The following is a 72,089-nucleotide window of genomic DNA, read 5'->3' as shown; positions in this document are numbered from 1 at the left end:
TACTTCTTCCATTGGATTTAGACATGATTACTTTTCCAAAATAAACAACTATAGCTTTAAATCTAATAAATTAATCAATTAAGCTTGGTTCAAGGCATAAAGGCATAATAATGAATAAATTGCTTATACCAACAAAGAATAACAACTTAAACTTAAATAAATAACCGAACCACTATGGCATGCAAATCGAGGAAAAGCAAAAAGACTCGAAATTCAAACCAAAAGGATGGACGACCGACTGATGACACTCACAAGAGTAGACTGAGGGTAAGGACTAGGGTCAACAGCTATCTCCTCCACTCCCATCGGACATATAAGGCACGCTCAAACCTGTGAAGCCAGGTGGAGACGATACCCCGTACCTACCCGGTACTTGTACCTGCAATATCCTGCATCATTGAATCACACATGCATACATATAAATATAGAATACATGGCATGCACACTGATGAAGGAGAATCGCGACGTTCCCTGTCTCATCGAAATGAGTGAAGGAAAATCGTCCCCTTGCATCCAATACAATTGCAGACACGCAACATAAATATGACACATCGCCTAGATAAAGTAAGATGTCAGTACAAAGCAATAATCCATGAAATACTAGAAATCACCAGTACTAAAATACTGAAAATAACTCATGCATCTAATATCCAGATAAATAGGAAATAATATCCAATACGTCTGCAAAATATCGAGCAATAAAGTGTCAACTGAATAGTAAACTGCAACATAAAATCAGTCTAATAAGTCCGATCGAGAAGGGGTACTACATTATCAGAAGGCAAAATTCAAGTGTTTTTGTAAAAACTGCAATAGATATGGACATAGTACCAAGAAGTGTTGGTATAAGCAAAAGAACTATATGTGGTATGCACACCGAGCAAACACTGGAAGCTACCGAACCCACAGAGATCTTAACCGACAATATGTTGCAGTACCATGGGATTACAATACAAGGATATGGTGTGAATGTTGTGGAAGATATGGACACATAAGTGCCAACTGCTTTATAAGGTTTGGAATGAACAACCAAAGATCATGGAGAAATCTTGGTATGGCATGTTTTCATTGTCACGAAGTTGAACACTTAGCTGGAGATTGCAGAGATCAACCTAGAGGAGACACTGAGGAAATAAAAGAAAAATTAAAGATGATTTGGAAAAAGAAGGAAATTGTGTCAAATGATGAAAGCACCTTACCTACCGAGTTAGGTGCTCCTATTCCAAATTAATCAGTAAAGGTATGAAGGGACTGCATTCTCTCAAAGTTAAATCTTAACAGTTCCTACTTTATTATGTACTTAATTCAAAATCTACATAGTTAAGATGTAGTAGTAAGTTTGAAATTCTATCAAAGTCTTTTGGAGCACTATACGGGAAACCTGTCAAGTCAGTGAATACAGGAAGCCTGTCAAGTCGGTAAATGAAGGAAGTTTGGTCACTCAGTTAAAGTGCAAAATAAAGGAAAGAAATTTTAGTGGAACCGAGTGCACTTAATGTTTTTGACCTAACCTACACGGAGCTCGATAAGGTATATTGTGTACTTAAAGCATTTACGTGGTCATTTTTCACTCACCAAGTTTTCAAGAGAGCAGAGCAAGCGATTCAAAGGCAATCAAACCTCCTACAAAGCAAAATTCAAGGTATTTACATTAATCTCAACACACTGTTAAGCTAGTTTACCGATCTTATCAAGTTGTTATTATCTGCTAAGTGTGAAGCGTCTACCATTTGAAAATCCTCAAACCCTAAGGATCTTTGTTAGTTTTTATCTAAAATCTACAAATGGCACCCAAGATCCAAGATCCCATTGTTGTTAAGAATAATGAAAAGCCCTCACTAAAATACTCTTTAACTCCCAAAGTTGCATCTGAACCGGATGACAAAACCGCATTCTCACTCATCCCAGATAGAGTGTTATTAGTCGAGGATGTGAGATTCTTCACCAAATGTCGTGTTGAAGAACTCGGTCACGTTGAAATCAAGGATACCTATGATGAATTGTGCACCGATGGTAAAATGGATAGCAAGTATGAGCACATTAAGATCAAGGGATTAACTGAAGCCCTAACCTATCCCCGTGTGTTCAAATCCCAGTGGGTTAAGTTTGTTCTAAGTAGAGTTCATGATGATTTCATGTGGTTAGAAGAGCAACCGTTTAAGATTACCAAGGAAATCATTCTTTTGATCACCAGTTACCCTATTTATGATCATGCCCGAGCTCAGAAGATGATATCACAAAAGGAATTGATCACCTTAACCGGAGTAGAATCAGATTGCAAAGGACTGAAATTGAACAATGCAACTGATGCATAACTAAAATTTTCCATTAGAGTAATAGGTTATTGTTTCTTCCAATCGGCAAGGGAAAACAGTGTGCCATGTGTAGCAGTCGACTTAGCATACAAAATTGTGAAAAAGGGAATGAAAATTGATCTATGTGAGGTGTTGCTGAAAAACCTGTTTGAGAATTTGAACACCATCAGGAAGCCAAAGAAGAAAAACTCGGCTAATACACTAAAGTTTGGATCACTACTTGTATGCATGTTTTTCTATTTTGAAAAATTCTTTCCATCAGTCGGTAAAGTTGTTTGGGAGCTACACCGACCAATCACCCATCAGATCAATGACTTCATCAAGAAGCTAGGTGATAATTTTAATGATATTATGGATGATTACTTCAGTAAGTTTCAAGAGAAAATGCATAACAGATACCGGATTCCACCCAAGCTAGTGGAGAAATACAAAGATGACATATGTTTTAAAGTAGACACTGATTACTATTATGTGAATGTTGTGGAACCAAGAACTCAATCTTTGCCACCTATGGGTTACGAGATTGATTTTGACATCACACAACAGCGAATAGATGCATTTCTTACATTACCAAGGCATGCTACCAAGCTGAGGTATGGAGCCTATGAAGAAGTGAAAGAAAAAGTAAAAATGAGCATTGTAGTACCCAAAGCTACAAGAAAGGCAACAAAGATGATAAAGGCATTATCGGAGAAATTCAGAGAAGATTCTTCCTCCACACCTGTCAAAGGCACTATAGCCATTACCGAAGAGGAATCTGAAGCCCAAGAGGCAGCTATAACACTGAGCACCGAATTGCCTAAGGGAAAAGTGTTGAAAAGAAAGAAACAGGACACATCAAAGGCATCACCGACTCCCTCAGTAAAGTGCCCCAACATAAGAGCATCTGTAGCTTCACCGAGTAAGAAAACAAAGAGTGTTATAGTTCCCAAGGTAACAAAAACTTACAAGAAATCTACTCGGAGACTCATTTTGGCAAAAGAGTCTAGTGATACTGAATCTGAAGACAAGAACAAATTTCAGATTGTCAAGAGTACAAATTTTTTGTGCTAATCTAAAACAATATGGTGGATTTGGATCCTTCAAATATATTAAGTATGAAACCAGAAATGATGATGAAAAGAGACAAATTGAAGAAGTTGTCATCTGCACACTTCTAAAATTTTGATTGGTCCCATTAGAAGTCTCTAATTCTCTTCCAAAAGAATTATATTTGCATATTGATAATAGGTGGAAATATGCAATGGACTCGGAGAAATAGATTAGAGAAAGAAGTCTGGTACATCTCTTTCCTGACATGTCGGTAGTTGAAATAAAAGAACATCTGACAACCTACCACACAAAGTTCCTCGTCAAACAAAAAATCCTTGAAATTGATGAATGGTCTGTATATTTAAGTGGAAAATGAGACACAAGAAAAGTGGTAGGAAATCTTTAGAATCAAGGATGCCAGTGAGCAAGCTGAAGTTGAAATAGTTGATGTCATCGAGCAAGATCCTGATATCACCGAGCAAGACCCTGCTGACACCATTCAAATAGATGAAGATATCATGGATACAGAGGCAACGAAATAGGAAATGATAGAAGGTAATGCATATGCAAAACTTGTATCCAGTGAATCAGTTTTGGAACAAGTTCAGCCTTATCCACCGGTCAATCAACCTGTCTCAACCGAAGCCCCTCAGGATACGAATCAAGGCACCGAAGGTCACAAGTCTACAGTAGGAGAAGGTACTACTCAAGAACAGACCTCTCAAGAACCTTCTAGCACTGAAAATATTGCAACTGAGACACCAAGTACAGAGACACCATAGGACACTAAAGAGGCTAAAGAAATTGACCAAAGTGTTGCCTCTACCGAGCAACCTACCGAGGGTCATCAAGTGTCACAAGCCATTGTCTTAGTTCAATCGGTGAAAGGAAAAGAAAAGAAGATGAAAAAGCATAGTTTCAAAGTAGATTTGTCAAAACCAATAGTGTTGCCCAATGTAGACATATCAAAATTAAAAGGGCAAGCAATCATTGAATTCGGTGAACTATGCAAAGCAAAGGTCGAACAAGAAAAACAAATGGCCATACAAAAGAAAAATAAAGTACTTCAGAAGGTGAAAGCTCTCTTAACAGATGTGCTACCTGAAGCTACAATAACCAAAGATGCAGCCATCCACATTCAACTGTATGAACTCCTAACCAAGATAGAGACATCTAGAGTAGATGCATCTGAATATTTGAGCAAGCTAAAAGACAAGGAGCTCACTGCAAAAATGATAGAAGAGGTACAGAAAGCTATAGCTATTGGAAAAGTTAAACTTGTCAAATTTATTGCTGAGTTGTCCCCTCAACTCAAGCACATTCTTTATTTATTTCAGAAACTCTGTACATTTTCTTTATTCATTAAAGACATCAAAAATAAAACTGAAGCAATTGAGAAAGAGATCACTGATCTCTCAAATAAGTTGACCACTGAGCCCAATTCAGTTTAGAATTTCTATACAAAGTTACAACAGCTCATGCCTCAACAATTGGGCCTAACAAATGAAGAACACAAGATCAGGATGGACATAATGACACTTCAAACATTATTCCTTCCTCATCTTTCATCCGTTCAAGAACAGATCAACCGAGCCACTTACCTATCTACTACACAAGAGGGAAGCACATTAGATGGCTTAATTTCTCTATTGGCTAACATTCAAGCACATAATTATTTAATGGACAGTGTCAAGGATGCACTCTCTATCGCTCTCACCGAAGCACGAACAAAGTACAAATCCATTTTTGACCAGTTGCCACCACCAAATGGTAACTAAATTTTGATGTTTGTCAAAAAGGAGGAGTGATATAGTATTCAAAGCATCAAAGTATAGTATCAAACAAAAGGAGTGTAGTATACAGGGGGAGTATACCGAGCAAAGTGAGCAGAGTATCCAAGAGCAGTGAACCAAGTAGTGAACAGAATAGTAAGCAAAGAACAAGAGCAGCACACAGAACATTGATCACCGAGCATGCAAAATCAGAGTGTTGTACAGTATATTGATAAGGGGAGTATATCTGAATATACTATTTCATTCACAAATGTATATATTGTCAGTTTAGTCAAATTTTGCAAGTATATAGATTTTTGAGTTATAACTTTGAAAGTAGTTTTTGTCAAACATCTCAACTAATGTCAAAAGGGGAGATTGTTACTACTTACTAAGGTTGCCATTAGTCTTATGTTCAAAGTTATTCTATATACTCTATTCGGTTACCTCTATCGAAATATTCAGTTGGTATGCACAATCTAGTCGGTTATAGAAGAAAGTAGTCACAGAGCCTAGTATGCACCGAGCTGTCTACCGAGTATCATTCCATGTCTACCGAGCAGCAAAGATGACACACCGAGTTGATATACACCAAGTGAAACGTGTTATCAGATTCATTGAACCTGGACACACATATGAAAACGTGTTACAAGATCGAGGAACATAGAATCGTTATCACATTGGAAATTGCACTTAAAGATTGTGTATGATTTTGAGGTCATCTAACCAATGAAATATTTTGTATAGTTATTCATTCGAGAAATCATGTTTGTAAGATCGAAGCAATGAATTAGATCACCGACATAAGAGATCTATTTATACAACATGGATTGAGATCAGATATACACATGTAGTATGACAGAAAGGAAGATATAGAAATATATGAAGCAAGACATGTGAAAGCACTAAGAATTATGACTGTTACAGAGACACAGAGGTCACCGAGAAGGATTTCAAAGAACAGTCAAAGAACAAAGTAAACAAAAGGGTTTACCGAGTTACTATATGGGTTACCGAGGTATGCTATAAGCAAGGTAATCTTATATGAGCACATAGAATCTACTATAACATTTCAGATGTAAAGTTGCAGATATTTGTAATGATTTTACTGTAATATTTTGAAACTGTAAGAGAAACCTTTAATAGGGTAAAAGACTCTAACCAAGTCTATAAATTGTAAAGCCTCTAACCAGGTGCAGCATTTAGATTAAGTGTTGTAAAATCCTTTAGCAAGGTAGATCTAACAGATCTTGATACTCCTAACAGGGTAAGCTATCAGAAATAGCTAAACATGTAGCTCTAACCGAGCAACATTTATTATTGCAGTAGTGAAGTTGTGGGTGCCATCCCCACCGCAGTTTTTCTCTCTAACCAAGAGTTTCTGCGTAAAAAAATTATAAGTGTTATGGAGTGAATCATGTATGATTGTTATTTAATTGGTTTAGCATTATATTATGTTACGACACTATTCAGTTTATGCTTAATAGTAAAGTTATTGTTGAAGAAAAGTTTTGAAGTACTGATTCACCCCTCCCCTCTTAGTACATTAGCTTTCCATATTGGGCCTAACAATTGGTATCAGAGCTTCAATCTTGGAAAAGGGTTTAACTGCCTAAAGAGAAAGATCTTATCAATGGAAGGCTATAAACAATCTCAAAGGATTGTGTATCTGCAAGAAGAATTGGATCATGCTAATCAAGTGATTGCAAACATGCAAAGACAAATGCAAAAATCATTGAAAGTGAGAAGAAGATTATCTGATGATTTGCAAGACTCTCAAGAGTTAGTGGAACAAATTGAGACATCGTCTGAGAACAGTATGTCTGAAGAGACTGAAGAAATGATTGAAGTGTTGAGAGAAAAGAACAAAGCACTGACTGATCAACTAAAAGCAATGAAAAGGGAACATGAGCATTTCAGCACACAAATGACTGAAAATCTTGATGCATTGAGGACAGCCGAGGATAAAGTAAGAGATCTAGAAAGAGAGAAACAACAACTTGAAGCCTTAGTATCAAACAATAGATAACTTTTGCAAAAACATTTTCAACAATTACAAGTATTTCTTATAGACGAAGCGTCTTTAATAGGAAGTCGTTTCTTATACTCCATTGACAAGAGAATGAGAGAAATAAAACATAGCCCAACAATTTTTTTTGGTGGTGTTGACATAATTTTCAGCTGAGACTTCTACCAAGCACACCCAATACAAGATAGTTACATTTTCAAATCACCTATACTGAACAAGGAAAAACTCCCATATACTTTTTAGAAAGAAATGATCAAATGTTATGAATTGGAAACAACTATGCAACAAAAAAATGAGCACTTCATTTCAATTCTAAACAAAATACAAACTAATTCTCAAACTAATACTGACGTAGATTACATCAATACCACTTGCTTTAGGACACCCCCAAATGATGCCAGATTCCCATATCTTTTCCACACTAACAAGAAAGTAGAACAACACAACATGAAAATGTTATCAATGCAACTTAGCAAACCAATCATAATAAATGCAATAGATGAAATAGATGAAAATTATGGAAATGCAACAAATTTTCAAAAAAAGAGTCTACCACAACAATTAGTATTGAAAATAGACATGTTGGTCGAATTATATGTAGGAAATTATGACATAAAAGATGAACTAGTGAATGGTGTTGATGGAATACTAAAAGCATATACAAATACTAACAAAATGGATACAATATGGATTCAATTCAATGACACAAATATTGGTCAAAATCAATCAACAAAATTAGCACATTTATATAATAAAAATATTTCAAAACATTGGGTACCAATACAACAAATTGCAAAGCCTATATCAGTACAAAAAAATCCATCAACTTGCATGTTGATATTTACGAACGATTCATAGGTCCCAAGGACTTACACTAGACAAACTTGTGTTTGATCCATCACAAGTGAACCATCATGGACTAGTATATACAACACTTTCACGTGTTTGAGATATTCAATTACTGTACTTACTAAACCCAATTACAAAATACAACTTCAAAATACAAAATAAAATTACAAATGAAATGCATCGACTACGCACAGAAGCAAAATTGGATATCACATTAACAAAACCCATTCCAATTGACAAAAACATTACTTTAACTATCTACTCACTAAACACTAGAAACTTCAAATCACATATCGACGATATTACAAATGACTATGATTTATTAGAAGCTGACATATTGTGTTTACAAGAAACACACATACCTAACTTTCCCAATATAGAAAAATTCAAACAATTTCAAAATATTACTATGTATTATACATATGGAATTCTTACATCAACTAAAAAATATATACAAATAAAACATTCACAACAATACTCTTCACAAAAAATTGAAATATTAAAAACAGAATTACTCATTAAGAACAATCAACTATCATTATTAGACTTGTATTCACCACCTAAAACAAATGTGTCTTCAATTATAGATATTCTAGAACAAGCACTAGATAAAATAGATCTATATAAAAACATACTAATTATTGGTGACGTAAATATCAACATGCAAAAGAAAAACAAAAAGACAAATCAGCTAGAAGCATTCTTTGGAAAAAAAAAATTTAAATTTTTACTTGACAAAAATAATACGTCTGAACAATCACTTATTGACCATGCATGGTCAAACATTAACCAAACAAATTTCAAAATCTATAAAATCGATGCATACTGGACTGATCATAATTGCATATGTCTATACCTTAACTTATTGAAAAAACAGGGGACAATCAATGTAAGTTACTATAACTTTTTTTGTTCACGTTTTCACATCAATATTTCATTGCTTAAGTTATTATAACTTTTTGTTCACGTTTTCACATCAATATTTCATTGCTTTCTACTTCTTTTGAATATTTAAACACTTACATTTACTAACTCTTTCTCTAACACAAAAATGAAAACCAACAAAAGGATTGAAACAAACAAAAGCATGAACGAAATAGGACAATCAAAGATGTAAGCGTTCTTAAACATCACTCCACCTTAGTCATTAGCCTTCTGCAACTTTCACAAGTTACATGATGTGTACTAGTTCTTAATTTGGTTTTATTTTGGACTTCTCAATTAATTTTACTTTTAATCTAAACCTTTCTCATTATGATCTCATATAAATTTAATTTCTTTAAATTCAGTCATATAGTAAACTTTTTTCTCACTGGTTCATTTTCTTTTCAAAACTGTCTTGAATTTTGGTTTAGAATTTTTAAATTTCCTTCTTACTATTCCTCCTCGATACACTATTATAATAGTAGTTATTATATTAATTACTTATTAGAGTAATTACCTAACACTATTATAACATTGTAAACTTAGATTGTATCCATCAATAAGACTATCTTTTACCTATTAGATCCCTGCATTCTTCTTGTACATTTCTCTATATATAACCTAAAAATACAAGCACAGACACAAACAAGTACACATGTTTCACTTGTCAAATGCAATTTCTTTGACTTTGCGACAAATATTTCTCATTAAATGTTGCATAAGAGGATGCTCCAGAATCTCATAGCAAACAAATGTTGGTCAATTAGCTCATCTAGTGTCATATGAGAACAACCATGTATATAAATTGCTACTCTCAAGTGAAACATTTGATACCTGTTCTTGCTTCAATGCTTTTTTAACCTAAGGGTATACAAACATTAACACAAATCCTTCTACTCAATCCAAATGAAAAATTTTGAACCTTTGTCAAATACAATAGTTGTAAAAGCTATCCAACTTAATTACACTTTTCTTATAAACAGATTGAAGACGCTTTTGCATTACATAATCTAAATCTTATTCCTTTGCTTATAGACTAACGATTGTTATTGCCACTGTCAAAACTCTGTTACCAATTATATAATTGTTCTAATTTAGATCATGTTGCCATGAGTCCTCTTCATTTCACATGCTTCTTGAGTTCTCTTTATGATCGAGATCTTGCATCAATCCTTTACTCTCCTTGCTTTGGCAAATCAATCCTTTACTCTCCTTGCTTTGGCAATGTGATTGTCCCTCAAAAGGCTCAAATGCCTTTATTCAATCACTGTCTTGTTCTATCCTTCCTCAGTAGATCAAATTAATTAGCCTAACAAGCTATAATATTAGTTATTAGATTAATTACTTATCTGGCCAATATTATTTCAAGTTTTATAGGTTACAACACCAGTATTGTTAATTTCTTTTACCACTGCCAATAGCACCATTTCAAGTTTCTTTTACCACTGCTCATTACACTGTTCTAACCAACTGCTTGTTTTGACATTAGATAATCTATAATATCTTGCTCTCCAGATATTGTAATGGCTTTATTCATTGCTCCCGTAACCACTTTGCTATCACACTTCCATAATGAAAATCTCCTCATGAAATCTTTGTTGCTTATTACATTGGACTACCATTACAATGTTAGCTCATTGTTTTTATCTTTGCATCAACTACCCTAAGGTCTACAAACATGCTCCCTAGCAAAGATAAATGCTTCTCTCGAGAAGGCTTTTCCATTCTTCTCTTTGATAAACTTTGGAAGCCCTCCACTATACAAGCCATGAATTTTCTCTCTAAAAGATTATTGTTGTTGGGTAGTTATCAAACACTTGCTTAAAAGTTTCCATAGAACCCCTCTTTCATTTGTAAACAAAGTCTACTAAAAAGGAATTACTATCACACAATTTTATTACAAAATCCTTATTTTGGCTTTCAACATATTTTCTTGTACTACAAAGTTTTATTAGGAAAGCCTCATTTTTGCCTTACAGAGCAAAACAAGAAAATCCAAAATCAATTTCAATTGAAGATTTGAATGCACGCATAAGTGGAGATATTTTCAAAGGAGATATAGTTGTGACATATAGAACAAACCTTGACAAAATCAAGAATACAATTGAAGTCCTCTGAGCAGACTTGACAGACCACAAAGGAGAGATGACAATAACAATAAATGCCACAAAACATTTGGTTCAAAAATTTGAACATAAGATATCTCAAGGAAAAAGCATTCAAGTAACCAATTTCCAAATTTCTCCAAAAACTAGATATGACCATGGTGATTGTGACTGTATCTTGCTACTAATAGAAGAAAGTATCCTAGACAACATTGGTCAAGTTTGCAACGAATATAAATTCATTCCACACACAACAATAAGACTTCTTGTGCAAAGCATAGACCAATACACAGTGGGATCACTTGGCGCCATTGTTGTTGGAACAAAAAGAAAGCCATTTCAATACATCTTAGATCTGAAAGATGGAGACACGGAGTTTGATAATGCACATGTATATTGTTAAACCTCTCTATTTAGCACATACTACAACTTTCATAACTAATTACTTTAAAATATTCAAATTACATACTTAATATAATTGGTTTTTGAAAGATGTCTATCCACCAAAATCTGCTACATCACTTTGTACACATCGAGCAATGTGTCCAAATGAAAGACTATCCTCTGTTGTTATTCAAAAACATTGTTCGACGACCAGATATAAAAGATACTCTACTCCACACTAGCAAATCAACATACATTGGGCCACTCACAAATATAGACACAAAAGAACATTTACAAAGGTTGCTCAGTACAACATATGAGGTAAATATTTCTATGCTTCAATAAAATACAATTTCTTTTTCTTTTGTACGATACATTTTACTTTTAACAAATACAAAATAAATTAATTCTAACATTTATTATCATAGGTATACAAAGTATTACGAGTTGCCAATGCTTTTCCATACCATTCTAGCCGATTTGCTTTACATGCAATTACAACAACACCACCTTTGCAACCTTGAAAAATGATGTTGGTCACTGCAACAAGTGTAATAAAGACACTGAATACAAATTTACACATTCCCTCAAATGCATTCTAACAACTGAAAACAAGAATAACTTGGAATGTATTGTTGAAAAGGACATATTCAGTCACCTGTTTCCACAGCTGCAAGAAACCACTTACGAAGACTATATGAAAGATAAAAGTAAAACAATATTTGTTGTACGTGGTTTACAAAAAGAAGGAACTTATACACTCAATCAAGACAATGTTATTATAAAAATGGAGGAGAACCATTTGCCACTCATTGAATCTTCAAGTCAGGTATACAAACAATATTATACAAGTACTCATATATTTCAAAATTTCATAACTTGTATAAAAAAACATTAACTAATTTTTGTTTTGTTACTTTTGCAGGTCACTTACCTGTAACACAAATAGTATCAATCAAAATATTTTCAAGTATATTGTACATATAATAAACTACACAGTTTTTCTTTTAAAAGCAAATAATTAGTGCTCTCCAAGATACATATCATATAAAGTACACAATTTTGTTTTCGGGACAACCCAATGACCTCATATGTATTAAACATCCTTTTGTTATTCAGTTTCAGATAGTTTGAACTTCCTTATGGCATATGTAACATGATAAAATGTTTACTTCCCAGAAATTATTTTAAGACTCCATTCTAAATTTTCATCGTCTTCTACTTCTTATCTTTGCTAACACTATTGCAAACTGTTTTGTTCACTTATAGAATTTATTCTTTGTGATAAATTATATATTGACTTTAATCCTTCCTTAACTGCTATTGTAATAATCAAATGATTGTATTTTCATCAAACCTTTCAACGATGTCACTCTACTCTGTTAATATACTTTATGAACTGTCTTTTGGAAATCTTTAAGACTATTATAATCATGGTTGCATTCTCCGTGTATATCATAACTTCAAATGCTCATTTTTCTCTGACTAGTTCCATATCAGTGTGCTTCATCTCAATCAAAAGTTAGCATATCTTTTGTTACATACCAAGAAAAATTAAAACTTGGGGGCCAAATTCTTATAGGAAAATTCCAAGTTTTGTAAAATGAAAACAAGGATCTGTGGATTTGCCCAAGTTCTTTTTTAAATTCACTTTACCAGCTACCTTCGAGAGAAGTTTATTTGCATAAGAACATGTGAGTTCAATTCAGAGTATGTGTCGATGTAGCTGTCAACACAGACTTGTACCAATGGCAGGTCTTTGTTATCTCTGGATTCTTCATGTGCGCTAGAGACTATAGATGACTACCTACAGTAGTTTACACTCTTCATGAAAGACTATAGATGACTACCTAAAATAATTTACACTCGTCCTTAGCAAGTTAGCCTACCTACCTACAATAGTTTACACTCTTCCTTAGCAAGTTAGCCTACCTTAAGTGCAATATGCCCTTGTTAAGCAACTTGGTCCTTACCACAACAACCTTTATCAGGTGTAGCATAAAGACATAAAGACTCATATATATGTAGCATTTATTCATCATTTGAGATTCTAAAGCCACACATTTACCATAAATTTTGGACTTTTTTCATGTTCTCTACCTCCACATCTCACTCCTAATGGCTTGCCTAGTCTGGATTCTCCTATAAAGCCTTTACAAACGCTGTCAACACAGACTTGTACCAATGGCAGGTCTTTGTTATCTTTGGATTCTTCATGTGCACTAGAGACTATAGATGACTACCTACAGTAGTTTACACTCTTCATGAAAGACTATAGATGACTACCTACAATAATTTACACTCGTCCTTACCAAGTTAGCCTGCCTACCTACAGTAGTTTACACTCTTCCTTAACAAGTTAGCCTACCTTAAGTGCAATATACCCTTGTTAAGTAGTTTGGTCCTTACCACAACAGCCTTTATCAGGTGTAGATACATGAGATACAATGAAAAGAGAGAGACATAGTGATGGAATAAGGTGAAGGGCATTGGAGACATCTATATTGTAGCTCTTTTTATGATCCTATTTTGCAGGATAATATGTCATCTGATAGTAGATGTTACGAAATATATTATGAAGGGATCCTGGTACCATCCACCAAATTGGTGTCTCACTTTGTGGTAACCTAACACAAATAGAGAAACTTTAAAGTTCGCATCACACACACACTCGTACATTCAGATTGAAGGTTAATGCATTTTGAACTGTCTATTCTTATAAATCGAATGCTTGAAATTGAAATTGATAATGAAATCCAAGGCTACAGTTGGAAGATGGCATAAGATTTAAGTACAAACTCAAGTGAAAGTTGCCTTTGCTTGGAGGTTCTAAAAGGCAAAGATACCAAATTTGACTACTAATACTAAAGGAGAAAATAGTTTAAGCATCTGCAGAAGAATTTATAAACTCGCCAGATGTCACAAGTACAGAGTCACTTTTTAAAAACAAAGGACACTTTATTTTTGTTTCCATGTCTTCCTTTCTATACTTAGAAAATATAAACTGCAAAATCCGAGAAAGAAATTATTGCCTTGTTAGAGAAATTGAGCAAGATGACTTGATTATTATTTCCAATTGTAATACAATTTAAAGGAATCGAAAGAATGTGTCCTCCTTGGTTGACTTAAGTTGTTCAATACTTTAATAATTGATGGCTTGTCTTCCCATTCATATTCTTCTACATATACTCAACATGTCCGATATGTGACAACCAATTGTGGTGAAAGCATTTTCTATGCAATAGCAAAATACTAAGTTGTGGGATTAATATGAAGCAAAAAGAAACATTGTAAACTCCTATGCATTCCTAGGTTTTTCAATTAAATTCATGATAAAGTTATCATTACGAATTTTGTGAAAACTCAAATTTAAACTTTTGTCTCGCAATTAATTCACTAAATTTCAAATTTTAGTTATAATTAATAAATATTGTTAATAAATGCATCTAATTGAAATTTAATTGACATGTTTACACATATATTTTAATTAAATAATTCTCATGTTCACTATTTTGTATACAACTTAATAATGCATCACCTCAAATGAGTATTAGTTACATTAAACAAATACAAATTTTGTTAAAACTTAAATTAAAACTTTTGCCTTACCAATATTTCACTAAATTTCAAACAATAAAATAAAACTAAACAAATTTAAGAAAATAACATACTAGTTACAATAAATAAATATTTCTAATAATTATAATAAATATTATTATTAAACTAAAAATTATTAAGGCAAGTACTCGCCACTATGTGGAACTTGTTATTCTATTGTTTTAATGTTGTTATGTTATCCAAATTTAATACTATTAAATTAGGTGAGAATAATGTTATTCATAGATATAACTGATGAAAAAGCAATTCAATATAATAACCAGTTAATGAAAATTGGGTGCAACAGATTGCATAGTACTAACTTAATGACAAATACTAATAAAGAAAGAGTGTTTTGAATTATGATGAATAATAAAACAATATTTAAAACAAAATGATAAAATTAGAACAATGAATAATTATAAACAAATTAATTCAAAATTATAAGTTTTTAATGATGCCAAAATATATTGATCTACAACATGATAAATCTGATAGTCTCATACATTATAGTGTGCTAAGAGTAAACCAGTATGAATCAGTTTGTTTCTAGATACCCCACTTTGGAATCTATGGATTTTTTCATATCAGATTTTGTTGTTCTGTTCTTAAAGTAATATGGGCTGCTGGGTGTGAATTTTTAGAAGCGTGGGAATTATTGAGCTTAGGTTTCAGAGAAGATAAAGGCTAAATTTGTACCCTATTATGTATGGTGTAGTACCTAGCAATGACTGCAGAGGAAGTTTCTTAGTGGAAGGATTTGAAAATATAGAATAAGTTTCAGAATCCGTAAAAATGAGAATCTCAGTGCTTTAGCCTTGGAATAATATTAAAGTACCAGCATAAAGAAGTGATTGTTCTGGTAATGCTTTAATTAGCGTGGAAGAAATTATCATGTTAATGAGGTCATTGTTTGGACAGAGATGACATTAAGGATGTGAGTATAAGACATGTTGGGCTGGCGTGAAAATTTGATCAAATTTTATTTTTTTTGAGAGTTTAAATCACATATATTAAGTTTTGATTTCTAAACTTAAAAATGTTAAAATACTTAGAATTGATTAACATTTTCTAAACTTAATATGTTGCTTAATGTGTGTGATTTAAGACTGGCTCAAACTGACTCATCCAAATAGGATGCTTCAAACAAAGAAACATATAAGATAATTTGTGACTGGTGATGGATCTTTATGATGAAGAGAGGGCAGAATAATAATGGTCTGTGAACTTAATTCAAGTGATCTGAACATGAATGCGGATACTTTGATTTTTTTTGAGTTTGATGAGTTGGGCATTGAGTGGAGATCTATGAAGGATAAAGTACGGATGGCTTAAATCACATACACTAAGTTTTGATTTCTAGACTTAAAAGTGTTAAACACTTAGAAATGACATTCTCTGGGCTTAATATGTTGCTTAATGTGTAGTTTAAGACTGATCGATAAAACAATTGTATTGCCCCATTCTTTGCCTCATGAAATGATTTGTTGTAGAGGGATTATATTTCGTTGGTTCAGGAAAGAAAGGGCCATGTCAGCCATATAATTTATATGGATAATGTAGAGCTGAATATATGCCCAGAGGTTTCCCAGTTTATGTTTTGTCTGTGTAGTGTGCCTTTAGAGGTATATATTTTGCCTTTAGAGGTATATATTTTGCTTGGCTTGTAGGGTCATTCATTGTATTTCCATTAAGCTGGGGTCTAATTTGTTCGCATCTCATCAATCTCAAATCACACACATTAAGCAACATATTAAGTCGGTCTTTTGAATGTTTAACACTTTTAAGTCTAGAAATCACCATTCTGCTACAAACAGCCGCCCCACTAAAAGAAGTCCCATGAAATCACCATTCGGCTACAAACAATATTCGCCAACACACTTGTACAAATAAGTTAAACTGAATTGCAGGGACCATACGAAGCATAGGGCGGAACAAACGGAGGAGAGCAGGCAGTTTGTGAGTTATATAAACTAGTTAGTACGTAATCCATTCACTCACACAACATATTACTTAACTTTTCACAGGATTATATATATCTGCAGTTTGTTGCTTGGTTGGAGAACGAATGCAACGATGTATGCAAAATCAAGATCAATCCGCGTTTGGAAAGTGCAACTGGAATCATCCACACGGATTGGCTTGTTGGTGTTTTCATTACTTCCCACCATGCACTTAAATCATATTCCACACAGATTGTCTTCTCTTGTTATTGCTTTCATTGCTTCCCATCATCAATGTTTCAGATCACACTCTCTGATTCATCATCAGAATGATAGAGAGCATAAGGAGATAAAAATGGGTTGGTTGCAGACCTTACGCGAATAAAAAGAAATGGAGAGGGATGGAGGTGGAAGGTGCATGAAGTACAAGGCTAGGACAAGGGGAGTTAGTTGACCTACACAGAAGAACTAGAAAATAAACCAATTAACAAATGAAAGAAACAAATAAATAATAAGACAAAAAGATTATATGTATGTATTTATGTGTAAAATAAATAATAAAAATAAAGGCACAAAGCATATACCCAATGAAAAGTAAAGACAACCAATAATTCAAACACATCTAAAGCAAACTAAAATACAAAAATGGAAGGAAAGCACAAAATTAAATGAGACTACATATATATATTTATTTAACTAACAAATAAACAAGAAAAAACACCAACTAAATAATACTAGCACTTGCACCCCAATGAGGTGCAATAGTTACATTCGACAAGATATAATTTTGGTAATATATTGGAGGGAGAAAAAATGTAATATTTTTGAAAGCATTAAAGATGTTTGTACATTAAAAATTTACTTATGTTTCTACAACAAAACATCTTTATAAATGGAATAAAATCCACTATAAAAAAATAATAAAAATTAAAAACAAACAAAAATATTAAAAACACTTGAAATTGAATTCATCTAAAAGAAGCAAGTAATCTACAAGTTAACAAAATACATGATAAATCAACTTACATTACATAAGTACTACAATGTTTAACTAAGTAAATTTGGATTATAAGGTTTTGATTAGGGTTAGAGATAGAATATGAGCTACAAATAAGGTTAAGGTGAGGATTAGGGTTAAGAGTAGGGACAACATTAGTGTAAGAGATAGAACATTTAGGGTTAGTCTAATCACTATCATAATACAATTAGATATAACCTTAATAAATCATAATCATAACCTTAAATGAACCCTATCCCTAACTCAAATATTTTCCCTTTATTGAACCTTAATATAACATTAAGGCTAACGAAACCCTAATCGTATTTAAACCCTAATTATAGTTTATCTCTAACCTTAAGCTTAAGTGAAACCTAGCCCTAAATGTAACCTTAACCTCAAACTCAATTAAGCCCTAATCTTAACCATAATTTTACCCTATCCCTAACCTTAATCCTAATTTTTGCCTTATCTTGAACTTTAATCTAATTAATTTGTAAGCCTTACTAAATAGAAACCCTAATTGAACCTTAATCTAATCCTAATTATAACCAAAATTAAACTCTAAATATAATTCTAATTAAACTCTAATCCTAAATGTGTGTGTTTTTTCTTGTGAGGCAAATTTCCAATGAATGAAGAAATTTTAATGACTTCCAGGGCACTAATGGTCTAAGGGACCCAAAAGCTCCAAATTACTCGTGAAGCCTTGACTCTTCAAAAAGCTCATTCGCTCAATTTGTTTATGTTTAATAATAATTTTTTTTTTTTTTGAAAATATTCTTCAATCCAAGCAACAATGTGTTTTTCTTAGAGAAATTTTTGTTGTGGTTGTATTCTTGTAATTTTTAATTGCAATTTTTTCTATATAAAGGCATTTTTTCAATGTAAAAAAATAAATTATCGTCTCATTTTTATAATATTCGATTTTCCTTTATGATCTTCATAATTTTGTGATTTCTTTTTAATTTATGGAAACCTAACCCTAACCTTAACCTTACAAAATTAATTTGTTAAGTTTGAATTAAAATTTTGACTTTTAAAATGTAACACCAACTTTATAACATTATTTAATTACCAACTTAATGATGTATAGAAATGTAGTATCCATTAATTAGTCAATTGTTATAGAGTTTGAGTTCTCCCAATCTCATTATTTTGATTTATTTTTAAAAATATTATTAAACTTTTTAGAGTTTGATTATATATGTATTCTAGTTATGTGAAGTAAGTTCTAAATAATAAACAAATTGAAATTAAAGATTTAAATTTGTAATGAATTTTTCATCTTATGGACCTTCTATAATTGTACTCAAACTAGAGCTATTTATTAAGCACCCAATAAGACCTAATCTCATATATATATATATAGATGTAGACAGTTTTTAAGGATTGTTTTTTCAATAAAATATTGAACCACTTTGAACTACAACTTATTAGTTTTCTATTCAATGCATACATCTAAAAATTTCATTAAAAAATGTGTGAGTCAAGATTTGGGTCCAGAATTTGTGATGGATGTGAGTCATGATTTAGGTCCAGAATTTGTGATGGATGTGAGTCATGATTTGGGTCTGGAATTTGTGATGGATGTAACATGTTGATATGATCGATGATGTGTGTTGTGGTATGGTCTACTTCTCATTCATTCCCACTACCAGAATGCTTAGTGTTGACCTATTTTAGATCTTTGTCTTGGCCGACTTAGAAGATCATGTTTCCCGAAGACAGTATATATATATGAGGATGATTTGAATTAATTAGTGTGGCAAGTGTGTGGCATTCTGTGGAAGATATGTGAGATTGAAAAGGAAAAATTAGATTGATGATGATAGTAAGGTGTGAAGTGTGTAGTATTGAGGCACCGAAAACAATCCAATATTGCAGATTGTATATCAGTGGTGGATTCTCTTTTTATTTCTTCTTTCTTCGATAGTGAGCCCTCCTGCAGTGAGCATTCTGACAATGAACCACCCTTAGTAAAAAATACCTTAACTGGTGTTATTGTGGAGCATAAAAATGGAATCAAGTGACGAAGACCTAATCCCACTCTCATGTACACACAGTGGAATACAAAAGAACTTAGGGAGATGTCTCCCTTTGACTACTTCTTGTAGGGAAGAGAGAGTCAAGGAATATCTCTTAGGGTTTCTATTCCTTTGCTATAAATGAGGAATCGATATGAAAAAGATGATGGGTGAATTCACAATAATGGTTCCCACTTTTTTGCCAACTTTGACACTGAGATGAACATTTTTAAAATAATCTTCACCTTCTATCACCTACAACTTTTAAACTATTAAGAATTTGAAGATGATGTAAATTAGTGATTTTTAGAATTTTGTCTGTAGATTCTAAATATTTTTTTAAAAAAAATTGAAGAATTTTTTTTTAATTATTCCATCTCCCTCGAAAAGTTTTTTTTTATAGCAAACAACTTTTTTTAAGAGTGATGTGTCTCCCAAAATGCATAACTTTTTTTTTATAAATGATAAAAACTCAATTCTTTTGAATTTTGGTTTGTAACATCAATATCCAAGGCATGAAGTTGGTTTGATAGTGATATGTTGAATATTTTTCATTTTATTAAGTTTTGAAATCCAACTAGTTATAATTCAGACATAGGTGTATGTCATAACACATAACTTTTTGTATATATATTGAAATTCAATTTTATTTTGTTTTGTTAGAAATAAGACATCAATATGTAGGGCATAGATATTTTTCATAATTTTTTTGAGTTAGTTTACTATTTTTCCCAATGCATTGAACAGAAAAGTTCATGTTCGTTGAAAAACCAATATTTCGTAAAATGTAAAAAACAACATCATAATAAACTCACAATTTAAAAAAAATTATAGTTGTTGGAAATATTGGTCCAAGCAATATCATCCTATGTTTTTGGGTTGTCAAGATTTTTCATTTGAGTTGTTAACCAATAGTTTGAAGGCCAAAAATCTACAAAAAATTGTAGAAAATTTTAGAGGAGTGTAGAAAAAGGGGTTCAAACAAAGGGGGTTCGAATGAAACCCCCCCCCCAAAAAAAAATATAATTAAAAATAGATTAAAAAACCGTTAAAGGGGGTTCGAACGAAAGGGTGGGTTCGAGCGAAATGGGGGGTTCGCTCGAACCTCAAAGGGTAGTTCATACGAACACTGTCCAAATTTTTTTTCTCACCATCACGTTTTTCCTTCGTGGGTGAAAGTGGGAACCATTATTGTGAAGTCACCCTTATGCAACAATCAACTAAGTTAGGAGATGAGAAACAAAGTAAACTTAAATTGAAAATGCAGATTCTGTGTAAACTAAAACTGAGATACAGAAAGTAGGATTGGAAAAGAAGCTCAGAGGTGCACCTGTTGCTGAAATCTGATGTAGAATGGGCCGGACCAGGAAATTGGGCGCCTTCATCCTTGTGCTAACAGAGGGTTACATTTCTGAATCAGAGGTCCTAAGGATCTGAGATGCAGATTTGGCACAAAAAACTACAAAACCCTGGGGACCAGGGCGCCACGCCCTGGTCCTATCCCAGGGCGCTATGCCCCAGTCTCTATAATCTGAGACCAAATTTTGGCACTAAGACTGTCTATGTGTCTTTCGTCGGTCCCAAAATTTGTGCGTCCGTTGGATTCCTGTACCTGCACCTGCAACTTGAAAAATGGTGTTTAGGTGACTATATAGGGTTTTGCCTTAGTCAAAACCCTTGTTTTGGTGATTTCCAGCTCCACAAATAGTTGATAATGTACTGAAAATGTGTGTGCAAGAATCTTGTGTGTATGCAAGATCCTAAATGAGAGAAATAGAGAATCTATAGTTATACCCTACACTTTGGAGAGAAAACCCTAAATACTTGTAAATGTAAATGCAAATGCTTCAAATCACAAATGAACTACATATCTAAAGCATGAATGTAAATCTAAAAATGAAGCTCATATAAAGACATGAAAACAACATGAAACCATACCAAACCCTAAGGGAGATGTACAAGCCAATCATCAATCGGTGATCTCCTATTGTTCTTCAATGTCTTCAAAGCTCCTAAGGGATGTTGAAAATGCTTGATGTAGACTTGGTGAATTCTTGATTTTCTATTGTAGACTTCATAAAGCCTGCACTTTCACTTCATAAGAGGCTCCTTTAATCGCTAGATCTTAGATCCTTCAAATGAGGAAAGAAAGGCTTTATGTATGAGACCCTGATTTTGTTTTGAGTCATAGGCCGACTTAGAAATAATATTTTCCGCCAATCTCTTGGATTTAAATATTAAAATGCCACCAAAACATGCTTCCGAAATTAGAGGAGAAAAAGTCGGGACCAAGTAGGTACCAACTTGGTCCGAATACACGGTCCGACCAACTTTTCGCCAAATTTTCGGGGAAGCAAGATATTGTGATTTCAAAGAAAATTCCAAGAGTATATGGGAATTTGAGATGTCTAGATATGTGAAATCGGGCCTTGAAGGTCGAAATAGAACATAATTAGGGTATTTGATGAAATGATTTATTGAGAGAATAAAATAAAAGGGGCACACTTAATGTAAAAGGGACCAATTTTATGATATGTAGAGGGATGAAAGAAGACTTTAGATTTAATTAAATACTTAAAGGGAATTTTAAATGCAAGATGCAAACACACTAAGGCGGGTGCTAACCTGAGTGTGGAATTGTACTGCCCAATTAAGGGTGTACAATAGTTTATGATGCTATAGTTATATATTGAGAACTAACATTATTCGTGGTTTTTCCCTTGGGTTTTCCACGTCATATCTGGTGTTCAGTGTGTGATCTATTGTATGTTTATGTTTTCATGTTATATGTGCATTTAATTAATTCTGATGGTTACTCTGGATGAGTAAAAAAATAGGAGAAATTGATTTAAGTTGTCAACTAATTCATGCCCCCCTCCCCCCCCACCCCCAACATCTCAATTGCCCGGATATTCAACAAACATGAGAGGCCAATTTATGTTTTTAGCCACTTGAACTTTACCAACAAGAGATAAGTATTTGTTTCCACAATTAAAGATCTTGTTTTTCAAATTAACTATGAACTAACTCCACATATTAGATAGAGACCCCAAAATCAATGGGCATAGATAGATATCTAGTAATATGTCCATGTTTGAATTGTTTCCAAATTCTTTGGGGATCCAAGAATAAATTGAGTAAAAATTAATCATAATAAATTATGTTTTGTGGTAGGAAAGCTTAGATCTCTAAACTAGTCAATACAAATTTAGAACTTTCAACACATTATTAATTTTTTATTTAGAGCTTTGAATGAATAACAAGCTCTCATCAACAAAATGGGAATTAATCATCACTACATTATTAAGAATGTGGATGCCTTTAATTAAATTCATTTGATTAAATTTCTATTGTAAATAACTCAGAGCATCTACAACAAGCACATAGAGAAAAGGTGATAAAGGGCAGCCTTGTCTGGTAGACAATTGTAATGGGAATGAATTAGTGAGAGAATTGTTGATCACAAGATGAGAATTTGCATCCCAAAATGACATTTGAGCATGTTTACAAATTTTGGGTGTGAACCCTAGCCATTGGGGCATTTTGATAATAAATATCTACCTCATTTTGTCATAGGTTGTATCAAAATCAAGTTTCACAAGCAAAGCATCTTGCCTTGATTATTTTTCCCACTCACAAGTTTCCCATGCAAGGATTAAGTTATCAAGAATAAAATGTCCACCTAGGAACCCAGTTTATTCAAGTCCAACTATATACTCCCAACCACTGGTTTTATTCTTGAAGATAAGGCTTTAGAAATAATTTTATAAGTGCTTTTTTTTTAAATCGGTAAATGCTTTTGAATGGAGCTATGAACTAGTGAGGCAACATTTTTGAGAGACCTCATCCTTAGATATGTCCATCATTACCCCCCTTATTTCTCCTCTATCATCTTAATGCTTCTTACCTCCTTATTACTCCTTGCAATCTCCTTATCACTTCACCATTCATTATCTCCCCATTGAAAAAAATATCGAGTACCACCTTATCACTCCTTCCAATCTCCTTATCACTCCATCGGTCAAAGTTGTGCACCCGTTTATCTCCCCTTACAAACTCCTTATCACTCCACACCTATGCAGTTGCCCCTTATCTCTCCTTGCTTGCACTTTTTCCTCCTCTACCAGCTGCTTCAAATCTACACTGCCAGAACACAATGACTATGTTAATCCTATGACGATCCGGTTAATACTGAGAGGGGGGGTGAATTAGTATTAAGACCAATAGAAACTTTAACTCAAAATCAAACTTATCTCAAATCTAAAACCATTTAACAAATATCTCAACTTCTTTAATCAAATCTAACAACCTCTTTATCAGATTTGCTTAACACTTTAATCAAATCATTTATCAATAAGTTTTCACCACCAAAGTAATCATATAAACTTGATCTTTTACCAACTCATTAACCTTATTAATCAGATCAAATACTTTCTCAAACAACTCCTTATCAGTACTGGTAACCTCTGATAAACTTTTGATAAAACATGATAACTGATGTCTCAGAAATAATGCATGAAATCAAATATAAACAAGAACATCACATGAAAAACATTCGACACATGAACACCATAATTTTTTGACATGGAAACCCAAATAGGGAAAAACCATGATGGGAGTTGGCACCTACAAATATACGTACTCTTTCGAAGTACGCCTTGTTAGGAGCTTAGCCTTGTTCAGAGCTTACAATATGTTCGGTTAGGAGTAGGCCCTGTTAGGACAAACCTGGTTAACAGATTTGCCTTGCAGCTCGGTTAGGAGCTTGATGATCTGTTAGGATCAAACTCATGAGAGGATTTAACACTCTTTTGAGAGCTTCCCTGTTAGGGGACTTAAATGTTTAAGGCCTGTTAGGACCTACCCAGTTAAGGGATTTAAGTTGTTGCAAGTTTTAGGGAACAAGAGTAAGAAAATGATTTGTTTACCTGCACTTCTCTGCTTGCTTGATCAGATCCAGTTATACTCAACACTTTACAACTCTCAGGCAGATCTCACACTTCACTTGGACGGCTTAACACATTTGAAAACCACTGACACCATAAACATCAGCTGTGTCATCCTAAATAGCCATCTCAACTAGGTCGGTCATAAAACCCTATTTACATGATGAATTTACAATTTAAATCATAAGAGATCATCACAATATACAAATCATTACAACAAATTACAATGCAATATCAACCGTCGGTTGATCATAACTCATCACAAAAAACCGATATGTACCAAAGTCAAACCTCAAAACACTCTACTAAGCATTTCGTTGATTCCCAAGAAATTCTTCCTTGAATTGCACCAAAACAACAATTAAATCTTTCACGCCAGTTTTGTTGTATTACTAACTTCATGTAGACTCATCGTCGATCACCGTCATAACAGAAATCATTATCGGTTTGATGATTTCTTCGTCGTTCTTAAACCCTACTAAAACTTTAGCAAAACTTCATCAGAAATTTGAAACATGCCTTCTAGTAATCTTCACAAGTTTCGATTCTGGTCAGATACATCTTTCCATGATATAAGTTCACCATCCAAACTGCAAATCACCAATCATCACCGATCATCCTATCCAATCAAAATAACTCTGCTTTACCGGTTAAAGTCCTATTTCACGGACTTTAGCTCTTTGTCGGTAAACCCTGTCTTCCAATAAGCCAAATCACTTAGATGACAAAACAAGACATCAGGAACATCATTTGACATCAGTTGCCATCAATGACAACACAAATAATTGATCATGTCATCTATTCATAGGATCTCAATCTCTTCATCACAAATAGACTTTTATCCTTTATCGGTGTAGTCATCCATCTTCAACTGCATCACCTCATTTGTATCACTTATGCCAAATGCCAACAATCTCCCCCTTTGGAATTGATGGCAACACCAATCAAATATACAATCAGAGTAACGTCATCATCTACAACTTGCTTGCCAATATCACATCATTTGTCGGTTCTCCTCCTTTTGTCATCTCCCCCTTAACCAATGCTTCTCTCAATTTGATCTCTGATCTTCAACTTCTCCCATATCTTTCATATCTGATTTCTATTATTTTCTTCTCCCCCTTTGACAACAATGCCAAAGATGTAAATGCATCACTTGTCTTCAATTCTGTTGTTGCCTCTTCCATCATCTCCGCTACTCAAATTAGAAAAATTATAACAGAGCATTAAATCAGAACTTTACATCAGACTTACTCCCCCAAAGGAGTAGCCTACACTTTCATCAATCCTTAGTGAAAAAAAAAACAAGAAATCCACAGGATTGATGGATCTCGATCATTCTAGTTCTTTCGGTGTAGGGATCAAACCCCTAGTTTACCTCTAAGAAACTCAAAGGTAACCTTTGGTAAGGGCTTAGCAAAGATATTAGCTAACTGATCTTTACTCTTCACATATTCCATCTTCAGCTCTTTTTCTTGAACTCTTTCCCTTAGGAAGTGATACTTCAATTCAATGTGCTTGGTTCTAGAATGAAGTACAAGATTCTTAGAGATATTTATTGCACTTGTATTATCACAGTAGATTGTCACTGGTTCAGACATATCTATCTTGAATCCTTCTAGCACGTGTCTCATCCATATTGCTTGTGTGCAATTTATGGATTTAACTACATACTTTGCTTCAGCTGTTGATTGAGAAACACAAGTTTGTTTCTTGCTTGTCAATGCCACTAATCTTCCTCCAAGTAGAAAAGCTCCACCGGTTGTGCTTTTTCGATCATCCACATTTCCTGCCCAATCAGCATCAGTAATGACATCCAAATTAAAATCTCCTTTATAGGGATACCATAAACCATAGTTTACTGTGACTTTGAGTTACCAAAAAATTCTCTTCACAGCCACCATGTGACTCTTTTTAGGCTCTTTTTGAAATTTAGCCACTAATCCAACAACATCAGCAATGTCTGGTCTGCTATGAACAACATAATGTAGCTTGCCAATCATAGATCTGTACTCTTTTTCACTAATAGCGGGGGAATCATCTTCCTTTGACAACTTGCAGCATGTCACCATCAGTGTTCCTACCGGTTTGCAATCTTCCATGCTGAAAGTCTTCAACACCTATTTGATATACTTGGTCTGACAAATAAAAATACCACCATCTAGTTGTTGAATCTGTAAGCCAATAAAGAACTTAATTTCACCGATTAGAGACATTTCAAATTCCTTTTTCATTATATCAGCAAAGTCCATACACAAATCATCATTTCCACCAAAAATTATGTCATCAACAAATACTTCTGCTACTAGCATCTTGTCTCCATCAGTCTTCAAATAAATGTTGTTTTCCTCACTGGTACCTTGGAATCCAATTTTGATCAAATGTGCATGTAATATCTCATACCATGCTCTTGATGCCTGCTTTAGACCATATAGTGCTTTGTGCAATTTACACACCATGTCCTTATCATCGATCAAGGAAAATCCATTCGATTGTTCAATGTATACTTCTTCTAGAATCCCATTTAGAAAGGCTGACTTGACATCCATTTGGTAAACTTTGAATCCCTTATATGCAGCAAATGCCAATAGAATCCTTACTCCTTCTAATCTAGCAACAGGTGCAAATGTTTCACCATAATCCTCACCTTCCTCTTGAGAATACCCTTTGCAGACTAACCTTGCCTTATTTCTTACAATCTTTCCTTCTTCATCCAATTTATTCCTAAAGACCCATTTTGTTCCAATTACATTCTTATCCTCTAGTCTAGGAACAAGAGACCATGTTTGATTCTTCTCAATTTGATCTAATTCTTCATTCATTGCATTAACCGAATCATAATATTTTAGTGCTTCCTTAATTATCTTGGGTTCAATTATAGATATCAAACATGAGTTCTCTTGGATTTTTCTCCTGGTTTTCACACCTGCATTCTTATCACCAATTATCTGTTGTTGTGAATGGTTCAGACTGACATATCTAGGTATTTCATGTGCCAGTTTTGCATCTTCTTCATCATGTTCTTCATCTTCTTCCTCACTGTCATCGCTTATCGGTTGAGCATCCAATTCTGCATTTGTCAATTCTTCATTAATCTTTGCTTCCGGTTCAATGATCAAAAACTTTTCCTCACTATCATCCTTTTGAGGTTTTGATCTGCTTGTACCTTTAGACTTATCAGATAGATCATCAACTTTTACATTAGCACTTTCAACAATTTTCTTAGTTCTCTTATTGTAACATTTATATGCTTTACTCTTAGAAGAGTAACCAAGAAAAATTCCCTCATCAAATTTTGCCTCAAATTTCTCAGTGTAGTTATCTCTCTTAATAAAACATTAACTTCCAAACATTTTAAAATAACTTACACAAGGGGTTTTGTCATACCATAGCTCATAGGGTGTCTTTTTGTTACCTCTCTTTACCAGTACCCGATTTAAAGTGTATACAGAAGTACTAACTGCTTCTCTCCAAAACATTTTGGATACATCACCCTGCAATAACATGGTTCTTGCAGCTTCAACTATTGTTATGTTCATCCTTTTTCTAAGTCATTCTGTTGTAGTGTCCTCAAAGAAGACATATGTCTCTTTATACCCTATTCATCACAATACTTAACAAATTCATCAGATGTGAATTCACCTCCTTGATCTGATCTTAAACGCTTCAAGTTCTTATCGGTTTCCTTCTCAATCAGAGCTTTAAATAATTTAAATTTATTAAATGCTTTTGATTTCTCTCTCAAAAATGTCACCCACATCATTTTAGAATAGTCATCGGTGAAGATCATGAAATACCTATCACCGTAATAACTCTTTGTTCTCATAGGGCCATAGAGATTAGTATGTACCAAATCTAAAACATTCTCAGAAATACAATTCTTGTCTTGAAAGAAATAGAGGTCATCTTACCGATTTGACAATCTTTGCATATCACACTATCTGGTTTGACAAGTTGGGGTAATCCTCTTACAACACTTGACTTTCTTATCTTAACCAAATTATCAAAATTAACATGACAACATATTCTATGCCACAACCAACTGTCTTCCATTCTTGCAACCAGATAATTATTAATATTACTATTCAAATGGAATAAGTTACCTCTAGTTTTCTTCCTGGTAGCAATCAGTTCACCATTACCTCCAAGAATTTTGCAGACTCTACTTTTAAACTCAAGCAAATAACCTTTATCATTGAGCTGACCAACACTTAAAAGATTATGCTTAAGATCATCAACCCAAAATACATCATCAGCATTACGCTTCCCATTTAGAGAGATTGAACCTTTACCTTTCACCATGCAAGGAGATTTATTTCCAAATCTAACAACACCTCCATCAAATTCATTGAGGGTTATGAACTTACTTTTATCTCCGGTCATGTGGTGTGAGATGCCACTATCTATAATCCTTTCATCACTATTCTCCATAGGAGATACTAGTGCCTTTTCATTTGACAATTCCTCCTTCATGGCTACAAACATAATTTCTTCATTGTCATCTTCTTCTTTCGACTCCTCATCAGTCACACCTTCATCTACTGCAACATAACAATGTTTCTTGCCCTTTCCTTTGAATCTTATAAACTTTTCTTTCTTATCATTGTTAGGGCAGTTAGCAGCAACATGACTAATTTTACTACAAGAGAAACACTTCAAAGGTAGCTTTCCTTTATACTTATCAATGCCTCTTGGAAATCTCTTTGCTAATAGTGCCTCAAGTTCCATCACTTTATCTTCATTGTCTTCATTTCCCCAGTTACTTCCATGACTTGTCCTGCACTCATGATTTTGACATATATCTTCTCATTTTCTAGCAAATGAACCGGTAACAGAAGCTTTAAAGGCAGATTCAGTAGATTTTGTCATGCTATTGTCAAAACTATTTAACTCAAAAGTTGAAAGCTTACCAATCAATGAATCAACAGTTACCTTATCATATGAAATAGATCTAAGTTCTTGGATTGCCAAAACTCTTATATCATATTGAGGTTGAAGGGTTCTAAGCATTTTACTTACTATTGTAGCATCTTCTATTTTACCTCCTACACTCTTTATGCCACCAACAACTTCTTTGATTCTCTGACCATACTGTGCAATATTCTCTCCTTCAAGCATTCTCATGTCATTAAACTTTCCTCTCAAGCTTTCCTCTTTGGCTCTTTGAACATGCTCATCTCCTCCATAGATTGTCTCTAACTTTTCCCAAACCTCACCTGCAGTTTCCAATCCTTGAACATCAATATATTCTGAATCAGATAAAGTACTTACAATAGCTTCTAGGGCTTGCATGTTACCTTGTTGCTCTATGAGTTCATCCAGTGTCAAGGGAGTAGTGGTAGGAGAAACATATGTTGTTTCAACTTCCTTCCAATATTGTGCAGCAAGACCTTTGATGTAGATCTTCATTGTGTCTTTCCAGATCTTGCAGTTATCCTTATTGAACTTGGGACCCTCTTTCTTCATCATCTTGACTTCCTCATAATCTTTTCCTCAAGCGGTTAGGCTTTCTGCACACAGAGGACCAATGCTCTGATACCAATTGTTAATCCTATGAGGATTCGGTTAAAACTGAGAGGGGGGGTGAATCAGTATTAAGACCAATAGAAACTTTAACTCAAAATAAAACTTATCTCAGATCTGAAACCATTTAACAAATATCTCAACTTCTTTAATCAGATCTAACAACCTCTTTAATAGATTTGCTTAACACTTTGATCAAATTATTTATCAATACTTTCACCACCAAAGCAATCATATAAACTTGATCTTTTACCAACTCATTAACCTTATTAATCGAATCAAATACTTTCTCAAACAATTCTTTATTAGTATCGGTAACCTCTGATAAAATATCATAACTGGTGTCTCAGAATTAATGCATGAAATGAAATATAAATAAGAACATCACATGAAAAACATTCCACACATGAAAACCATAAGTTTTTGACGTGGAAACCCAAATAGGGAAAACCACGGTGGGAGTTGGCACCCACAAATATTTGTACTCTTTCAAAGTACGCCCTGTTAGGAGTTTACAATATGCTCGATTAGGAGCAGGCCCTGTTAGGAGTCACCCGGTTAAGGGATTTGCCTTGCAGCCCAGTTAGGATCTTGATGATCTATTAGGATCAACCTCGTGAGAGGATTTAACACTCTTTTGAGAGCTTCCCTCTTAGGGGACTTAATGATTAAGGCCTGTTAGGACCTACCTGGTTAAGGGATTTAAGTTGTTGCAATTGTTAGGGAACAACATTAAGAAAATGATATGTTTACTTGCACTTCTCTACTTGCTTGATCAGATCCAGTTATACTCAACACTATGCAACTCTCAGGCAGATCTCACACTTCACTTGGACATCTTAACACATTCTCTAAAACTAGCGACACCATAAACATCAGTTGTGTCATCCTAAATAGCCATCTCAACTAGGTCGGCCACAAAACCCTAATTACATCATGAATTTACAATTCAAATCATAAGAGATTATCACATATCAATATACAAATCATTACAACAAATTACAATGCAATATCAACCGTTGGTTGATCATAACTCATCACAAAAATCCAATCTATACCAAAGTCAACCCCTCAAAACACTCTACTAAGCATTTCATTGATTCCCAAGAAATTCTTCATTGAATCATGCCAAAACAACAATTAAATCTTTCACGTGGGTTGTGTTGTGTTACCAACTTCATGTAGACTCGTCATCGATCATCGTCATAACAAAAATCATTACCGGTTTGATAATTTCTTCACTGGTCTTAAACCCTACTAAAACCTTAGCAAAACTTCATCAAGAATTTGAAACACGGCTTCCGGTAATCTTCACAAGTTCCAGTTCTGGTCAAATACATCTTTCCATGATACAATTTCGCCACCCAAACTGCAAATCACCAATCATCATCGATCATCTGATCCAATCAAAACAACTGTGCTTTACCGGTTAAAGTCCTATTTCACTGACTTTAGCTCTCTGTCGGTAAATCTTGTCTTCTGGTAAACCAAATCACTTAGATGATGAAACAAGACATCAGGAACATCATTTGACATCAGTTGACATCAATGAAAACACAAATAACTAATCATGTCATCTATTCATAGAATCTCAATCTCTTCATCACAAATAGACTTCTATCCTTTACCAGTGCAGTCATCCATCTTCAACTCCATCACCTCATCTATATCAGTTATGCCAAATGCCAACAATCTCCCCCTTTGGAATTGATGGCAACACCAATCAGATATACAATCAGAGTAACATCATCATCTGCAACTTGCTTGCCAATATCACATCAGCTATCAGTTCTCCTCCTTTTGTCATCTCCCCCTTAACCAATGCTTCTCTCAATTTGATCTTCTGATCTTCAACTTCACCCATATCTTCCACATCTGATTTCTATTCTTTTCTTCTCCCCCTTTGACAAGAATGCCAAAGATGTAAATGCATCACTTGTCTTCAATTTTGTTGCTACCTCTTCCATCATCTCTGCTACTCAAATCAAAAAAAGTATAACAGAGCATTAAATCAGAACTTTACATTAGAATTGCTCCCCCAAAGGAGTAGCCTACACCTTCGTCAATCCTTAGTGAAAAATAAATATGAAATCCACATGATTGATGGATCTCGTTCATTCTAGTTCTTCCGGTGTAGGGGTCTAACCCCTAGTTTACCTCTAAGAAACTCAAAGGTATCCTTTGGTAAGGGCTTAGTAAAGATATTAGCTAACTAATCTTTACTCTTCACATATTCTATCTTCACCTCTTTTTCTTGAACTCTTTCTCTTAGGAAGTGATACTTCAATTCAATGTGCTTTGTTTAAAAGAAAAAATTTCATACTTAAAGCCTAGAGTCTAACAGAGATCAAACCCTAGCAACAAAGCAACTACATTCACCAAAATGTTAATGCATAATGATCGGTTTGAAATCACAGTGAAGATAGTAGCATATTGGGTAGAACATTGCCATAGCAGTGTAGCAGGGTGAATATTATGAAGTAATAAAAGTCATCATATGCTCCTTCATCATATTCATAGTTCAAAACAGTGGAGTAGAGCATGAAATAAAGGTTTGCAGACTTTAAGATCTCCAATCAAATCTGTGACATGACATTCAACACAAAGTGCAACATCAATCACAAAGCTAGATTATTCAAATTAGTGACTAGATTACAGTCAATATGAAGATTTGCAAAATAGTAAGCCACAATATGTGAGTGAGCCCTCACCAATGGGTGAATGCAGTCTTATCAGTCATGAACATTGAATGAAAATACATGATACATTATCAGATCAGCCCCAATGCATCCAAAAGACATTCATAGCAACCTATAGGTGAATGGAGGTGAAAATTTTGAATACTGTTTACAAAAATAGAGATCACATTCACTACTAGTTAAAACAATGTAAACATAGTCACGTGTTTTTATCGTTTCTCAAAAACCCAGATGCCAAATCAGCTTATTCTTTTACATAAATTAGAAGACAAAGAGATGGAAAAACCAAAAAAATATTGTGAAAACCCAGTTCATTATTTTTAAGAACCCTTCACCAGTCTGAAAGGGAGGGTGCAAAGAAAGAGAATTCACAACCAAGGTTTCATTCTTGAACAACAAGATCATATAGCAGTGATAGCTATAGTCAAATAGAGAGAAAATATAAAGCCCTTTTTGTAGGTTTGAAACCACAAAAGAATAATTATAGCAGATCAGAAAGAGTAAAAATGCAACAGTGGTGAGCTTACCACGCCTCTCTCTGTTGAAATCCTTCAAGAAATCATCAAAACAACAAAGTGCATTTGAGCTCAAAATCTAGGTTTCCTCATGGCGGCAACTTCCTCTTCTCAGAAATGCAAATGAAAATGATCAAGAGTTTTTCATTTTTACTTTAGAGCTGAAACCCTAAATATTCCCGACAGGAGTTATAAGGCTTTTGCCTTTATTTTACAATAAGCTTTATTTTAATATTTGAGCCATGACATCATTTTAAGTGTTTTATATAAACACTTTAAAACTCCTTATTGTAGGCATTAATTTTCAAAAGATGTAGAAACTTTATTAAGAGTGATGATATCTATCACTTTAATAAAAGTTATTTATCAATCCAAATAGGAAGCTACATGCTCTCAAAAATCATTAGTCAAAAGGAGAAGACTGAGTTTTTTTTGAGTTATAATCTAGGTATTTAAGAGATAATTGGAGTTCCTTGCCAACCAGTGGAATTAAAATAGGTGATTTATCACCTAATTGTCAGTTTACTTTCAGTTTAGGAGTCCTAGGGGGTTGAGTTTTAGTCTTGGAGCATTTTTAGGGGTTTGACTCTTTTATTCTTTTAATTTCATCCCTAATTTTGAAGGATTTTCAATTGAATTCGGCCCAAGGAGTTGTGTTCAATTTGGATACTCCTTATGCTATTTTGGAGGAGTTTTTATTTCAATTAGAGTCCTGATTTGGTGGAGAGATGACAGCACATACTTTTTTTGAGAGCCTAAATTCGAATTTTGAATTTTGGAGGTTGTTTTTATAAGTGTTGGTGTTTCACTCTATCTTCAAGAGTTCTAGAGTTCTAGAGTTTGTACCTGTTCAACAGCAGAGGTATTTGCTCTTGTAACTCATTACTTATGAGTATTTTCAGATTTTCATGAGGATCATTCAAATTTTGTAATGAGAAATACTCCTTGTTTTCAATAAACAGCTAGTTCTTTCTCTTATTTTTTTGTGTTCTAAATATTGTTGTGAATGTTTTGGATGAATTAGTTGTGATTATTATCAAATAATCCTTTATTTTATCTATTTTCCTACAATGTTTAATTCATGTTTAAGCATGCTATAGTGTAGATCAGTGATTGAGTTTTATTTATTTGGTAAATGGAGTTGTGAATACTATCTTTGTTTTCCTTCATAAAAATATCAGAAAGATTGAACCTTTCACATGAGGTGTTTATGAAAAGTATGCAGACTTGAGTTATGAGAATTTTAGTTTCATTATTAGATTCTTGTGAGTTCCTTGTCATAGCAATGTCATTTTTCAGTCATTGGTGGATTGCCTTAGTAATCTAATTTTTAGTTTTCTGCATATCTTCCTATCCATTTTCTACAAATTTAATAAAGTTTTAGGTGATCAAATAGGAAGTTGGCCTATAATCTGGAGGTCTGCTCTCATAATAGGATACCCATAGCCTAAGAGTAGTCCAATGTGTCACGAGATTGCAGAAAATTCAAGCTTGCATCGGGTGCAAATCGTCGTGACAACAAGAGGTTTGGATAGTAAGGTGACTCGGGTTTGAATTAAGCAAGTTTCTATTGAATTCCAAATTCCATTTAAGATATTTCTCTTTACACCTTCATTGCAATGCCATTCTTTTACGAAAGGATTGTAAAAAAAAGTCACACTATAAAATAGCTTCTTGCCACCAAACTCTAGAAGAATCTCCCTCTTTAGGTTTGGGAATAAAATTCCAAACACCAACCAATGCAACAACACAAGAAGGAATTAAATTATAATGTGAAGTATTAAGTTTAAAAGGTATCTTATAAATCACTTCTTTCCTTTCCTCCTCTATAATACATATGATGGGGAAGCAATCTAATAATAAAGTAGAGTAGTCCAGTTTGGCCCTACACCCTTTGAAAACTTGAGATAATTGTAGTTTGGGAGAGATATAAAACCTATCAAGTCTATTAAGTTTCCTATTATCCCCCAATCGACAAATAAGCCTAATCTAATTAGATATTGAACCTAATACATAGTCTAAAATATCATCAGCTACCAATTATACTTGCAACAACACCTCAACTGAAAGAAAAGAACCTTCAAGGTATTCCAACTCGAGCATAAAGGTCAATCTTATGATCAAAATTCCATTCCTTCCTTATCCCACCATGCTACAAGAAGTAATGGTTGTGTTAATCCACCCCTTCATGTGAGGCATAGGAAACTCACCTTCCATTATGCAACAAATATCAATGTCTCCTACCCCTATAACAATCTATTGCAACTACTAATCGGTTTGATGTGCTACCAAAAGAAGAAATATAACTAATCATGAAGCATTCGAATGTGAGAGGAATCTCTCTCCCTCATCATAATATTGTCAAATAGAAACTAGTTAAATTGAATGTTTTTTGGCTTGGTTCTTATCTTTCATACGTCACATAGAGAAGGAAGTGGTAGGGTTGGTATTGGTTTAGCTCCTTGGGAAAGTAAGTTTGTCATTGATAGTGTATGCTTCTTATCTTTTATCCATGGATTTATGGATTGGATGACCACAAATCTACCGATTGGTTATTGGAGGTGAATTCAAATGGTGGAACATCATAGTTTGCATAATGGTAATTTGACAAATGGCTCTTCATGGATTGTAATTAATTGCATGATATGCATGAAATGGATTATAAAAAGAGACTTAGAAACTATCATGTAAATAAAATTAAATGATTCCCAATAATAATGAAGAAATATCTATCAAGCATCCCAGAAGAGAAAAGATATCTATTACTTGGGATTGAGAGAATCTTAATCGACATGTATATGAAGTGTGGGAATAAGGACAAGGAACAAATTGTGGTTATAGTAAGATTTACAATAGGTATAAAAAATGAACAAAGTACATGGGATTGGTGCCTAATGGTATCATTATATTATGTCCCTCGATTATTTAAGAGGGTCGATAATTCATTCATTTGTTATGGTAGTTGAACACAATTAAAACATCCTAGTAGACATACATGTACTCAAAGTTGTGATGATTGCAAATTATACAAGAGATGGTTCTAATAAAAAGGTTTAAGAAATTTTCAAGGAATGCAATTAGCTGGTATACACCAACATTGCTAATGACTTCCCTACCTACATAAACATGGGCAATTTGGAATGCGGTATGAACATTATAAGGGATAGAGGGATTAGTGAGATGTTGTAGTTACAATAGTTTTGATAGACATGCATACTTGTTGATGTATCATTGTATTGCTCTCTCTCTCTCTCTCTCTCTCTCTCTCTCTCTCTCTCTCTCTCTCTCTCTCTCTCTCTCTCTCTCTCTCTCTCTCTCTCTCTCTCTCTCTCTCTCTCTCTCTCTCTCTCTCTCTCCTCTCTCTCTCTCTCTCTCTCCTCTCTCTCTCTCTCTCTCTCTCTCTCTCTATATATATATATATATATATATATCAAGGAAAGAAAGAAAGATAGATAGATAGAAAAACTCTTTTACAGTACATGATGTCGAGTAGTCTATATATGGGTCTATAGATGGCTTATAGCAATCTGGGACTACCCCATACTCCTTCCCGGAGGTACCTAACTGTGCTACAAATGAGGCATACTTACCTTACCCCCTAGGGTATTTGAACTTGTGACCTCTCTTTCAAGAGAACAAGTTCTCCACCACAAGGCCAACTCAAGCTACAAGAGAAAGCTACTAATTATCACCATTGAAACACGCTAAGATGTCAAAAATGAAGTCACATCAATAGATTAATATGATCAACCAAGTCGTGAAGTCCAATTATCACTATAATACAGACATAACCGACTAATAAGCTCATAAAAATATTGCAGCTATCTTATTAGGAATTTTTGCAACATAAGTAAGTAATGATAAGGTTTGTGAAGTGTTTGTAAGAAGCATAAATGATTCCAAGAAATGCATAACATGGGTTTGTTGATAAGGCTTTAGAAATTTACATGCAAACAAACAACAAACACGATCTACTGAGAATGTGGAGACAAAAATCACTCGCAACCTTCACATCCTCCACGCTGCTAATTTCTAAAGTATAAGGCTTCCTTATGATAGTTTAGGGGGTGTGGAAGTGAAAGAGTGGGTATCCAAAACTACACATGTACAATTTTCTCCAAGAACCTTGTATATACGTTATATGGACCGATAATCTAATGATCTTAATAAAATGATATCTTTTGAAGCGCCCATGCATAATCTTGTTGAAATTTGCATTACTAGATCATGATGGTATTGCATCATTGTAGTGAACAAGATATGAGATGCAGACTATATGCCATTGTAAGAGAATATATAAATCAAGAACAAAAAGCATTATACAACGTGTTTTAAATGCAAGGGGAATCAAGTACAAGAGAAGATGAATAGATGTAAATACCTTCAAAATACACCATCATTTCACCTCCAAGGCTTCCTCTAAAGAAAAACATCAACAGAATGAGCTCTTTCACAACTCAAGCTTTTTGCTCCTTGTAGCATCCTAAAATTGCACCCTCTACAATTTTGACCGCATTTTGGGCATTCACCTTACCTCATATTTATGCCTCTTCTATACAACCAAACCTCATATTTGCATCTTACAACTTGCATATCCCTTTGATCCTAGCCCAAACTGGGGTAGGACCAAGGCGCCACGCCCTGGTCCTCCCTAATTGGGACCTATCTTGGCCCCTAGGCCCTATCTCAATTTTTAGTGGGAAATGAATCCCCTATGTCGGCCTCTATCAAAAAATTAAATATTTGACGATAGGCAAGTATATAAGGAGGTCTTCCCTTCTCATTTGGATATACATGTTAAAATTTGTGATTGTTGAATCCCACAAGCCCAGTTATCTTCTGCAAGAATACCTGTCACACATAAAGAGAAAATTGAACAACAAAGATAATTGAAGACAATTAACAATAATTGAATGTATTGCTTTGAAATTTCTTATTGGTTATAGCTTATTTCTTAATTACAATGAAGGATATGACATCCTTATAAATAAATCTAACTCTAACAATAGAAATCCTAAATGATGGAGTCTTCAAGATAGACTGAGAGTTAAAATAGAATGCATGAATCAATCATGTATGCACAAAAAGCATAATAGACTAATTAATGCATGAAACTCTCAATATTCTAAACATGGTTTTCTTTTCCTAGTTTGCATTATGCATGGAGATAAATATTAATTAATTATTCATAATTAATTAATTAACTAACTAAGGCATCAATTATTTAGTGAATTAATGCAATTGAGTGAATAATTAATATAAAAATTATTTATTCCAACACCCCCCCTGAATGCACAACTGGGAGAGAGGCAAAGATATAGGAAAAAAACATGCAAAGATGAATGCATGATGGGTCTCGCCCTAAAGCTTGATGAGGTACCCATGAACAAACATTCAAGTCTCTTAGAAATGGTGTAGGTGCACATATTAGTACTCTATTCAAGCTAGATGCACAATATGTTCAATGTAACAGTGCTTCTAGAAATTCAAACCTGGAAGAAGAACATTGCGAGTTCAATGGAGGTTAAACCTCCTGCTAAGAAAATGATGCTTTGGCATCATAGACTCAGTCACATAGGAGAAAAGGGCTTAAAATCCCTATAATATAAAAACCTGGTTGAAGGGATTGATGATTGTAACTTTGAATTTGAATTTTGTGAACACTTTATCTATGGAAAACAACATCGTGTTTCATTTTATTCTAGTCCTCATAAATTTTTTGGTTTGTTGGATTATATTCACTCTGATGTATTTGGTCCAGTTAATGTTCCTTCGTTATTGAATTCTAGATATTATGTTTCTTTTATAGATGATTATTCGAGGACATTTGTGTATTTTCTGATAAACAAGTCAAAAGTGTTCAATCGGTTTAAGGAATTCAAAACCTTGGTTGAAAATCAGACTGGTAGGACAATCAAGTGTCTAAGGACTGATAATGGAGGTGAGTTCGGTTCCACAGAATTTGATCAATTTTGCAAAGACCATGGGATTAAAAGGCATAAGACTACACATTACACTCCACAACAAAATGGAGTTGATGAAAGGTTGAATAGAACGTTGATGGAAAAGGCGAGAAGCATGTTGAGTAGTGTTCGTTTGGAGTAGAAGTTTTGGGCAGAGGTTGTGTCTACAACATGTTATTTACAAAATAGATCTCCCACTTCAGCATTGATTGACAAGACACCTATGGAAGCGTGGTCTAGAAAGAAGCCCTCTCTAAGACATGTTTGTGTCTTTGGTTGTGAGGCATTAGCATATGTGCCTGATATAAATAGATGAAAGTTGGATAACAAATTTGTTAAGTGTATCTTCATTGGCTATGGATTAGGTGTGAAAGGATACAAGCTTTGGAATCCTGTAACTGAGATGGTCTTGTACATCAGGAGTGTAATCTTCCATGAGTTGAAGGCTACCTCAGTTGATCTTCAATCTAAAAAGATAGAGAAAGGGGAAGCAGATGTTGAAATTCCTCTAACTCCAGAAAAGGAGGAACTTCGAACTCCAAGTGTACCTGAAATTGAGTAGATCTCAAGTAGCTCTGATAGTTTTGATCAAGAAGAAGAACAAGAACCTCCACCTCAATCGTTGAGGAGGTCCACACGGGAGAGGAGACAACCTGATAGGTATGGTTTCTCAATGTTAGATTCTAATTGTGCCTATGCTTTGATTACTAACACTGGTGAGCCTAGGACTATGAAAGAGGCAATACAAATTCTTGATTCAGATTCCTGGTTGGAGGCCATGAATGAAGAAATGGCTTCTCTAAAGAAGAATGAAACCTGGGATCTAGTGCCCTTGCCTGAAGGTAGAAAACCAGTTGGTTGCAAATGGGTATTTAAGAAGAAAATTGGTATGGATGGCAGTGTGGAGAAGTATAAAGCTAGATTGGTTGCAAAGGGTTATTCCCAAGTTGAGGGAATTGATTATGGAGAAATATTTTCTCCTATAGTGAAGCTAACGTTTTCAAATTTCTCTTGTCGCTTGTAGCAACGTATGATTTTGAGATTGAGCATATGGATGTGAAGATAATGTTCCTTCATGGTGACTTGGAGGAAGATATTTATATGTCCCATCCTAAGCACTTTGTTGCAAAATGTAAAGAATCCTTGGTTTGCAAGTTGAAAAAGTCTCTTTATGGTTTAAAACAATCACCTAGAATGTGGTACCAGAATTTTGACACTTTTGTGTTGTCTCTAGGATTCGTAAGATCAAAATCTGATCATTGTGTGTACTATAAGACTGAGAATGATCAGTTGCTTATCATTGCTCTGTATGTGGATGACATGTTATTCATTGGGAATGATAAGGGAATGATTTTTGATTTAAAATCTCAGTTATTTGTACGTTTTGAAATGAAAGACTTAGGTGCATGTAGGTATATTCTAAGGATGAAAATCAGTAGGGATAGGAAAAATAGAAAGCTTTGGATTAGTTAGAGCAAGTACATTAGTATTGTCCTTCAAAGATTGAATATGACAAATTGCAAGCAATTAGTTGTTCTAGTATTGTAGGGAACAAAACTTTCTGTTGGAGATTGTCCAAAATCTTCTTCTGAGATGAAGGACATGGGCAAGGTACCCTACAGAAGTGCAATTGGCAGTCTAATGTATGCAATGGTCTGTACAAGACTAGACATTGCCCAAGCAATGGGAGTATTAAGTCACTTTTTGGCAAAATCGAGAAGACTGCATTGGGATGTTGTGAAGAGAGTGTTTAGATATCTGAGAGGTACTTCTCAATATGCCCTGTGTTATCATGGAAACTTGGCTGGATCACAGAGGATTCTGATTGGGCAGGGGACATTAACAACAAAAGATCCACCAATGGATATGTATTCATGTTGAATGGTGGTGTAATCAGTTGGATGAGCAAGCATCAAGTTGTAGTCACTTTGTCCATTACAGAGGCAGAGTACATGGCAGCAACTCGAGCCTATCCAGAGGTTGTTTGGCTTAAGTATTTTTGTTCTAATATTGGGTTCAATGTAGGATGGATTACTATCTATTGTGATAGCTAGAGTGCAATTTTCTTGGCAAAATATCCCACTTTCCATGCTAGGACAAAACATGTTGATGTGCAGTATCACTTTGTTCGTGACATGGTGGAGGATGAAAAGATTAATCTAGAAAAGGTGGATACTCTAAAGAATGTTGTAAATGTGTTGACAAAACCTATGAGCACAACTAAGTTCAAATGGTGTGCTAACTCAATGGGCCTTGGAGCCCATGTTTTTCATTAATATCTAAGTATTTAGAAGATACTAGTAAGTTCTTCATCAAGTGGGAGAATGTTGAGAATGGGTGTCTCAAACTTACTAGTTGAAATCTCAAACAGATGGCTTTTGGTTTTTGAATCAGTAGTTTAGGTTTGATAACCTTCGTGTTATTGACCAACCCCCTAAGGCGACCAGATAACCATCGTGTTATTGACCAACCCCCTAAGGCGATCGGATAACCGTCGTGTTATTGATAAGCAGTTGATAACCCTCGAGTTATGTTTTACCTATCTATAAGGGCAGTGTGCAAAGTGCTACGGGATAACAGGTAAAGAGAGCACAATTTTTTTATCCCGCAACATGACAAAGTCTTCTCAAAAAGGGTTGCAGGATAACTAAAAGGAAGGAGACTTTGACTTCTTTGTTACCCTACAACCTTTGAGAAGCACACAAAAGAGTAGAATGGGCTAGTGAGATAATGTATCTCCTTATTACCCCGTGCGATACTAAGAGCTCATTAAGAGAGCATGTGGGATGGTGAGATGAAGGAGACTGGATCTCCCTCCCTTTACCCCACATGGTGTTGAGAACTTGTTGTAGAATCCTGCAGGATAATGATAGATAGACCGTGTGACACTTTTTCGTTACCCCGTGAGGGTTGTGTAGCGAACGTGGGCATAGTATGGGATAAGGACAAAGGACGAAGAGAAGATTATTCATGTTACCCCGTGTGGTATACAATGGTCATATGGTGATGTTGTGGGATAACAAGGAAGCAAGGAAACTTACTCTCCTCATTACCTCGCATGATGAACAATGGTTCTCGAGAGGTAGTCTGGGATAATTGGCATAGTGTCAAAGTGACTTCGTGATGGGGTTCACCTAGTTTGCTAACACTTCACCTAATTGGTGTTGCTCAATTCCACCAACTGTCCAAGCCTAGTTGCACTCTATACCTCCAATTCCTTCTAATTCTCTTCTAGTGATTTCTTCTTATCCATTTCAAGGTGTTTTCTTCAAGTGTTTTTAGCTAGGAACCCTACCAATTCACAATGCTTCCCATGTGCTCATTATGGTTGTCTTGGCTTCAACTTGTCAAATTGACCTCCTACTGTTGTGAGTTGATGTAGAGGTGTGGAGGTGGCTATCAACATGTTTTTAATATCTTTTGGGTCCATTTGAGGTTTGCAACCATTTCCCTTCTTACCGATTTCACCATTTTGCCTAGAAAAGGGCTACAAGGAATTAGCCCTATTAGGCCTCCAAAATCCGGTTTTCTAGGGCTTGAGAGAAAATGGTCCAAAAGACCCCATAGTAAGTTTGGATTTTCTTCAAAGACTCACCTAACCTAAAGTGATTTTTGTGGTTTTGGTTCCTTATCCCACCGTACAATGCCCTAACCCCAAAAATGAGGGTTTTCAAGGGTTTCTAGACCTTCTAACCGACAGTGACTGGTCAAGTTAGTGTCTAGGCATCAAATGGCCTTTTCAAGGCTTCTCCTTGCATAGGAAAATCTGTATAGACAACTTGGACCCATCCAAAAGGTTAATTTGTGATCTTGCATCCACCCCTGCACTTTGCACTCCAAATTCACCCTGTCTCCTCTAGCCGGGTTGCTCCTGGACTCACCTAGAACAAGGTGACAGTCATGTTAAATGTCATCTCCAGCACTTTTCCCTACATATTTAAACTATACAAGTGGTTTCCATCCATTTCCCAATAGTCTATGATGGTAGCACGAATGGAATTCATGGGGCAACCATTTTACATAAAACTACTATATACAAGCCAAAATTGGTTGTTTGCAAACAAAACCAAGTAAACACTAATACAACTTATCTACAAAGCTTGAAATTTAAAAAAATGCTCTGAAACACTACAAAGATACTCAATCCATTACTGGATCAATGGATTCAATCCATTTTTATTCACAAAATGAGCAAATAAAGCCAAAATGATGTCAAACAGTCCGAAAATGAGTAGTTTCGGATTGTTGATCTTACAAGACAAAGACTCTAACCTTGGTAACCATGAAAGAGAGGGTTTTTATAGTATTCCCCATGTGTGGAGTCATTCTAGGGTGTTGGAAAATCCCTAACTCCATCGCTAATCAATTTAGGACAAAAATTGTCATGACAACTTTTTGCAACTTTGCACTTTTTGCATTTTTGGCCTTCTCAACCTATGAGACCTATTCTAAGTCATCACTCATGACTTTTAAATCATTTATAAGACTAATTTAACCCTCCCTAATTCTTATACCAATTTTTGACACTTTTGACCATCAAGATTTTCAACTACCTACTCAAACCACTACTTATGCACAAAATGCAAACCTAGGAAGAAAATGACTCTACTAGGCCTACATTGACTCATCACACTCACTCTTGGACCCTCCTAGAGGGCTAGGGTCAGTAAAAGCTAAAATTGAGAAAATACTACTAGCCTAAGTCCTAGGTGCTCCTACACCACTTCGTCAATAAACTGAGCCGAAAGGGATTGAGGTGGGGAACACAACCCAATGTAAATATCAAATTGTTGAGCTATATGCGGATGATTTGAGGAAAATTGGAATGACTCAAAGGAATTTGAATCGATAGCGAATAACACGACGTGTTATTGACAATCTGAGGAAGTTCGGTAGTTAGTAACTGAAACGAACCGTTTTTGCACAAAGACATTTTAATGTCTAAAAGACGGTTGGAGATGATGATGTTGAGTTGCAAAAGGTTGCAGACTTGTGTGATGAGAGACTTGTTCTTTTCATTGTGAAAAAAACTCGAGGAAATTGATTGATGATTCTGTAACAAAGGAATTGTGAAACCGATTGTGAAGTTAATCTTCTGGAATGTTGCCTGAATTGAGACTGGATTAGAGCATGTATCTGTAACTTGTATGTAAATTTTTTATTACTGTAATACAAGAAATAGTTGCTTTGGTGTGTGGATTTTTCACCCGTAAGGGTTTTCCCACGTGAAATCTGGTGTACATTCATGTGATTGTGTTTTTTCATGTTTCTCTGTTTTATTCTGTGTTGAGTATCTGAATTGGTGTAATTTGAATTGAAACACATTACTAATTTTCTCCTCTAAAAATTAACATTTGGAAGGCATTTTCCGCACTCTGCTTTCCTAACAATCCTATCCTAGAGATCAAAGGTAAGATTAATCATATAAACAAAATAGAGCGCTTGAGAAAATTCTAGGTAGGAGGCTGGCACTTGAGCCACCATATCATTCAGGAAAGCCAACAACACAAGAAGCAAAACCATATGTTGCATAGAAGGAACCAAACTAGATACAAATAATCATAGAGGAGAAGCAAACATATAACAGAATAGAGACAAAAGAAATAGAAAGAGAGAGAGAGGGAGAGAAAACAACAAAATAGAAAACAAAGAGAATATGTGTGTGTGTGTGTGTGTGTGTGTGTGTGTGTGTGTTAGAGTTATCATGTATTAGCTAATAATTATTTATTTAATTATTAGTCTATTATCATCTATGCTTAAGCTAAACTTAGGCATTTAATAATATTGTAGGTGTTTAATAATTATTTTTAATTATTAAATACACATTATCCCTTTAGGGTTTCTTTAGGGTTGCACATCTTTAGTGTTGCATATTCTCCTTTTATAAGGATTGTATTGTACTTTTTCATTATCGATTCCCTCTCTGAATGATAATCTTCTTCTTCAGAGCCATTATTGTTTTTTGCCTCTATTCTTCTCTTGTGACAGGTATTTTTCTTGTAGGTGTTCTTGGGATCTCTGAAGTTGTATTTTCTCAACTTCTTCAATATACATACATACATTCATACATACATACATACATACATATACACATATACATATATATATACTATATATATGTACATGTATACACTACATATATATATATATGTAGTGTATATATATATATATATATATATATATACACATGTATATATACACATATACATATATACACATGTGTACATATGTGTATATATACATATATACACATATGTACACATGTGTATATATGTATATGTGTATACATGTACATATATATGTGTGTGTGTGTGTGTATATGTATGTATGTATACATGTGTGTACATACATACATACATATATATATATATATATATATATATATATATACATACATATATATATATATACATATACATACATATATATACATACATACATGTATATAGATATACATGTATACATATATATATATATACATGTATACATATATATATATATATGTATGTATATATATATATATATATATATATATATATATCATTCTATATATATACATACATATACATGTATATACATATATATACATGTATATCTATATATATACATTATGTATATACATACATATGCATATATATATGTATATGTATATTATATGTATATTATATGTATATATATACATATATGTATATGTATGTATATATGTGTGTGTGTGCCTATACATATACATATGTATATGTGTGTATATGTATACGCACACACATACACATGTGCATACACATACACATACACATACACATACACACATATGTACACACACACACACATATGTATGTATGTATGTGTGTATGTATGTATACATACATACATATATATACATACATACATATATATATATATATATACATACACATACATATATACATACATACATACATATATATATATATATATATATATATATATATATATATATCAAAATAAAAAAGAAGACATGAAAGGAAGAGAAAGGGAAGATAACATATAATAATATAAAGCTCTTGCAGGGTGGACCGAACATGGAATCACAAACCAAAACACAACAACCAGATACAACGAATCTTCATTAGCTACAAATACCAACTAACCAAGCATAATATAAAGCGAGGAGTAACAAAATATTTCATATAGTAATAGTTGCCCCTCTTTGATATAGCATCATGAAGTGGTGTTATATCAAAGAAGAACAAAACATAGTGGAAGAAAAGGATAAGGACTAGTAGCATGATGCCCCAGTCATAAAATGAGGAAGAATGACGATGAGGAAGGATGACGAGGAAGTAGTTGTATGCCCCCTTGAGAGGACATGCGGGTTTGAAGAACACGGGTTTGCTCTCGAAATGTATGAGAAGACGAGGTGATAAAAGAATGAGAGTGATGAAGAGGAAAAGAGGAATGGATGGATTGGAGTCTTGTGAATAAAATGAGATAAAGAAATGATAAATGGATGGGATTTCTTGTTGAGAAAATATAGAGAGCAAACCTAGGTTTGATATTGCCATGGATAGTCTACACCACTGATTATAAGAACCAGGATGATATGAAAACCCAAGGCATGGACTGACTCTCAAACAAACAGGTATGCCTTGCACACAATCATGCAAGTGTTGATAAACACAAATCGAGGGTTGTTGGTATGTACAAGGGAAACCTTCAAACACACCATAATATAAAAAATATGCCCCATTATACACCAGCCAAGACATACCAAGATATAGGATGATCAAGGCAGTCCTGAACAAGTATAGTCGTGGGACACAAGATAAAAATCAGAGCGAAAATCTCAATCAAGCAAACTGTTGTACCTATGAAGTGTGATACCTGCAGTTGCAACACAAAACACTCAATAGATCATTACAAGCATGGTTAGCAAATTTAAAACAAAGAAGGATAAAACCATGGCAAAGCGATCTATCGCCTCCTAAGAGATGCGAGTGTGGATTTGCTCTCAGATCTGGATAAGCAAATTCCAGTGACTTGACTACACCTAGATGGAGGATTTTAAATGATAATGATGCAATTAAGCTAGAAAAGAGAATGATTAAGCTACATGATTCAACAATTATGCTAGAAAATGATAAAATTAAGCTAGATCTAAGATGCAATTGCCTATAATAACAATGCTCAAATGATATGCTAAGATATATTATGCCTATAGTAACAATGCATAAGATGCAAATGAGATGGGATGATTAGTACTCCAAAATGGGGGATATTTATAGGATTTCCAAGGCCAGGGGTGAGGTGGTAGGAATCAACGATCAAGATTGAATCTGAAGATATCAATGGTGAAATTGGAGGAGGTTGGAAAAGAGGTTGGTGGAAAGGGAAAATTTTCCATCTCTATGGTGACAAGTGTCAAGAAGCTTTTCTCATGAGAGGGCAAGTGTCTAAGGAAATGGGACATGTGGCCCAAGAATGCCATGTGTCTCAAGGGGAGAGTATCCACACCATAGGAGGTTAGGATAAGGAGGTTAGGATGTGCAAGCTAAGATGGGTTTAATTAAACCCAGGGTTAGATGGAATGGGTTAGGTTTAGAAGTGGTTAGGTTAGGTGGTTAGAAGTTAGGAGGCATGTGGGTAATTTGAATTTAAAAATTCAAATAATAGGAAAAGACTAATTAACTTTCAACAACTCATAAATTGATTTGTTTTAATTAATTAGGAGATTAGAAGAAATGAATTTAAATGGGGAGGGATTAATTAATTTGAATTAAATAATCAAAGGGGACTATTGAAATGAACCTATTAAATAAATCCTTAGATTTTTTAATAAGTAGATGAGTGGAAGAATTTAATCAAATTGCTAATGAATTCAATTAAATTAGGGAGGGGGATTAATTAAATAATTGCTTATTCAATTAATTATCTTCAGACCATTTTTAGGTGTATACACAAACAACATGCACGTGACCAACTGATATCTCTTGCCAAGAGTAGGACATGGATTTGGATAAATTGTCGAACTAGGGAAGGATGCATCCCAATGGGCAGGTGATGGATTTGGATGCAAGTTGATGATTGGCAAAAGGCAAGATGGATGTGCAATGTCTACAAATGAGAGGATTGTTGCTTGGATTTGATTAGCATGGTATGGATGGGTGTTTGGTTTAGGCACAAGTCAGTGTAAGCTCAGGTAGATGGGAAAAGCTTAGTTTTGATGGATTGGATATGATGGAAGAAGGATAAATGATTAGATAGGATGAAAAAGGGGGATCAATGATTGAGTAGGATTGGATTGGGGATGGGATTAATGATTGAATTGGAAGAGATGGATAATATGATTGGATGAGATAGGATTGGATTAAAAATATAATTGGATAGGATGAGGTGGGTTGGTGGATATTGTGTGTGTGAAAAAGTGGTCTGTAGCTGCAAGCACAACACTTCAATTAAGTCATTATATGCATGGTTAATAATCAATAATCAATAATTAATAAACCATAACAAAGCGACTAATTGCCTTCTAAAAGATACGAGTATAAGAGTGCTCTTAGATTTTTATAAGCAATACCAGTGACTAGACTACACTAAGACGAAGGATTTTAATCTATATGATATTAAATATATGGATGCAAGATGGATGAATAATTCGAGCAAACAATGAATTCAAGTAATATGGATTCAAGTAATATGGATGCAAATAATTTAAAAAGCACAATAATCTTCAATGACTCCAAAGCGAAATTAGCGTGATAATAATCTCCAAGCATATTCTCAAAAATCTTTGGGGTTAATTGGAATGAGAGCTGAAGACTGAATTTATAGAGAATTGCAAAGAAAAAGCTCAATTTAGGATTAATTGAAAATAATTGAGAAATCATGTTTAGTTTACCTTGAGATAGATTCCAATTATAGCTTAATTGAAATGCATTCAAATTAGAAGTCCAAGTTGCATTGGAAATAATAATAAATCAATTCCATGCATTTGTGATAAAAATAGATAATTCTTTAATTTATTTAAGAAAAGAATCTTTTCAATGCAAATGAACTTCTTTTTCTAAAAAGCTTTGAGTTCTAATTTAAGAGAATAATTCAATAATTCAATTTAATTGCTTTTTTGATTTCAAGTAATATATTTAGAAAAAGAAATAATATCTCAAGTTTGATTTCTCTCTCAATTCAATTCTTTTATTTAATTTCCAATTCAACTCTTGCTTTGTAATTAATTCCTTTTGCATGATTAAATGACAAATTTATTAATTAATTAAATATGCAAGGATATTTAATAAATTAAAATAGGATAATTGATCAAAATGATATTCTTGAAATGATTCGATTAATTAAATAAATATTTAATTAATATTGGGTAATTGAGTTGCCATGTGATATTTGATGATTGAAGAATTAATAATGTTCTCAAGGTTGATTTAATTGCCTTTGGTTAGGACCTTGGTGATGTTGTCAAGATTAGAGGCCCATGGTTTAGATGACCATTTTTAGGGTATTACATTTGCCCCTCTTTGAATTAATGTGCGAGCAACGTGTTGGTTCAAAGAATGTGTGATGTCTAGAAGATGCCACTTTTGAACTTGAATGATCACGAACTAAATGAAGAGCAAGGTGTTTAGCTTGATTTGAAGCGGCAAAGCTGAATGAAGTCTAATTAAAGCGATACCGATCCCAAACTTGATTGAACTAAGGAACGATAGAAAACAAAAGATACCGAACTTGAACTTGATTGATCAAGAAGCGGATCTTACTGATATAGAACTTGATTGATCTAGACACAGTGAGTGATGATAAAAATCGATCTTGAACTTGATTGATCTAGACACAGTGAGTGATGATAAAAATCGATCTTGAACTTGATTGATCAAGACACGATGAAGATAAATTGTTCAGCTTGATCAAGAAATGAATACTGAACACCTGCTCAGATTGAGTGTGATCAAAGATACTCTTTAAATTTTTTATTGAGTTTAAACGAATAATCAGCTTGATGTAAAGTGATGAAACTGATTAACGTTAAGAGATTGATTCAGAAAAAAAAAAAAAGAAGACAAATATCAGCTTGATTTGAAGCGATAAAACTGATATGCCCCTAGCGATTGATTCAATTCAAATGATCGAGAGATCTCAACTTGATGTGAAGCAATGAAGGTGAGATTCCCCTTAGCAATAAGAATTGATTTTCTTTAGTTAAAAATATTTTGCTCGACTTTTGATGAGGATTTGAAAAAATTTCTCGACTTGTGAGATGTGAAGTCATAAGGTCGTGAGTATGCCCCCTCGGGAACGAAATCGAAAAATAACGAGGGTACATGATAGGCAATTGTGTGGAGAAAATAAGTTATTTGAGCACAAATTGATTCTGAGGAATATTTGAAAAAAAATTAGGTGTTGATTGATGAAATTGAGCGTAGAGTTGATCATAAACTTGATGTGTAGAATTGAAATTGAATTAAGATTCAGCGTTGAAATTTGAGCGCAATTGGAAGAAAAATGAGCATTTTGATGAAAAGAGCGCTAAGTGGTCCAAATTGTGAAATTGACTAGCAAAATGATCTCGAATTTCAATTTCGATCTCAGAAATGGAATTAGAACGGGCAAATTAGCTAAGGGTACAATTTTCATGTCCATCGGAGCAAGTTGAAAAATTAGGTTTTTGGCTATATATGGGATGAAAGTGTCATTTTCAAATCATTTTAACCCTCCAAGTTTGAAAATTCAAAAAGCCTTCTGTGAAGAAAATGGTGGTCTCTACTCGTCAGCATCGATTTGAGTGCCAGAGAAGACATAATCGACCCTGAAACTATGAGCCAACAGTAAGTGATCGATCTTAAGCCTCTTTATGTTTTCAATTTTGGATTTTTTTGTTCATTTTTCAAGTTTTTTGCATGTGTGGGGTCAGGTTTCATGTTTTATCGTGTGAGACAAGATTTTGTATCGTACAAGTAACTGTTAAAATTTCTTTTGTCGTTTAGGGTCAATAGAATTATTGTTCGGGACGCAACCTTGTATCGTACGACAAGTCTGTAAAAAGACCATTTTGTCATGTGGGGCCCAATATTTTGTCGTTTGGGGTTGTTTTATCGTGCGAAAGCTATTCTCGACTCGTACAAAATACTTCTTCTTTGTGTTTTGTCGTTCGGGAGACAATGAGCATTTTTGAAGGTCTAATCGTGAAATTTTGATTTTGCACTTGACTTAGTTGGATTTGCGTGATGTTTTACTTCTCTTGTAGGCTCATTTGGAATGTTTTTTGATGCTTCGTTGTTGGTTTTTTGTAGGTTCGATTACCTCATGTTCTCTTTAGATGCATTTATGCTCCTACTATGGCATTAGTTCGACATTTATCTGAGGTTGAGCAAGCTCAGGTTGATGTATGCGGTTTGACTCATCTTCTTAGTCTACTAGATATCCGTGTGAATCATAGTATGCACACGGCGTTGGTAGAGCGTTTCCATTCAGAGCATAACACCTTTCATCTGCCAGTGGGGGAGTTGACTATCACTCCCGAGGATGTATATAGGATCCTCTGTATCCCTTTTGTTGGGGATAAGGTGGATTACGATTCGGAGCACCTTCCAAGATTACAGGCAGTGAGGCATGTCTTAAGAGATCCTGACATTTTGACTCATTCCATTAGTTGGGACATATTGATGAGCAAATACAGCAAGGAGTTTCCTCTGGCATGTGTTCTAGCAGGATTCATAGGTTGTTTTCTGATGCTAGATAGAGGGCAGTAGGGTTTCCAGTGTGGTTGGGGCAGGATGTTGATGAGATTGATGGAGACCCCTTAGAGGCTTGGCTGGGGTTCTTGCTTGCTTGCTCACATGTATCATGAGATGCATGAGATCGTATATAGAGATGGTCAGAGTATGGTCACGGATGTATATATTTTACAGGTTTGGGCTTGGGAGCATCTCCCCATTTATCAGTCGGTGGTAGATGATAGTAGAGAGCTCGGGTAGCCGATTATCTACAGGTATGCTGGTTATATTATGCAGCCCCATCTGGGCAAGACAGATTTTTGGTGGTGACAGTTAGACGATTTGATAGCCGTAGTGTGGAGACCATATAGGGGTTTGGAGCCATGGGATGACTAGCGACTAGTCTGCAGGGACCTTTTTGTCATGTGCCCACTTATTGGGAGATCACATATTATTGTGGAGCGGTTCGTTGTATCACGGGTGATGAGGCAGTATGGGCGGCCTCAGGGGATCTCGCAGGAGTATACAGCATATGCAAGTTACGCGGATGAGGAGAGACAGGGATGGTCTCCACGACTATCTTATGCCTTGGCCATGCAAGAGTTGACTGGTCTACAACACCTCAAATGGGATTATATGGATGATGTAGCAGATGCAGGGGTTTTACCCCAGTACAGAGAGTGGTTCCAGCAACATCCTTTCCCTAAGTTTACCGATCTGGGTGAGCAGGCACCGCGCATTGAGGATGTTGAGGATGATGCTCCTGCATAGGTACAGGGATAGGGTCCGAGATAGGGCCAGAGACGAGGACAGGGACAGAGAGTCGAGGCTCTGAGGTGGAGAGGTGGTGATCCTGGTGCTAGTAGCAGCAGGGTTCCAGCTGAGGGTGGACAGCAAAGGGGTGAGGGTGGATCCCTTGGTCGAGTAGGAGTGAGATTGGGCAGGACTGAGGAGGAGCGAGTAGCTCTGAGATAGGTCTGGCAGTGGCGAGAGGAGCAGGGTGGTACTGGAGGTGGAATAGGGGTGGAGAGCCGGCAAGAGAGCAGCAGGGGACAGACAGAGGACGGTCGATGAGAGCACGTCTTGCAGAGCTGCAGTCAAAGTTGATAGTGGCTCAGACTCAGCTGGCGGAGTGAGATCGTCAGCTTACGGAGCTGAGAGTCAAGCACGATCATCAGGTCACAGCAATGAGAGCAGAGCGAGACACCCTCCAACAGGAGGTTTTGCATCAGACTAGCAGGGCAGCTTATTATGTCGCAGCATATAGCGTGGCAGTCCCAATAGCACAGCAGGTGATTCCTTATTCTCAGTATATGGAACGTTCTGAGGGAGCTCAGGCACCTCGACAGGATCTCGGTCATCGGGCTCCTCCTCCTCCACCAGGAGATGAGGGAGAGGCTCAGAGCTAGATATTCTTTTTGTAGCTCAGATATATTTTTTGTAGACACAACCATTTTTTTGTAGCCTATACGATTCTTGCTCTGATGGGAGTTTGTATATGTCATTTGACATCATTTTGTACCTTTAGACTTGACATGATATATATATATATATATATATATATATATATACGAGATCCGATTTGACTTCATAATACTTGTGTTGATTCATTTATGAGATGTCTTTTATATGCTTTATTCTATATGTATGTATTTCTTTTCAGTATGTATGTATGTAATGCAAATGATTATGAATGTCTATTTTTGTGTCTTTTTATATGCAAATAAATGAATGCAGATGAGTGAATAATGAAATGCATGAATCTATATTAAATGTTATGTATGCAGCTAAACATCTCAAAACACAAGTACTCGATCGAAGAAATGATGATAAATAGACCACTTAGCATAAGAAATGATGATGCTTTCAGCTCTCATTCAGAAGATAAAAAGATTATTACCATACCTAAATCACTCTAAATTCACAAAAATGCAGAATGATATACAAAAAGATATGCGAAATGATATGCAAAATGATATGCAAAATGCATCCTAAACCTAGTCACTGGATTTAAAATACTTAAGATTCATCACTAAGCATAACGAACACAACAGTCTAGTTAGAGTTCCTTTCCTTTTCAATGTGAAATATTTATTATCTCGTTCGCAATGACCCTTTTTTCATTCATATCCTTGGACAGATTTCACAGGGACCCGAATTGCATCATAAAGAAATTCCCTCAAAACAGACAAAGAAATGATATGGGCGTCCCTGTAGCATACAAATAAGTGGAGTCGAGGTATGTGAGGCGATTTCACCTTGTTGTGAAGGCTCTTATCACAGACACCTAGCTAATTTATATGTTTCCAGATCATTTGGATCATTCCTACAAGAAGAGAACAAAGAAAATATTATGCCCCCAATCCTTGCTCCTCTTAGTCACAATAGACTTCCTCGAGTCACTCAGAGGGATAATAATTGAAAACCAATATAAAAGATAGCACACAAAGAAAATTTTCATTCATAGCTCAAACTATTTAGTGATTGTTTTCCATTATGTTGTTTTGCTTGTTTACTCAGTGATAAAAAACTCTTTGGTAGTTAGGAGATAGGTGACTGACTCGAAGTGGACGACCAGATTTCACTGACGGAAAGATGACTTGGTTGACACTACTTAGGATATGTAATATGCTCTATTGAGTAACCTAAGACTAGGATGTTGATCAGTTTCAAGTCATGAGGGTTCCAATGAACTAGGATGTCACGAAAGTGACTGAAAAATATGTACAAGCGAAAGCAAAAGATGCATGAAAGCAGAAAATGCCAACATTGCTTTGATAGATGGAGTGCTTGAGTACAAGAGGCACCTGTTTGCCAGGTTTTCACCTACTTGGTAGAGATTCTTTTTTTTTTACCAAGGTGCCTGTTTACCAGGTTTTCACCAGGGCATTTTCTCTCTTTATATTTTCTTTTTCTTTTTCTTTCTTTTTCTCTTTTTTTTTGTATTTTATGATTTTTCCATTTTTTTGTTTTTTTTTAGGACTTTTTCCAACTGTACAAGTTGGTGGCACAAAGAATGATAAGCGAAGAATTTCTTCAAGTGAATGGTGTTAATCGGTTCATAGAGTTGTTCTCCTTCCGATTTTGAGAGCTGATAGGCACCAGAGCCAAATACTACAGTAACAATGTAGGGACCCAACCAGTTGGGTTCAAACTTCCCTTTCTTGTCTCGAAACCGTTGATTTTTGGGATTTTCTCTCAGAACTAGGTCACGAACCTGAAATTCTCTTTGTTGAACTTTCTTGTCATATACTCTGGACATTCTCTTATGATACACTCTGAGATGATCAAACACCACTTGCCCACGGTGGGTGCCAGAGATGCGTGTGTAAAAAAGTGGTTTGTAGCTGCAAGCACAACACTTCAATTAAGTCATTATATGCATGGTTAATAATCAATAATCAATAAGTAATAAACCATAACAAAGTGACTAATTGCCTTCTAAAAGATGTGAGTATAAGATTGCTCTCAATTTTTTATAAGCAATACCAGTGACTAGACTACACCAAGACGAAGGATTTTAATCTATATGATATTAACTATATGGATGCAAGATGGATGAATAATTCGAGCAAACAACGAATTCAAGCAATATGGATTCAAGCAATATGGATACAAATAATTTAAAAAGCACAATAATCTTCAATGACTCCAGAGCGAAATTAGTGTGATAATAATCTCCAAGCGTATTCTCAAAAATCTCTGGGGTGAATTGGAATGAGAGTTGAAGACTGAATTTATAGAGAATAGCAAGAGAAAAAGCTCAATTTAGGATTAATTGAAAATAATTGAGAAACCATGTTTAGTTAACCTTGAAATAAATTCTAATTATAGCTTAATTGAAATGCATTCAAATTAGAAGTCCAAGTTGCATTGGAAATAATAATAAATCAATTCCATGCATTTGTGATAAAAATAGTTAATTCTTTAATTTATTCAAGAAAAGAGTCTTTTCAATGCAACTGAACTTATTTTTCTGAAAAGCTTTGAGTTCCAATTTAAGAGAATAATTCAATAATTCAATTTAATTGCTTTTCTGATTTCAAGTTCTATATTTAGAAAAAGAAATAATATCTCAAGTTTGATTTCTCTCTCAATTCAATTCTTCTATTTAATTTTCAATTCAACTCTTGTTTTGTAATTAATTCATCTTTTGTGATAAATTAATTCCTTTTGCATGATTAAATGGCAAATTTATTAATTAATTAAATATACAAGGATATTTAATAAATTAAAATAGGATAATTGATCAAAATGATATTCTTGGAATGATTCGATTAATTAAATAAATATTTAATTAATATTGGGTAATTGATTTGCCATGTGATATTTGATGATTGAAGAATTAATAATGTTCTCAAGGTTGATTTAATTGCCTTTGGTTAGGACATTGGTGATGTTGTCGAGATTAGGGGCCCATGGTTTAGATGACCATTTTTAGGGTATTACAGATATAGGTTAGATGTACTGGAACCAATGACAAGGGAAAACAAAGGATTGGTAAGAGAATGGATTGATGGGGAGATTGCTTAAGTGGATCGATGGGGATAAGACAAGGAGGATTAAAGGGATGAAGAATAGGTGGAAGGGGGGATCCAAAAACTATGTTGTAAAGGAGGAAAATGCCCCACTAAGGGTACTAGAATGAAGGATAGGAAAGATGGTGGATAAAAATGTATGAGGTGGAGATGTGTAATCGATATGGATGGATAGAGGTTTTAAGGCTTGTTCTTTTCAAAGCATGCACAGATGTTATTTTACCTCTATATTGATCACGATCAAACATAGGAATGGATGATGGCTTTGGATAGGATGAGGGAATATGCGATGGAGGATATGGATAGGATAGTCAAGATCAAAGATAGTAAAGAAGGATGGATGCAGACATGAGGTGAATGAAGGATAAAAGATGTGGATAATGAAGATGGTAGGATAACATGGATGAAGCTTGCCCCCAAGTGTAGAGTGCAAGAGGGGGGATTACACATGATGCTTGTTTGCCAATTTTTCATCATGGTACTTACCCAAGGCACCACAAGAAGTGGTTTTCACCATTGGATGAAATGATTTTTCTTTACTTTTTATGATTTATTTACTTTTTCTATTTTTTTTCTTTTTTCTTTTTTTTTGACTTTTTTTGGTGGGGGGGATTTTTTGGATTGATAAATATGAGGATAAGTGGATATGGAAGATAGTGGATGCATGAAGGAGGAAGGGAGGACTCAAGCATCTAGTTCTATGGATGGTATCCCTTAGTATTTCTTTGAACTAAATGTATGCTCATAGATGTTGGTAATAATAATTGGGGAGATGAAATGGACAGGGGATGGAAGATAAGGATTTGCAAAGGATTGGACTAATAGAATGGGATTGTGAAAAATGGATGGTGGATAATGGATGAAGTTTTGAAAAAATTGTGGAAGATCAACATTGGCACACACCTTGAAGGGTGGTGGAGTAGTGGAGGAGAGGGTTTTGAATTAGATGGAGGATGAAGTGTGGATTTTGGGACATAAGGACCCGAAATGGATTTTGAAGATGGAGGAGTGTTAGAAGGAGGATTGGAGGACTTATGAATGGGTGGAGCTTTTGGATTAGCAAGTTTGGATGCCAATTTTGATTGTTCTGCTTCTAGAAGTACCTTAGGAATCCACATAGTTTTTTATTTTTTCTTTTGGGGCCTTTTGGATTATCCTTTCTTTCGGATCATATTTTTATTTTGAGCATGTCATTTTGAGGGGACATGTTGATCCTTTTATTTTTGTGGATTTTAAGCTTTATGCTTTTTAGATTGGGCATCCAAATTGCTTCCAATAGCAATGGGATGGGTGAATGAGGATGAGGGGTTGATGGATTTTATGGATCGGATGGTGGAGGGATAATGTTGGAAGGGATTCAATGATGTGTGCCTTTGTTGATCTTGCTTAGGGATTATTTGAGGTGATGGAGTGGTGGATGGAGGGATGTAGGGACCCAAAATGGATGGAAGGAATGAAGGATTTAACTTTGGAAAATAGGGTCCTAATATGGATGTGGATGACGGGGGATGGTGGGATTTTGATTTATATGAAAGGATTTTGGATTTAGGAGGAATGGGAGATGTGCCAACATCTTGAATGTTTCTTTTCCCAATAGGATACTTATTATTTTAGAAATAAGATGTGAGTCCATTTTGAGGGGGGTGGGATGTGGAAGGAGGATTAGGATCTTTAGATAGATTAGGATCATGAAATGGAGACAGAGGGACATTTTGATCTTGACTTTGGATGGAAAAATTTGGTAGAGTGGGAGGGATGATTGGATCTGGAGATGGAAGGGGACCATGCAATGGTGGGAGAGGATTGGATGTAGGGATCATATGATCATGAGAGGAAGTGGAAGGGATGAGATCATCAGATGGAGTGGAGGGAGATGCATCATGAGATGGAGAGGATTCTATGCTAGCATGCTTTGGAACAAGCCCTTGGCATGTTCGGGGTTGTGGGGGTGGTGTGATGGAGGAGGATACGGAAGCTTCAATGTGAGTAGATGGAGGTGGAGGTGATTGAGGTGGATGGAGGACTTGAGAAGACGAGGCAACTTGATTTCAAGAAGGGGATTTTGTCTCCTTTGCTAGCATGTCTTGGATAAGATTGCAAATGATGGACTTGGAGGATGTGGATAATACGGATTTTGGAGGATTAAGATTAGATGGAGGATTGGGATAATGGATTGGGGAATTAGGGGTAAATGGAGGTATACATATTGGATTACAAGGGTATGCGAATGAGGGATAATATAGAGATATAGATGGGGAATAAGATGGATTTCCCTTATCAAAGATAGAGGAAGGATAAGAGATATGATGTAGATTGAGATTGGATATAGTATGTTGAGATGATTTGGATGGGGATATGATAGATGGATGAGAGGTTATGGGATTGACTTGGTAGGCAGGTTGAGGTGGTTCATGAACTTCCATGAGCATCTGCTCATACCAAGCCTTGAAGTTTAAATGTGAACTTTGGGTAGCCATGTGAGAAAGGTGGTAATGTTGGATGAAGATGAGGACTAGGACTTAGAAAATTTGGATTAGATTGAGGATTTATTGGATTTGATTTGATTTTATTGGATTGGACTTGATTTAATTGGATTGGATTGGATTGGTCCTTGGATTAGGACAAGATTTATCTGGATTAGGATGACACCTTAGCCCCTAGATTAAGACTTAGATGGGAATTGATGATGTGGACCACAAGAAAGGTGACAACCAAGCTAGGTAAAATTTAGACCTTAGGATAATGATCAAACATTCTTCTACTTAGAGTAGTCTTATGTTCCTAAGCAAAAGAGGGTAAAAGGATTAGGGTTTTGATCAACCCAAAATAATTAGGCAAAGGTACTTGGGGGAGATTATTTCCCAAGCACAAAAGCCAATTGATTGATTTATTAAAGATAAAGGTCTAAATTAAACTTTCACAAAGTGTCAACCTTAGGATGAGGTTGATTGATTGATTGATTGGGGGATGATTGGATTAAAGAATTGGATGATTGATTGATGGGTGATTGGATTACCAGATTAGAAAGATTGATTGATTGATTGATTGGAATTTTGGAGATTTGATTGGATTGGAAGGAGAATGATTATGGAAGAATGGATAGGTAATAGGAAGAAGAAAGGGGAAGGCTACCCAAAGTCGGATGAATGATTTGGACAAAAATGTTGGTTAAGGAAGGATGATTGTTTGGATGGATGAAAGTGGATTGGGGATTAAAGAATTGCTTGGATAGATAGAAATGGATTAGGGATTGGATGATGACAAGATGAATTTGGAAAGAGGGAGGATTGATGGTTTGAGGAAGGATGGAATTGGGAAGAGATATCCAGCAATGAATACATGTTGGCCACTGACGCAAATAAAGAATCCAAACACAGTGTGTGCTATCCTGAGAAGTTGGTTGAGGAGGAAAACCTTTGTTTACTGACTCGGGTACACACCCAATAGCTAATCAGAATACGACCGTTGAGTCTCACGGAATGGATTCTCAACGTCGTATTAGCCAGCTCCAAACGCTAATGGGGACACGAAATGGCAAGTCTCTTGGTGGAGTTACTATCTCCCTTGCACAAAGATTATCTACCTTTTGGAGGTGAACGAGGTAGCTTCTATGCCTAGAGTTCTTAATAAGGATTTTCGTTTGAAGACTACCCTTTGTAGTCATGCAAGCGTGATTGAGGCCTATATCCCTACAAAGTACCAAACACAATGGTAGTCACGCAAGTGTGATTTAGACCTCAAGGCCCCTACAAAGTGCTCAATATGAGTATAAACTCAAATAGCTCCATCCTTCGAGATTTTCATCCCAAGAGGCCTATTTATTATAGTGAGTTGGAATGTTTGGGTTTTAGTCATACTCACTTGGATCGTTCCCCTCTCACCAAGGCCTGTGCGAGGCAAATCAGGAGGGCATTCCCACCAAAGGTAAAAAGCATGCAAGCAAACTAGAAAAGTTTCAAGGGTCTAGATTTCTAATTGTCTATATAGACAAGAGCGCACTCTCCTACCTCTACGCTTTCCTTAAACACATAAAACAGATAGTTCTTTTACCTAATTATATTTAAGTGCCTAAGAAAACAATTAAAAAGACACAATGTTTGCTTGTATCTCCTTAGGCAACGTACAAAATAATGAATTAGTAGTCATATGGTTTGAGCAATAAATTCTTTGACAAGTAGAATCTTGGACTAACGTTCTGCAAAGACACAAGTTAGTAGTCTCAAATTATGTCTTGGATCAATTGGTTAAAACCTACAAAACTCAAAAAAATTGATCAATACACAAAATTCTGCAGAAACAACACTCGTGTCGTTTTGCAGATGGTCACGTTGAAGCGCCTACACAAGCACTGAAACGCCTACGTACGCGCTATAGTGAGGTCTAAAAATAGAAAACATAAAATATAGAAAATAAGAAAAATTCTAGAAAACATAGATTATACCTGGAGTAGTTGCGCTACTCTATTATTGATCGCATCGAAGCGCACGTGCACTCGCGCCAAAAACAGAAAATGGTTAGCGGCTAAACAAAAATTTGAAACTTAATTTTTTTGAAAATAAGCGGGATTTTTATAGAGCGCCCGCGCTATTCTCATAGCACTCATGCTAAAGTAGCGTTTCTAAAATGAAAAAGGCTAGATTAAAAGGATTAACTAAATTTTTTTATTTTTTAAAGCTTTTTCCTTTGTATGTGTGTTTTTAGTAGCTGATTGAAGAACAAAAATCAGAATGTGTAAAAACAAGAATAGGAAAGTGAATAGAGGAATGTTAAAGTTAGATGCGTTGTTCCCACTGCACTCACATTGATCGACAAACCTGCAAGAAGAGGGTTTAGAAAAAATTGAATTTAAACTACATGCGTCAAAGCTCGTATCACTCACACCAAAGTGCAATCGCTCGTACTAATCTGATACCTGCAACTAAAAACTTACAAAAACTTCACAAAAATCATTAAATTAGGGAAATGGGTCCCACCAGGCATGCCATAATGGAGGGGCAAAAGTGAGTGAGGGGATGAAATGGTTAGATGATCAAACAATAAGCATAAAAACATTCAAAACACAAAAACCAAGTATACCTTCACAAACGTGTCTTCTCCCTTGGATTGAGCTTGATGAAGTGAAGGCATCCCTTTGATGCTCCACTTGATTTGCTCTTTGCTCATTGTAGATGTGGATTACTCTCGAATGATCAACAAGATGGATTAAGGATTTGGATTTGGATCAAGGATAGATGGACATGGATAATAAGGATTTGATAGAGGACTATGAGAAGATGATAAAAATGTGATAGAGCGAGATGAGAGGAGAAATTAGCAGCATGATGACAGAAGAATGGAAGACTCCCTCTTTTTGAGAAGGGAAGATGCTCTAATTTATAGATTGGAGGAGGCCAATGGAGGGCCAAGATTGATTTGCTTATGAAGGCTAAGATTGATTCAAGATAGTGGACATGGATCAAGGATGCATTGGAGAAATAAAAAGGAATATAAAATTTCTTGAGAAAAAGGCGGGGAAAGACATTTGAATTTCAAAGTGAGGATGCATAGGGGGATTCAAAGAAATTTGAATTTCTTTGAGAGGTTCAAGTTTGATGTGGCATGAGTGGGGGAATTTAAAATTGGAGAATAATGACAAGTGGGATTATGAGAGATTTTGGAGAAATTAATTAGGTTGAGTGGGGATTAGGAAAAAGTGATTTGTAGGAATCGCAGGATTAGGTTAATTAATTAAAAGTCGAGAGATAAATGAATAGTAATGCGATCTTTGTGTTTGAATTTGACAGCCTAATGCAAGAAGTGCAAGTCAAATGCAATTTTCTAATGTTAATTCTGACTCTTGAAATTGTCGTCCAAGGTAAGAGTCACCCATATGCAAATTAATTAACTAAGTGGGTTTAGAGGAAATAATTATTGGAGGGACTTTAGAAGAACAGGGAAATAATTAATTTATTTGATAAATTAATTATTGGACAATAGTGATAGGATTAATTAAATTAGATTTAATTAACACTGAGAAGAATAAGGATAACCCAAAATTTGGCCTTTAGCCGATATACACCTTTACCACCTATGAATTCCCCTAATCTAGCTAGACCTAGGATTAGTTTTCTTATCAATAGGACCTTCCTCATTAAGGAAAGAGGCATTTTCTAAGTCCTTGACAACCGCCTCAGACTCCACTTTGTCTTCTCGCAAGTAGAGAGAAAACCAGTTTCTACAACTAGTTCTTACCACATGAAAGAGCCACAAAAGGAAATTAAGGTTTTGAGCAATTATGGGTCTCCTCTACTCGAAGCCTTCCCTATCTTCTATCTCCAAAATTGGAAAGAGCGACATAGCTTTGTCCTTCCAAATGATACGGTCGTAGTACATGAGTTTAGGGATGGTTAAATCTTCAACAATGTTGACCATCACATGATCTAGATCCCCCATAATATCTTTGATGAAGATATTCTGACACAATTTCTTTACAAACTCTTTGTTAGGTTCAAAATGCATAGCTACAACTAGAAACATAGAAGCAATATCTGAATTGGCCCTAGTCCTACCATCATTTTGGATATAATCTTCCCCAAGGACACGCATGACAGCCCTAACGACCAAATAATGAGGAAACACTATAATACCTTGTAGCCTATCGATCTTTATCTCGTTTGAGAAAGCCATTTGTCTCTTCAGTCCCTTCAATCTTATCGAAGTATCCATGATGCCTTGCTACAAACAAATGTGCACAAAATCAACATCTCTAAAGGGGTCTTATAGGGGACTAATAAAACTCACCGAGGCAGCTAGAACATTCTGGAAGGAACAAATTAGAAGCCACGTTGAATAAATAATACCCTAGCATAAATCAATCCAACCTGGATAATGATGACCTCAAACTCATGGGCAGAGTTTATAAGAAGACACATTAGTGATGACAGAAGCATAAGCCGAAGCTATGAGAACCTCCAATCACCAGATGAAATAAAAGTATATATATATATATATATATATATATATATATATATATATATATATATATATATATATATATATATATATATATATATATATATATATATAACATAAGAAAAGATGTAAAATAGAAATAGATAGAAAATACTAAAATAAGAACTTTGTGTGTGTGTGTGTGTGTGTGTGTGTGTGTGTGTGTGTGTGTGTGTGTGTGTGTGTGTTTGTATATGTATATGTATATGTATTTGTATATGTATATATATACCTATAAAAGGAAAAGAAAAATTCATCTATAAAGGAGAAAACCAAATAGAAGATAAAAGAGAAAGGCAAGACTGAAGCAGGTAAACAAAATAAACAAAAGCCCAATATATATATATATATATATATATATATATATATATATATATATATATATATATATATATATATATATATATATATAAATATATATATATATATATAATAATAATAAAAATTAAAATATATATATATAAAGAATCGGGACCAACTAGCAAAAGAGCAAAAAAGGGATGAGATAAGGATAAGAGAGAGAGGAGGGAAACTAAACCTTGAGTCTATCATAGTCCCAATCACTCAAAGTAGGATTAGTCCTAGGAGAAAAAATGTCAAGGCAGTGAAGGTCACCTAAATTCTAACCTACACAAAATAGGACCAAGGGCTCGGGACCCTGCCCCACCCGATCTACTCTAAGAAGGAACAGTCTTAGCCAATGCCTACTCGCTCTTCCCAAATTCCATCAACCCCTTGATTAGCAAGGGAATCTGCTTTACTATTTCCCTCCTTGTAAATGTGATTGGCAATGGTGGAGCTAAAATACTTTAGCAATTCTGAGGCTCTATCTACCACGTTGGTAAGTTTCCAATTCTGAATCTTACTCGGCCTTAAATCATTGATTGTTAATGCAGAATCCCCTTCAATTTCTAACTTTCTAATACCAAGGTCCTTACAAAATAATAGACCTTCAATGAGGGCATAGATTTCAGCCTCATTATTGGATGCAATCCTTATCGGTCTAGATAGTCTCGCAACTTCAAACCCATCCGAGTGATGAATCACACAACCAATACCTGGTTTCCCCGAATTATCTCTAGAAGCCCCATTGAAATTAAGTTTAAACCATACTCTGGTCGAAGGGGTCCATTTACAGTCTTTCCTACTATTATTGGCAATTTGACCACCTTTACCATAATAGGATGGGATAATAAGCCCCTTCCAATTCCGCCTAAGCTTCTCATCCCTAATTGAAAAAATTACATCCTTAAGATGGGAATTGCTCAATTTTTTGTTAGCAACTTCAATAATTGAGGCTTCAATTTTATTCAGTAGGTTATCCAGTGGCAAAGTTTGTACCTTAAAAATCCTTCTATTTCTTTCTTTCCATACTTCCCATAAAAGGATAGATGGATAAACTATCCAAAGCAAGCCATATAGAATATGTCTAAGATGAATAGGCCATCCCAAAAAGAAACTAGATAATACATTGGGCATAGACATATGCCAATTAAGTTTATTAATCAACCACATTCGACATTGATTAGTAAACTCACAATTGAGTAACAAATGATCCATAGTTTCTTCAACTTTCACACAAAGAGGGCACGTACTAGGACCTTCAAATCCAAATTTCTTAAACCAATCCATAGTAAGAATCCTATTTTGCATCGCAACCCATAAGAAAAGCCCAACTTTTGGTAGGCACATTTTTTCCTAGCAAAGAGTGATGGGTAGGTTTGTTTTGTGTGGAAGTGGTTTTCTAATGATATAATTATAACCTTCTTTGACTTTGTATTCCCCAGACAGGGCCTTATTTCAAATGAGTGTATCTTTATGAAGCAGTCACCGGCTAGGAGGGACCTCAAAGAGATCGATCTAGACCGGTCAACAAGAGTAAACACAATGAAAACATAGGGACATGATGGAGGCAATGTAGAACAGATTGAATTATGTCTTGAAAACCAATTACAACCAACCGATAACAACCGGATTACAAAAACCTACTCACAGGCTTGCTCAAAATACAACACAGGTCACAACCAGGACCTCAAATCTTAAGATCTATCTTCTATGCTTAGTCTCACTTATTCCTCCCATTTTAATTCTCTATTACAATGATTTATATGATCCAAGGGGATCCGGTTGGCCCAAAAAGGGATCAAAACCCGAAGAACAAGACCTAATGTGCAAAACCAACAAGGTCGACCTCCGCCAAAGAAATTCCTCCAAAAATACAAAGGATGAAGTGTAGAACATGGGAATAGGTTGGCCACATGCCAAGGAACATCGGAATCAATGCTTAGGGCTCCACAAGCTACAAAAGGGGATCCCGTAGATCACCAATGCAAATAGGTCTAGGCAACCGGTAATAGAAAACTGTCTCAAAAACTGGTAGCAATAACTTGTCGGTAAATGATCCAAATGCTCCATGGTTTGGGAATAAGGAAGATAATCAAGTCTTCAAGTAAAATCCAACTCCACAGGTTTTGGTGAGCCAAATCTGGGACACAGAAAGAAATGCTGAAACTGCAAATAGAAAGAAAATATTTTTGGTTGATGCAAAATTGCTATGAACCAAGGATGCTCTTGCATTAGATATAATAGGGTTGTTGAAAAAATGAGTCTCTCACTTTGTCGGGGTCAGAGGAAAACCAAGGCGGTCTACCTTTGCCTGAGATATCCAAGATGAATCTTCAACTGGTTTGTCCTTCCACTTCACAAGATACTCCTTATACTGACTGCTCCGGGTACTACACCCAATCCTACTATCCAAAATATCTTCAATTTGATATGGTTCCTTTCGGGGCAACTATTTCTCCAAGTTTACAATATTGTCCTCACTGAATTCTGGTTCATGATACTAATGAAGATCTGCAATGTTAAACATAGGTGAAATACTCAGACTATCTGGTATCTCCACTTGATATGCATTCCCAGAACTGAACTTTCTCAAAATCTTGCAAGGTCCAAACTTTCTCATCTGCAATTTGTTATAAGTTCCAACCAAGAATCTTTCTTTTCTTAGATACACCATCACTTCATTGCCAACTTCAAATTCCTTTTGTCTCCTCTTCTCATGTGCCTTCTCCTTATACTTACTATTCATGTCCTCGAAATGTTGCTTAACTTGAATATGTAAGTCCTTCATGTGATCTATAAATTCTTCTGCTTTTGAACTTCTCTGGTATTCACCGCTAATATCTCTTAATTTGGATATACCTCTAGGATGTACTCTGGTAACAATCTCAAAAGGTGTTCTTCTGGTACTCATGTTTACTGAATTATTGTAGGAAAAATCTTCTTGTGCAAGAATCAAATCCCAACTTCTGGTTTTATCTCCAACTAAACATCTCAACAAATTTCCCAAGCTCCGGTTAACTACTTTTGTTTTTCCACTAGTCTGTGGATGAAAATTAGAACTGAACTTCAAATCTGTCTTCATCCTCTTCCAAAGTGTTCTCCAAAAATAGCCAACAAACTTAGTGTCTCTGTTGTAAATTATGCTCTTAGGTAATCCCTGCAATCTCACTATTTCCTTGAAAAATAGGTCTGCTACATGTAATGCATATGATGTCTTCTTACAAGGTATGAAATGAGCCATCTTCGAGAATCTATCCACTACCACAAATATAGAATCATTCCCTCTTGGTGTTTTAGGCAATCCAAGTATAATATCCATGCTTATATCCTCCCAAGGTCTTACCGGTACTGTCAAAGGTTTATACAATCCCACATTCTGAGAGCGACCCTTTGCGACTTTACAAACTCTACAACTTTGCACATATTTCCTAACATCCTTGTGAATCTAGGGCCAAAAGTAATTCTCACTCACCAATGCTATTGTATTGTCAATACCAAAAGGTCTGGCTAATCATCCACTGTGTTTCTCCTTTATCAGATTCTCCCTTATAGAACTCTTAGGTATGCATAATTGAATTCCTCTGAATAACATCCCATCTTGAATGAATTAATCCAACCACTTGCTTCTATCTACAGTAACTGGTTCTCTACATGCTCTCCAAGGTTCTGCAAAATCTGGGTCATCATCATACAAGATCTTCAATTCCTCAAATCCTAATATTGTCACTCTCATCTCTGTCAGAAAATTCCTTCTCCTACTCAATGCATCGACAACTTTGTTAGATTTCCCACTTCTATGCTTCAACACAAAGGTGTAACTCTGCAAAAATTCTACACGTCTCATATGTCTCTGATTCAACTTACAATGACTATTAGAATACTGCAACATTTGATGATCAGTATACAACACAAACTCCTTAGGCAACATGTAATGTCTCCACTTCTTAAAGGCTTGAACTATGGCATAAAACTCCTGATCATACACTGAATATCTCCTTTGGGCATCATTCAATTTCTCATTGAAATAAGCTATTGCTCTCCCTTCCTGACTCAAGACTACTCCTATTGTTGTTCCACTTGCATCACAATCCACTTGAAATACTTTATTGAAATCCGGTAATGCTAACACAGGCTGCTCAGTCACCTTCCGTTTCAACAGTTCAAAAATTTTGTTTGCTCTGGTTGTCCACTTGAATTCCTTCTGATCTCCCCTCATGGTCTCAGTCATAGGGTTACAAACTGAACTGAAATTTTTGATGAACTTCCGATAGAAACTAGCCAATCCATGAAATGATCTTACCTCTCCAATGCTTTTTGGTGTAGGCCACTCCATAATTGCTTTTAATTTCTCAGGGTCCATCTTCAAGCCATCCTCAGATATCACAAATCCCAAATAGACTAACTCATCTTTCATGAAAGTACACTTCTTAAGATTTATTAGCAACTTTGCTTCTCTCAATGTTTGCAAAACTTGTCTCAAATGCAACAAATGCTCCTCTTTTGTCTTACTAAAAATAAGAATGTCATCCAAATATACAATAACAAACTTACCCAATAATTTGTTCAATACCTCATTCAGTAGCCTCTTGAAAGTACTTGGTGCATTAGTTAACCCAAAAGGCATCACCAACCATTCATATAGTCCTTCATTTCTCTTGAATGTTGTATTCCACTCGTCTCATACTCTAATCTTGATATAATGATATCCAATTTTAAAATCTATCTTTGTAAAGTATTTGGCTCCACTCAAACAATCCATTATGTCATCCATCCTAGGCAAAGGAAACTGATATTTCACTGTGATCTTGTTTATTGCTCTGGAATCGGTACAAATTCTCTATTCTCCATTCTTCTTAGGTGTTAATACTGTTGGCACTACAGAAGGGCTTAGACTTTCTCTAATCAAACCTTTCTTCAACAGCTCCTGCACTTGTCTATTCAATTCTTCATTCTCTGTTGGTGTCATCCGGTGTGCAGCTCTGTTAGGAAAACTAGCTCTGGGAACCAAGTCCATGCAATGACTGATACTTCTCACAGGTGGCAATCAATCAGGCACATTATCTGAAATGATGTTTTCATATTCTGTCAACAAATCTTTTATCTCTTCCAGTTGTTCCTCTTCATGCTCCAGATTCTCAGTCTTCTTAGGAACTAAGACAAAACACACATTCTCATGTCTCAATCCATCTAGGAATTTCCTTCCATCCACCAAACAGATTCTAGAATTCATACAAACTTCACTCTTCAAAGGTTCCTCCAAGGAAAATAAGGTTTGCTTCATCCTATTGGCCACAATAGTGTATGTATTCTTCCTCTCATCATGTATTGCCTATCTATCAAACTGCCAAGTTCTACCCAACACAAGATGGCAAATATCCATAGGCATAATATCACACAAGACTTCATCATGATAATTCCCAATTTTCAATTTAACCAAACATTGCTCACGTATTAACAACTTATGTTCATCCTGAATCCATGCTATCTGATAAGGCTTAGGGTGTTTCAATCTTTCCAAATTCAACTTGTAGACACCTAGAAGTTGCACAACAAATTAAGTAAATTTTATTCGTTTAATTATCCCTATTTCTTCCAATTAATTAAATTAAGATTTAATTAATATCCTTATTCTTCTAATTAACCTATTAATCAAATTAAAAATTTGATTACCCTTAGTCATTTAATTAAATAAATCTAGTTTATTTAATTAAAATCCTAGCCATTTAATTAAAATCCCCCTTCTAGCCCATTTAATTAAACCCCCTCCCCCCCCACTTGCAAAATCCTACAAATGCAAGTTGCAACCAATAATTGAAATAAATCAGTTTTATTTTAATTAAATCCTATTTTCCCTCACCCACTTGCAAAATCCTACATCTCCCACTATCATCTCCTTAATCATTCTTCTAGAAACCTCATAATCCCATCCTTATCATGTCTAACCTCCTAATCATGTCCTTTCCCTAAATTTGAGGAGGTCACTTCTCAAATTTGGAAGAAAGTCTTCTAAATGCATTTAAGACTTTATCAAATTTGGAAGGACTCTTACAAATTTGTCCCCAAAGTCTTCCTAACCATTAATGGTTAACTACCTTCCCGCATGGTTAGAGACATTTTCTCTAACTTAAACCTCAGCTAACCCAAGGGTCACATCAAGCACTCATGTCTTTGACCCTAGTTATCCTATTAACCCTTGCACAAGAGTTTACCCCTTTGGGTAAAGGCTTTATCCATTGGCTATCCACTAACCTAGCCATAACATTACCTCCTAAGGTAACCTTCATGTCTCCTCAAACATTTAATGCCTCTTACATCTCCTCTACAGCCCTCTCAAGGTGAGATTTGTCAACTTGAGGTTAGATTGAATCTCTCACATGGATTGATAACTTTCAATCCTAGCCCTTGTTGAGATTATTCAATCTCAACCCTCCATTGCCCTATTTTCCCTATAAATAGAGCTCATTCCTTCTTCAAAATAATAAAGTCTTTTATGCATGAAACTTATAGTCATTTTGCAGGTTAAAGAGCTCTCTTTGTTATCTTCAAGTTCATCAAGCATTCATCTCATAGCATTTTAGCTTCATTTATCTTAAATGCACATCCTTTTCTAGCTTAATTAACTCATCTAATAGCATTTAATCTTCAATTTGGAATTAACCTAGTTTGGTATCTTCATCATCTTGAGCATTTAGTCTTACATCTTTCATTTCATCTTAATTCATCATCTTAGCACTAGGATTTTAGTTGCATCCATTTTGATCCTAGAATCATTTAAATCTCGTTCTCTAGGTTGTCAACTTGAGGATCAAGTGCTCTTCCAAGTGAGGTCCACCTTGAATCTTAGAGATCTTTAGAGATAGAGAAGCATGGAACGATTTTAAAGAGTTTAGATTCATTTAACTTGTTTTGATTGATTTCTAACTCTAATGCAATGTTTCATGTGTACGTTTGAAGTGTTCTTCTCTATTACAGGTTGATACCATATTCCAGGTATACATTAATTGGCGCCCACTGTGGGGCACGTCCCAAAAAATAACATTGTTTTTTGTGTGCAGGTTGAACACAAGGATCACGTCAAAATATTAGAATAGCGCATCAGAGAGTTATTTTAGCGCATCCATAGCTTATCCTAGCATTTACATGGCACATATTAGCGCATAGAAGCCATCTTTCAGTGCATCTGATCTTCTTTTTAGAGCATATCCCTCTCTATTATTACAATGCATAGGAGCACCAGACTAGAACATCTGGGCCTCAGAGTAGCGCATCCACTTGATTTTCTAGTGCATAGACCTCATTTCTTAGCACATTTGTTCCATAGTTTAGCGCATAGAGCTAACAGAGGCAAAAATTTGTAACAGAGCTAAAAATATTAGGATTGTGGAAGGACAATATATATGGAATATAACATACTTAAGTTATATTCCATATATATTTCCAGGATGTTTGAGAGGGGTTTCGGACCTATACGAGTTATAATGCAAAATCTAGTTTTTGCAAGATCCTCCAAATTTCAGAATTAGTCAAATTTCAAGGCATTTCAGAATCAGGAGTGAAAAAATTGTAACCAAGATTTGAAATTAGGCTTTTGTAAGCCCACCAAAGGTTTTGATTTTTCACTAATTTCTTTCCTTGCAAGTTTTAACAGTTTCTTGCAGGTTGGAGGAGTTAGAATTAGGATTTGTGATTTCTTTCTAGCTTTTTAAAGTTGGATAAAAAGAACTAATTTTTCCTTTGGATTAAAAAGAACCTCATCTTTCTTTTGGGCTTAAAATCAACTACATTTTCCTTTGGACTTAAAAGGAATCTCATTGCAAGGTGAAAAGAACAACAAATCAAACACTTTACTTTCTTGCAAGATTAGGGGAAAACACTTCATTTTGGGCTCTAAAAAGAACAAC

Source organism: Cryptomeria japonica, chromosome 9 (assembly GCF_030272615.1).
Source record: "Cryptomeria japonica chromosome 9, Sugi_1.0, whole genome shotgun sequence".
Classification (NCBI taxonomy): domain Eukaryota; kingdom Viridiplantae; phylum Streptophyta; class Pinopsida; order Cupressales; family Cupressaceae; genus Cryptomeria; species Cryptomeria japonica.
Note: the sequence above shows the minus strand (reverse complement) of the source record.